Below are 72089 nucleotides of genomic sequence, written 5' to 3' on the forward strand. Positions count from 1 at the left end.
TAGCAGTTTTTTTTATAAAACACAGTGGTATTGTGTCTCTGTTTATTCTCAATTCATCCTTCCTCTCCTTGATTATAATTTTTGATATTTATATATTTTTAGTTTGTCTTTTCAGTTATAACGTGGAGCGGTGCCAACTGGTCAAGGTGCTCTGGACGTGACAGGAGTTGACCGTCACTATCTGCTCACCACCTACATTTGTGGAATTATTTGTTCATTGGAGACATTTTTTATGGTGAGGATATATCACCTTTCATATCCGATCGTAACAGAGTGTAGGGGTTGGTGTATTTTTCCATCCTTGCCAATGCTCCCATCTACTTAAATTTTGTTTAGGGGGAACTTGGTTACGTCCCATTCCAGGCTCCGAGTGTCACCTAATTTGTGGGATGGCCACTTTTCCTTCTCTGTCCCAGTCTCCTATTGTGCCTTATCATGCTCATGGTGTTCCTTACAGTGTAAATACATATCTTTCGATATCTCTTTCCTTATTCTTTTTCCTTTTTTCTCTCACCTTCAGGATTAACTCATTTTATTTTTCTGAACTTGTTCCTTCTCAGTTCTTTTTATCTTTTGGCGTCTCAGTTCTTCTGGATCATGTTATCTTCTTCTGTTTTGAATATCAGGCATTTCTGTAAATGTCCATTTATACCGAGCCACACCATTTGAAAATATTGCTATGGATTAAAAAATGATGTTTGTATGACTTTAAGGAAATATGATCTGCTCCTTTTTAAGAATATCAGAGCTATTTTTGTGCTAGAACTATATTTTTATTCCGTACATATATTTGTGGAATGTGATCCATGTACTTATCTATGTTGATATTTGTATATATATATATATATATATATATATATATATATATATATATGGGTGCTGTTTCTATTCGTTTTAAATGTACATAGTTTGGTGTGAGAGTTAGTTTGTACAGGTATTCTATGGAACTTAACTTCTCTCCGATTGATGTCGTGCTTTTAATCCCATCCTGTGTTGTATATATTGTAATTTATATATGTATGTCTTGTATTATGTTTCATTTGTAATTTTTCCATTTGGGTCTTTTCAGCCCTGACGAAGTTCCGCCAAGGAACGAAACGCGCTGGCTGTATAATTGGTTTGGTATAATTACCACAATAAAGAATAGAACTTTTGGACTAAAGAAGATTCCTTGATTATATTTCAATGAGTGCGCCTTCCGCCATTTGAAGAAATTGTTTTTACCATATTTGTGCCTTGGGACGACGGGCACGGGAAGTGTGCTGCACCAGAGTTAAATTTACTTTACTTGTGCTGTGGTTGTGCTGAACCTTGGCCCGGTCGTTTTGTTTGTATTTCATGTTATTGTACAGACACGGCCGCACCAACTCCCTCAAAAGGCACAACACCAGGGGCAACTTGCTGACTGGGAGTTAATGCCCGCACTATCGCCAGATTGTCAGACCTCAAGAGGACCCTCTTAGCCACCAGTACCGCAGGCCACAAGTGGAATGCCACCACAATCGGGAACAACTCTAACACTGTGATCTTGACCGTGATCTTTTTCTTGTGCCAGGTGTTGGGCAATTTCTCTGCATACCATTCCCTGTCTAAAACGTCCCCGAATCCTTCTCTGCCTGATGGTCTGTACATAGGGCTGCCCAGGAACCCCTCCAGGAACCCCTCCACATTACTAAGCCGTTAAAATTGGCCGGGAACTACGCCCACATGGCCAGGTCCTGTCTAATGCCTTTGCTTAATTTCACCATGTGGTGCTTCTTTGTGACCTTGGCAGTGACCCTTCATTTGCCCCTGGAGGCTTTGGATGCATTCAAAGGTGGCCCTGTTCTGCCCAACCTAAGACTCTATGTGTTGTGCTAGGTCACAAACCTTATCTGTTGGCAATCTGGGCTCCCCTGCGATGGTATCAAGCTCGATCCCAAGAAAAGGTAAAACCTGCACCAGACCCACAGTTTTACCTGGCACGAGGGGGACATCCAAGTGACCGGCCAATTTCTTGCATCAGGGTGAAGGACAAAGAGGCCGCCAGGTGGGCGGGGGAGGCAGATATACCTCTCCCCTTCCCCCACCTCAACCGGAAGTGACGCACGGGACCCTGAAGGGGTCGAGGGACACTAGGGTGTCCAGTGTGAAGCGACACAGGCCTTGGCTAAGCGGGCAGGTGGGTGAAAGTGGCAACTGGTCCAGCCATATTTCAGAGCCTTGTTCTGTGGTCACGCCTCAGAAGTAGGTTCACTCATGTCTGGAGCTCTGAAAGAAGAAACCCAGGCGACCTGCAGCTTGAGGTCAGGGCGCGGTGTGTAACAAGGGTATGTGTGGTACTGAGTTTTTCCTGTGAGATCGCTTAGGCAATGGGCCGGTTAGTTACTAACAGGTGTCTCTTTAGCAGCACATCCGGGTTTTACTTCAGGTTAATAATTACTCCAAAATTACGAAATTGGATGCTGCTGGGGTTTTGATAGTGACAAATAAACATTAGGCTATCGTGACGAGGTGGCCGAGTGGTTAAGGCGATGGACTGCTAATCCATTGTGCTCTGCACGCGTGGGTTCAAATCCCACCCTCGTCGGATCCTTTTGCTTTAGCGTTGTAAGGGTTTATTAAAATCTCATTCATACACTTGCTGTACATTCCACTGAGAAGGAAATGTAAGGTTTTCAAACATCAAGAGAATGCACAGACCTGGCCACCTTGCGTATTACAGCAGAAAATGTCCCCTTTTTATCTGCTCTCATACAAGGGTCACTGTCACTGGCCACTGACCGACCTTTACAACCCTCCTGTTAAATTTTAACACACAACACATTCTAAAGTGGTGGAGCACTTGCTTACAGGGTGCCATTGAATGAAATTATTAACCATGGAGTTTTTACCACAACAGTGTCAAGCTGAAAGTAAACTCCTCTCTCTCTCCAGCAGGCGGGAAAATATCCCCTGGAGGAATTCGCCTCACCTCTTGTTTGTGACTCAGGGGGGCCAAGCTTGAGGTGTAAGTAAAACCTATAGAAATTGCTGACCAAGGACAACATTTGCGTAGCTAAAATGCAATAGCTTTGATGCCAGTTTATAAAATAAAATCAGATTCATTTTTGGGGCTTGGTTTCCATTGGTGCAGCAGGTACAGTGGCACCGGGGGCTAGAGTCAGGAGGGCCCTACTGAATCTTGAGAATTATACAAAAACCAAAGCACACAGCAGCAGACCAAGGTTTAGCAAATCGACTTCCTCCGTTTCCTAAATTTGTGTGGTGCAACCACTCTCACCATCCGCTGCCAAGGATATCCGTCATATAGAGAGTTTTACAAGGCGAAAAATGCTTATACATGTTAAAATCTTTTGCAGCTCTGATGAAATTCCCAAGGCACTAAAGGGAATGAAACGCATTGGCTGTGCCTGTGTATCTTAAAAAGAGAAAATAAAAGAACCCATTAAAGAAGGAACTGAAGACTCACAAAATTTATGAACTTCTTGTATTTTGGACTTCATTGAGTGCACCTCTCAAATTTCTTGTAAACTCCCTACTGAATCTTGATTCACACTGCATTTTATAAATCAAACAGCAGCCGGGGGAGGTGGGGGGGGTTCTTCCTTGCGCATGACATATTGGCGACGCTATTGACTGATTTAGGTAAAATATTTTTGCAGGCAAAACTCTCAGCCTGTATGACATGCACTCGTGCAGACAACAGACCAGGGTACAAGTCGGGGGTACACATATGTACACGGTGTCCACCCACTATTTTCACAGGGTGAACACTGTCCACCCTGCCAAGAAGTTGGGTCCCATAGAAATATGTTGGACCTGCCCCGGATTAAGACACCGGGAAACGATCAGCAGCTCTTGTACGTTGTCTGCTTTTCATTCCCAGCAGCAACGTGAAGGCAGCGAGGAAGCTTTTTTTTCACCTTCAGCTGGGGCGAAGTGAAGGGACCATCAGGCCTCCTTTTGTTTGAATATCCTGACTGGAGACAGCCTGGAACCTCACACTTAAATGTAAATGCCATGCAGGGGATACAAAGGCACACAGCTTGTTATCCCTTCACAAGTACTTAAGAGAGGCAGCTTTTGCCCTTCTTCACTCCTTGTATATAAGAGATGCAGGCACTGTAATAATGTCAGATGTGTTGGTCTGTCCCAGTATTTACACAAATAACAATGTCAGTAGCACTATTTTATTTCTTTCATTGCACTACGCAATCCAACGCAGGGTGTCAGAGCTCTTTACGTAACATACACATTATACATTGACATTAAATCATGTACATATGTAAATCAATGTACAAGATGCGTTACATGAGACAGGGTTACAAGGTGTAGGAGTCCCATGTCCTTCATAGCTCACAGTGCTATATTACAAGGATTATAATTTAACAGCAGGTAACAAAAGGATTTCTGTGTTAAAAGCAGTAACCCGCTTTACTATCTACATGAAAGAAAAATCTGAACTCTACATTAACCTTATACTACTTTAATTTAAATCTGGGACTTCACAAATCACAGATCTCTCCAACAAATGTGTTAAATGCCAGAGTTATCTCTGCCTATTTGTGTTTCAAGAAACAGAAATGTAAGAAAATCTGAGTGATGGCCCATGAGTTAGCGAATGTCAACAAGCGGTGCACATACATCATGGGAAAGCCAGCCCATCGAACATGCGAGAATTAAATGTCCACTCCATAGCTTACAAATATTCCTGAAAAATAAATAGGAGGGGGTCAGAGATACTCGCAATGGGCTCATGGACATTTCCCAAAACAGGAAACAACCATTACAACGCACTACCTTTACAGCGCAGCTGTTACAATGTATGCAGTTATTACAACACATAGTACTACAACACATACCATTACAACACATGCCATTACAACACATTATAAGGTAAGTAATGGAGATATTTTAGTTTTAGGGTGGGTATGGGTTTTTTGGTACATGGAAATAGTAATTTTAACCCCTACACTATCCAACAATAACCCTACTTTTGCACTCACTGGAGTGGTAATGGTATTTTTGACACCTACACTATCCAACACTTACCCCACTGTTACCCTAAAAGTATTATGCATTTTAATGGCATGCATTGTAATGGTATGCATTGTAATGGTAGGCTTTGTAATAGTTGTTTCTAAAACTGCATTGTAATGGCATGTGTTGTAAAATCATGCAATGTAATGGTAGTTGTGATGTAAATCTGGGATCTGACTGGCCCCTTAGTCTAGCATAGAAGCTGATTGCTGCAAGATGGCCCGAAACCCAAGAATGACTCTTCCCCTTGTCTTTAGCCCGCAATATGAAAGACTGTACTCTGATTTCTAAGGAAGATCCGCCTTCTTCTTAGGCTCCCACCACTGAACAACATTTTTGAACGCAGGACCTATATCTCTTGTTTGTCCCAGGCGCTAGTGATAACTCACCCAGCCCCCACGGTCGATTTTCCACTTCAACAGGAACCAAAGGTGTGCCAGGAAAGAGGTCCCCTCCTCTCGCTCTCGGCCACGCCTCCCAGAATCGGGGCCACTGAAAATGAGAGAGAGCATCAGCCGCTGTGTTCTGCACACCCTGAATGTGTCGCACCCTGCATTCAACATTATTGTACAGACACGGCCGCACCAACTCCCTCAAAAGGCATAACACCAGGGGGCAACTTGGTGACTGGGAGTTAATGCCTGCACTATCGCCAGATTGTCAGACCACAAGAGGACCCTCTTAGCCGCCAGTACCACAGGCCACAAGGGGAATGCCACCACAATCTGGAGCAACTCTAACACTGTGATCTTGACCGTGATCTTTTTCTTGTGCCAGGTGTTGGGCAATTTCCCTGCATACCATTCCCTGTCTAAAATGGCCCCGAATCCTTCTCTGCCTGATGCGCCTGTATATAGGGCTAGGTCTGGGCTGCCTGCCCATGGAGAACTCCAAATTACTAAGCCGTTAAAATTGGCCAGAAACTACGCCCACTTGGCCAGGTCCTGTCTCATGCCTTTGCTAAATTTCACCATGTGGTGCTTCTTTGTGACCTTGGCAGTGGCCCTTGCTAACCTTCTGGCAAACACCCTCCCCCCTGGGATGACCCTGGCTGCAGAATTCAGTTGCCCCAGTAGGCTTTGGATGCATTCAAAGGTGGCCCTGTCCTGCCCAACCACAGACTGTATGTGTTGTGCTAGGTCACAAACCTTGTCTGTCGGCAATCTGGACTCCCCTGCGATGGTATCAAGCTCGATCCCAAGAAAAGTTAAATCCTGCACCAGACCCACAGTTTTACCTGGCCCGAGGGTGACCCCCCAGTGACCGGCCAATTGCTTGCGTCAGGGTGAAGGACAAAGAGGCCGCCAGGAGGGCAGGGGAGGCATATATACCTCTCCCCTACCCCCACCCTGGCGGAAGTTACTCCCAGGACCCTGAAGGGGTCACGGGACACTAGGCTGTCCAGTGTGAAGCGACACAGGCCATAGCTAAGCGAGCAGAAGGATGAAAGTGGCAACTGGTCCAGCCACATTTCAGAGCCTTGTTCTGTGATCATGCCTCAGAAGTAGGTTCACTCATTTCTGGAGCTCTGAAATAAGAAACCCAGGCAGACCTGCAGCTTGAGATCAGGGTGCGGTGTTGTTCTGACCGGGTTTTTGGCTCTACTTCTGAGTGATGGTGACTTTAAGCTTGCTACCATCCTGAATCTCTCTTCTTGCCTTGTGTTGGTCCTTTTAAGGCCTTTTTTCTAGACCTAGAAGCATAAACTAGAGGATAGCTGCTTAATATGATGATAGATCCCTTATTCTTGACTCTAATCCATCTATTGTTAATGTTAATGTTAATGTTAATGTTATGGTAATTTGTATAGCGCACGGCTGCCCCAGCAAAGGGGCGTCCCGGCGCTATTGGCTATTGGCTTTGCCTATTGGCTTTGACATAATTATGTGTCCTTTCATCGTCCTACCTATAGTAGAGGGTGGATCATGTAGTCCTGACTTTATATTACATATTCGTATGGTTTGTGTAGGTACTCTGACAGAGCTAAGTGTTATTTCATCCTTCTTAGGCCTACAAGGCCCAGAACTAGAGAGACTCCATTTTGCTTTCTGTCCCTGCAGACTGAGATGCTTGCAGGGTAAAGGTAATGTTTTAGTTATAAGGTGTTGTTCGCCCTAAGCGAACCGGAGAGAACCGGCCAGAGCTGAATCTAATCAAGAAGTGTCCCTGGGCTCAGGTCTCTAGAAGAAACAAGCAGCTGATCACTGTGGGAGCGTCTAGAGCAAGGAGCCTGGTGCATGGACCTGGTGGGAGGAGGCTACTGGCTGGAACTTTCCACTAGGGGAGAGCATTCAATATTAGCGAAGTGCAGGAGAGGAGGAGAGTCAGTTGGTTCTTGGAGAGAGAGAAGTAAGATGGTTTTTGGAGCTGAAGAGAACAGTTCAGTTCAATTGTTTTTCTGGAATGGAGAGAGAAGGCAGATAATTGCTGAGGCTGGAGAGAGCAGTCAGATGAACGAAGTTGGAACTGTCAGCTGGAGCTGCCAGTTTATCAGAATGCATTAAAGCAGTTACCAGTCAGATGAAAGAGCTGAAGCTGGAAGCTGGAGCAGTTGAGCCAGAGGAGTGAAGCTGTGGTTACGGAGGGAGAGAGAGAGCCCTGATTCCACCAGAGAGAGAGAGAAACATTCCTTCTAATAGGGTGAGGTATTCTAAACTAGTTTGCTTTACACTTACACCTTAATCTTGTCTTTTATTTCCTAGGCTAAATTCCCGTACTGTATTGCTAATCCTTTTCCTTTCAGCGGTGTGCAGTCTATTTACAGTCCCTGTTAGTTACATGTGGATGTGCAGTCTATTTACAGTCCCTGTTAGTTACATGTGGATGTGGTATAATAATAAAGCTTTACAGAGACCCCGCAGATCTGTGTATGTGTTTATTCCCCTTTTACTCTTCAGGCTATGTGTTATAGTATTGTTATTGTTATTGTAATAAAGATACCCCAGTTCTTAGTGAACCAGCGTATGCCTTGTTCCTATATAGTGCAGGTAACCTTTTCTTCTAGTCAGTGCACGAACGGAAGCGACCCCCGATCAGGTAAGTGACCTCTGATTAATTAGGGAGAGAGGAGCCCTTGAGCTAAGAGAATAAGTTATACACTGTGTAATTCGGCCATTCCATAATATTATTGTACCTCTTGTTCTTGTATAGGAAAGGTAACCTTGTCTTCTAGTCAGGTATTACTGCTGGAACAGATGCTACCCCTGATCAGGCAGGCAAGAACTGAATAATTAGGGAGAGAGGAGCCCTTGAACTGAAAGATAAGTTGTACACCGTGTAATTCGGCCATTCCATAATATTATTGTAGTAGTGAACCTCTAGTGAATAGTGAGAAAAACTTCCCAACATAGAGAGAGAGAGCTGAAGGTATTCATAGGAAAGTGATGCGGCGTTATACCCACAGGATTGTGGCTTGTTTAGCGAGCACCAGGGAGGATACTGGTGTTTATACCCTCCGGATTGTGGCTTGTTAAGCGAGCACCAGGGAGGATACTGGTGTTTATACCCACCGGATTGTGGCTTGAGAGAGCACTGGTTGTGGCCAGTGTGTAATGGTATATAATCAGGACTGCCCCAGTGTAGAATGGTCTGGGCCCATGTGGTCGCAAGACTATATTGTGTGAGTGTGGTGTAGGGCATGGACGTCCTTAGTAATCAGTGAGTATTCCTAGTAATCCCTATAGATTTAGTGGTGTTTCTGATAATATGAGCTTGTATATTGCGAGTTCCCCATCCTCAGGTAGGTACCCAGGTGCCTGGATAGATGGGTCCTGAGGAGGGAGGTGGTTACGTTTTGGCCGGGTTGACGGTGCTCTGGTGAGCTGATCCTATCTGGTCTGAGAATCTGGTCATAACATCTGGCGTCACAAACATGTTTACGAAGCCTGTGTGCTCTGTATTGTTTTTATCTTGTTGGTTTGCACTCGGCACGAAATTGACCTATGGGCTTGAACAGCTGCACTGTATGGAGATTGCAGTACATCATGGCATTTGACTTATGTAGGGTGGAAGAAATGCTTTCATCTTGGTGTTTGAACTGTAAGACTTGAAGGGTAACTGTATGTGAGGGAGCCAATTACATCTTGGTGATGATGCAGTTGTACATATGTTCGTGAAAAATGCTTGTAAATTGCTCATTAAATGGCTTGCTGCATTTGCCTATGCTGTGCAATGTGAAATGTATTCAGTGTAATATGACTTGTGAAGTTCCGTGTAAATAGCTCCTTGTAAATATGGCTTGTGAGGAGCATGTTCTCATTTTGAATTACTGAGTTCCTTGTGAATTGCGCCTTGTAAATATGCCTTGTGAGGAGCATGTCATTATTATGACTTGTTGACTTCCTTGTAAATATGGCTTGTAAATAGCGCCATGTGAATATGGCTTGTACAGAGCATGTTATCATTACGTTAGGCAGGAGAGAGCTGGATCTCTTTCAAATGCTTGGAGAAAACATTTTGAAGATGTGCGCACATGTTATATGAAAACGTGGAGAGATGAGTTCATGATTTTCCCATGTATCTGCAGACATTGGGGAATGATTGTGTTTGAGCTGCCAAAGGGTTAACATCTTGAATTGAGACGGCAGTATTTATTTTAACATGCTGTTTAACATGCATGGTTACGTGAGCTGACGCTGAAAGTCAGTGACTGTTTAGATTAATGGTGGTTTGATTTGACTTTTTAATTAGTTGCAGGGTTTGCCTATGTGCTTTGTCAGCTAGCTGATAGAATGGTAACATCTCGCATGGAGTAGAAAAAAATGCATTGTTCATTTAACATTCTGTTTGAAATGCGTCCACGAGTTTGTGTGGGTTTGCCTTTGAACACATGATTTAATGTGTCTGACTCGGAAGTCGGAAAGTTGTAAATCAACCAGTCGGATTGAGATAAAGGTTTTCAGCTGAGCACGGGGGTGCTTTAATGGTTGTGAAATAATACAGAGCCATCATAGAATGTGCTTTAATTAATGAAATGCAACCGTGTGCTTTTAAAAAAAAATGTTCTAGAAAATATAAATGATTATTTTCCCAAGGCAAGCTGCCCTTTTATTTAATGTTCAACTGCACATTTTTCTGTATTTTGCGCATGATATGTAGCAGACCATCGTGTGAGTAAACCCACTCGGTTAGAAAAACAGGCTGTCTGCATGAAAAAAAATCTGTCCCTTTTAATAGGTAGAATAGTAAGGCTTTCCACCAAATTATGAATTCTTGGTTATGCAGTGCAAATTTACATGTATCCCCTTGTTTAAATTGATGTTGTTTCACGTGTTATTTAAAAAAAAAATGTGTCTTCATGAAATGTTGTTCTAATATTTTTCCTTTTCAGCAAGTAGCAGTACATTATGAGAGAATTATTTTAAAATGCTAGCATGTGACTAAGTTACAAAAAATATGTCTTTATTAATTCCTGTTTTTAGGATGCTTTTTACCTCGTTTAAATCTGCTTAAATTAGTTAGAAGTAATGGTGCAGTGTTTCTAGCCTGGGAACAGTGTATGTTTTAAGTTTGAAAGAATTTGCTTTGACCTTGGCTGATATGAGCCAGGCAGCTGTTTGCGGCTCAGAGTTTCGAAAGGGTGGAGGCCACGTGGGTGACTTCTGAGAGCAGAAAGAGCCAGTTTGTTATTATTGTTTATGAGTCAATTCTTTCCGCGGAGAAATGTTTATATAAGGGGGGGTCAAGTTGCTCTTCCTTACAGTCGGCCCAGAAAGCTTCATTGAATTCAGATAAGGGATGCTTGCAAATGCAGAATAATTGGCAGACGCTTGGCCCTTGGAGTTAGATAAATACAGTAGGCCCAGAAAGCTTCCCTGACTAAGAGATATGAGATGCTTGAATAGAATAATTGGCAGGAGCTTTGCTCCTGCAATGAGATCAGCATTTGGCAGTGATTCAAAATTACATCGCAGTGTGGCCCGGCTCCTGCTTATTATGGTTGGAGCTGATTCAAAACTCTGAGCGCGAATATCTTTCTGGAGGGAGGGGCTGTTTCTCAGAGGAGTGAGGAGTAGCTAGGCCCCAGCCCTTCTGGCTGTGTATGACAAAATTAGATTTTGCCTAAACAAATTTAAAGAATATGGTATAGGTAGAATGTTTAAATCATTCCTTGGATTTAGAAGGGTTCTTTTCATGAATTAGGAGGTTTATTTCAAAAATAAAAATCACTTGGGGTGCTTTTTGAATGGAAAATGTGTTTTTGCAAGATTGATGATGCGTGTTTCTCATTTCAGATGGCTATTATCGTGTGGGGGCCCTGGATGAGTGTGACTTTCTTATTTTGTAGTGATGAGTTTTGTTATTTTCGGAGTGAGAGCCCCCCCATAAACCCCCGAGGCTGAATCCAGGATTAGAAGCAGACGTACCAGGATGACCAGACTGGAGGGTGTGCCTCCTTGGCACCGGATACAGATGAAGATGGAGAATCGTGACCCATACGAATTAACTGTTTTCCTAAGGAGAAACCAACTACAGAAGAGAACTTTTTAAAGTGACTGAACTTTTAAAATTTACATGACAATCTACAGTTGGCTGCCTCAGCAGTCAGGTTCAAACCCCATATACTATTCTTCAGTCACAATTTTTTTTTAATTGACCTGAAATGTAATTCCTTGGCCTGCATTCTTGAGTCTTGCATTTTTCCCATGTTTCTATTTCAGATGGACATTATGCCACTTTTGCAGTTACCATATACAGGCCCCACTTGAAAAAAAAAAATTCTCAGTCCTGTTCATGGTTTTGATGTTCCAGTTTAAAAGATGCAGTGCCACATTAATGCAATGATGCAAATGATACATGATATGTTTTGATTTTAGTATGCTACGCTATTTCATTAATGATACACTTGTTTATCTTTCACCTATTTCATAGTTTTTACTGTTTTCTGCAAAACAGTCTTGTCACTGGAAAGAAAGCAATGTTTTAAATGATGGTGCACACATGTGTTACAGAGGGATTAGGTGCAAACTGTTTCCTGAGTTAGATAACTTGTCACCTTTACCTATTGCCTTTGGCATGGTCTACTATTCCTCAATTTCCCAAATTTAAGCCTATAATCTTTTAGAAGAAAATATATACACCACACTTAGGTAACTTTTTTGATTTATTGCTTGATATGCATAGTGCTACACCAGCTATTTTGTAGGAATGGGGTTATCTTTGTTTTCCTGTTATTACACTTTCACTTTGATCCATCAACTCATATTTAGAACAGTGGGATTAGTTCCAAGGGTGGTCACCCTAGACTTTAAGTTGTCCTGGGAGGTGTGTCTTTTAGTCAGGTTATGTACTACATCTATTAGTAATAGTTGCCCAGACCTTTAGGACCCTTTGTCATGTTTATTTGTCAGATTTTACCAAATCCTTTCTTAAGTTGACCAAAGTAGGTAGGCCTCATTTAGGCCCCTTGTTGTTTTCATTACACAAACATGGCCCTACACCAATAGATTTCATGAGTTATCACTAGAAGTTGAGGCACATTTAGTTCTTAAGTTGACCGAAGTAGGTAGGCCTCATTTAGGCCCTTTGTTGTTTTCATTTCACAAACATGTCCTACACCAATAGATTTTATGAGTTCTCACTAGAAGTTGAGGCACATTTAGCTCAAGGGTGCTTTAGTTAGTTTCTGTTGTTATCAGATCAGTCTTAGTTACATTTCAACATTCAGGTCAAGGTGCTTTGATTTGTTTTCAGTTGGTTGTTAGATTTACATTCCCTACATCAAGTTTTAGGTGGTATTTCCTTACGTTGTCATTTATTTTAGGGAGTCTTTTGGTTTTTGGTTTTGTTGATAGATTATGTTGATGGTTGTTTATTTGTTTGTTGTTGTTTACGGATGTTAGCAATTTAAAGTCAGGGTGGAATGTTCTGACCGGGTTTTTGGCTCTACTTCTGAGTGATGGTGACTTTAAGCTTGCTACCATCCTGAATCTCTATTCTTGCCTTGTGTTGGTCCTTTTAAGGCCTTTTTCCAGACCTAGAAGCATAAACTAGAGGATAGCTGCTTAATATGATGATAGATCCCTTATTCTTGACTCTAATCCATCTATTGCCTATTGGCTTTGACATAATTATGTGTCCTTTCATCATCCTACCTATAGTAGAGGGTGGATCCTGTAGTCCTGACTTTATATTACATATTGGTATGGTTTGTGTAAGTACTCTGACAGAGCTAAGTGTTATTTCATCCTTCTTAGGCCTACAAGGCCCAGAACAAGAGAGACTTCATTTTGCTTTCTGTCCCTGCAGACTGAGATGCTTGCAGGGTAAAGGTAATGTTTTAGTTATAAGGTGTTGTTCGCCCTAAGCGAACCGGAGAGAACCGGCCAGGGCTGAATCTAATCAAGAAGTGTCCCTGGGCTCAGGTCTCTAGACGAAAGAAGCAGCTGATCACTGTGGGAGCGTCTAGAGCAAGGAGCCTGGTGCATGGACCTGGTGGGAGGAGGCTACTGGCTGGAACTTTCCACTAGAGGAGAGCATTCGATATTAGCGAAGTGCAGGAGAGGAGGAGAGTCAGTTGGTTCTTGGAGAGAGAGAAGTAAGATGGTTTTTGGAGCTGAAGAGAACAGTTCAGTCCGATTGGTTTTCTGGAATGGAGAGAGAAGGCAGATAATTGCTGAGGCTGGAGAGAGCAGTCAGATGAACGAAGTTGGAACTGTCATCTGGAGCTGCCAGTTTATCAGAATGCATTAAAGCAGTTACCAGTCAGATGGAGGAGTTGAAGCTGCCAGCTGGAGCAGTTGAGCCAGAGGAGTGAAGCTGTGGTGACGGAGGGAGAGAGAGAGCCTGATTCCACCAGAGAGAGAGAGAAACATTCCTTCTAATAGGGTGAGGTATTCTAAACTAGTTTGCTTTACACTTACACCTTAATCTTGTCTTTTATTTACTAGGCTAAATTCCCCTACTGTATTGCTAATCCTTTTTCTTTCAGCGGTGTGCAGTCTATTTACAGTCCCTGTTAGTGACATGTGGGTGTGCAGTCTATTTACAGTCCCTGTTAGTTACATGTGGATGTGGTATAGTAATAAAGCTTTACAGAGACCCCGCAGATCTGTGTATGTGTCTATTCCCCTTTTACTCTTCAGGCTATGTGTTATAGTATTGTTATTGTTATTGTAATAAAGATACCCCAGTTCTTAGTGAACCAGCGTATGCCTTGTTCTTATATAGTGCAGGTAACCTTTTCTTCTAGTCAGGTGTCAGTGCACGAACGGAAGCGACCCCCGATCAGGTAAGTGACCTCTGAATAATTAGGGAGAGAGGAGCCCTTGAGCTAAGAGAATAAGTTATACACTGTGTAATTTGGCCATTCCATAATATTATTGTACCTCTTGTTCTTGTATAGGAAAGGTAACCTTGTCTTCTAATCAGGTTTTACTGCTGGAACAGATGCTACCCCTGATCAGGCAGGCAAGAACTGAATAATTAGGGAGAGAGGAGCCCTTGAACTGAAAGATAAGTTGTACACCGTGTAATTCGGCCATTCCATAATATTATTGTAGTAGTGAACCTCTAGTGAATAGTGAGAGAAACTTCCCAACATAGAGAGAGAGAGCTGAAGGTATTCATAGGAAAGTGATCGTCATTGGGATGCGGCGTTATACCCACAGGATTGTGGCTTGTTTAGCGAGCACCAGGGAGGATACTGGTGTTTATACCCACCGGATTGTGGCTTGTTAAGCGAGCACCAGGGAGGATACTGGTGTTTATACCCACCGGATTGTGGCTTGAGAGAGCACTGGTTGTGGCCAGTGTGTAATGGTATATAATCAGGACTGCCCCAGGGTAGAATGGTCTGGGCCCATGTGGCCGCGAGACTATATTGTGTGAGTGTGGTGTGGGGCATGGACGTCCTTAGTAATCTGTGAGTATTCCTAGTAATCCCTATAGATTTAGTGGTGTTTCTGATGATATGAGCTTGTATATTGCGAGTTCCCCATCCTCAGGTAGGTACCCAGGTGCCTGGATAGATGGGTCCTGAGGAGGGAGGTGGTTACGTTTTGGCCGGGTTGACGGTGCTCTGGTGAGCTGATCCTATCTGGTCTGAGAATCCGGTCATAACAGGTGTCTAACAAGGGTATGTGTGGTAATGAGTTTTTTGTGTGAGATCGCTTAGGCAATGGGCCGGTTAGTCACAAACAGGTGTCCTTTTGGCAGCACATCCGGGTTTTACCTCAGATTAATAATTACTCCGAAATTACGAAATTGGATGCTGCTGATGTTTTGATAGTGACAAATAAACATTAGGCTATTGTGACGAGGTGGCCGAGTGGTTAAGGCGATGGACTGCTAATCCATTGTGCTCTGCACGCGTGGGTTCAAATCCCACCCTCGTCGGATCCTTTTGTTTTAGAGTTGTGTTTATTAAAATCGCATTCATACACTTGCTGTACATTCAAATGAGAAGGAAAATGTAAGGTTTTCAAACATCGAGAGAATGCACAGACCTGGCCACCTTGCGTATTACAGCAGAAAATGTCCCCTTTTTATCTGCTCTAATACAAGGGTCACTGTCACTTGCTACTGACCGACCTTTACAACCCTCCTGTTAAATTTTAACACACAATACATTCTAAAGTGGTGGAGCACTTGCTTACAGGGTACCATTGAATGAAATTATTAACCATGGAGTTTTTACCACAACAGTGTCAAGCTGAAAGTAAACTCCTATCTCTCCAGCAGGCGGGAAAATATCCCCTCGAGGAATTCGCCTCACCTCTTGTTTGTGGCTCAGGGGGGGCCAAGCTTCAGGTGTTAGTAAAACCTATAGAAATCGCTGACCAAGGACAACATTTGCATAGATAAATTGTAATAGCTTTGATGCCAGTTTATAAAATAAAATCAGATTCATCTTTGGAGCGTGGTTTTCATTGGTGCAGCAGGTACAGTGGCACCGGGGCCTAGAGTCAGGAGGGCCCTACTGAATCTTGATTCGTGCTACATTTTATAAATCAAACAGCAGCCGGGGGGGGGTTGTCTTCTTCCTTGCGCATGACATATTGGGGACGCTATTGACTGATTTAGGTAAAATATTTTTACAGGCAAAATCGGTGTGTTCCGTTGCCTCTCAGCCTGTATTACATGCACTCGTGCAGAAAACAGACCAGAGCACAAGTCGGGGTACACATAGGTACTTGGTGTCCACCCACTATTTTTACAGGGTGAACGCTGTCCACCCTGCCAAGAAGTTGGGCCCCACAGAAATATGCTGGACCTGCCCCGGATTAAGACACCGGGAAACGATCAGCAGCTCTTGTACGTTGTCTGCTCTTTATTCCCAGCAGCAACGTGAAGGGAGCGAGGAAGCTTTTTTTTCACCTTCAGCTGGGTCGAAGTGAAGGGACCATCAGGCCTCCTTTTGCTTGAATATCCTGACTGGAGGCAGCCTGGAACCTCACACTTAAATGTAAATGCCATGCAGGGGATACAAAGGCACACAGCTTGTTATCCCTTCACAAGTTCTTAAGAGAGGCAGCTTTTGCCCTTCTTCAGTCCTTGTATATAAGAGATGCAGGCACTGTAATAATGTCAGATGTGTTGGTCTGTCCCAGTATTTACACAAATAACAATGTCAGTAGCACTATTTTTTTTTTATTGCACTACGCAACCCAACTCAGGGTGTCAGAGCTCTTTACGTAACATACACATTATACATTGACATTAAATCATGTACATATGTAAATCAATGTACAAGATGCGTTACATGAGACGTGGGTTACAAGGTGTAGGAGTCACATGTCCTTCATAGCTCACAGTGCTATATTACATGGATTACAATTTATGAACAGCAGGTAACAAAAGGATCTCTGTGTTAAAAGCAGTAACCCGCTTTACTACCTACATGAAAGAAAAATCTGACCTCTACATTAACCTTATACTACTTTAATTTAAATCTGGGACATCACAAATCAAAGATCTCTCCAACAAATGTGTTAAATGCCAGAGTTATCTCTGCCTATTTGTGTTTCAAGAAACAGAAATGTAAGGAAATCTGAGTGATGGCCCATGAGTTAGCGAATGTCAACAAGCGGTGCACATACATCATGGGAAAGCCATCCCATTGAACATGCGAGAATTGAATGTCCAGTCCATAGCTTACAAATATTCCTAAAAAATAAATAGGAGGGGCTCAGAGATACTCGTAATGGGCTCATGGACATTTCCCAAAACGGGAAACAACCATTACAACCCACTACCTTTACAGCGCAGCTGTTACAACGTATGCAGTTATTACAACACATATTACTACAACACATACCATTACAACACATGCCATTACAACACATTATACGGTAAGTAATAGAGATTCTTTTGTTTTAGGGTGGGTATAGGTTTTTTGGTACATGGAAATAGTAATTTTAACCCCTACACTATCCAACAATAACCCTACTTTTGCACTCACTGGAGGGGGAATAGTAATTTTTACCCCTACACTATCCAACACTTACCCCACTGTTACCATAAAAGTATTATGCATTTTAATGGCATGCTTTGTAATGGTATGCATTGTAATGCTAGGCTTTGTAATGGTTGTGTCTAAAAATGCATTGTAATGGCATGTGTTGTAAAATCATGCAATGTAATGGTAGTTGTGATGTAAATCTGCGATCTGACTGGCCCCTTAGTCTAGCGTGATGGCTGATTGCTGCAAGATGGCCCGAAATCCAAGAATGACTCTTCACGTTGTCGTTAGCCCACAATATGAAAGACTGTACTCTTATTTCTAAGGAAGACCCGCCTTCTTCTTAGGCTCCCACCACTGAACAACATTTTTGAACGCTGGACCTATATCTTTTGTTTGTCCCAGGCGCTAGTGATAACTCACACAGCCCCCTCGATCGATTTTCCACTTCAACAGGAACCAAAAGTGTGCCAGGAAAGGGGTTACCTCCTCTCTCGCTCTCGGTCACGCTTCCCAGAACCGGGGCCACTGAAAACGAGAGAGAGCATCAGCCGCTGTGTTCTGCACACCCTGAATGTGTCGCACTCTGCATTCAACATTATTGTACAGACACGGCCGCACCAACTCCCTCAAAAGGCACAACACAAGGGGGCAACTTGGTGACTGGGAGTTAATCCTGTTGACTACAGCAGAATTCCAGGCCATACAGTCCCTGAAGCAGAACAAGGGTATCATTATCAAAAGTGCAGATAATGGGGGTGGCGTTGTCATCCAGGGCAAGGCGGACTACGATAATGAGTGTAAACGCCTATTGAGTAATGCTACCAACTATGTTCTACTCGCGGAGGATCCAACAACAGACCTACATGAAGAAATCTGTGAACTAGTCTCCACAGCCGAGAGAGATGGCCTGATTTCTAAAAAAGAGGCTGACTTCCTCATGACATCTGACAAAAGGGTACCATATTTTTACATATTGCCAAAGACTCACAAAAATGTGTGGCCTCCACCAGGGCGCCCGATCGTCTCGGGGATTGGTTCCCTTCTGGAACCTCTTTCCAAATATTGTGACTTCTTCCTGAGACCCATCATAGAATCCACCAGTACATACCTTAAGGACACAAAGAGCCTCCTTTCCATGCTTAGAACCATCACTCTGCCAGAGGAGCCTTGCTTTCTTGTCACTATGGACATAGAAAGTCTCTACACCTGTATTCCACAGGATGAAACCATCAGAGTTGTGAAAGAGGCACTGGAAAATGCACCTTGGGATTTCACAACATCACACCCCTTTGTTGTGGACTGTGCCACTTTGGCTCTTAAGAACAACTATTTTGAACATGAGGGTAGGATCTACCTCCAGACCACAGGCACTTCAATGGGCAGCACTTTTGCCCCTTCAGTGGCAGGCCTGTACGTGTTTAATTTTGAGGTTAACAACATTCTGGGCCCTACGAACCCTTTCTTTGCCAACATCATCTTTTGGCAACGCTATATTCATGATGTGCTGATGATATGGAAGGGGGCAGAGCACATATTACTTAATTTCTTCACATGGATCAACACCTGTGACCAGCATCTCAAGTTCACACATAAATACTCTACTGACACCATTACATTCTTGGATGTCACTATCAGTAGACAGAATACTCAATTGGAGACAAAAACGTATTCCAAGCCCACTGCAAAGAATAACTTGTTACATTTTACGAGTTACCACCCCCGGGCCCTGCGGGAGAATCTCCCTTACGGTCAGTTTCTACGGTTACGCCGTGTAGTAAACTGCCTGACTACAAACAGCAAGCAGAGGACCTAGCAACTAAGCTGCAAAGCAGAGGATACCCGCATAGAATAATCAACAGAAGTAAAAAACGAGCAAGAAACCAACAGAGAGACACACTTCTGGATGTTGCTCCCAGGACTCAAAATTTTGAAATCCCACTAACATGTGTAACAACATATAACCCGTTGTCCAATGCGGTTAGTAGGAGTATTTCCAAACACTGGAAGATAATAACCAGCAACAAACACAAGTGGGAGAAACCACTCTTTTCATATATAAGAGCTACAAGTCTGAAAGACTCTCTAGTCCACACGCGCCCTAGTGACCTGACAACCAACAAGTCGGTCGCTACTGTGTTGAATGCTTGGGGCCTACCAGCTGTCACGGGCCATTTCCCCTGTGGGAATTGTAACATATGTCACCTCACCACCCATACAAAATCATTGAGTCTGACCAATGGGAAACGTTGGGACCAACGTTGCCACACAAAATGTAACACGGCCAACGTTATTTACCTAATAACATGCCCCTGTGGCCTACAGTATATTGGCATGACGTCCAGGCGCATCAAACTGAGAATAGGAGAACATCGCAGCAATATCCACTGCCGTAAATCAACAACTAAGATGACTGCCCACTTTGTGGAAAAACAGCATACCCCGAACGACATGCGTTGGACAATTTTAGAACATCTGGCAACTGGATCTGAAGCAAAGTTGTTTGAAAAAGAGCAACGCTGGATTTATCGTCTGTCCACCAACAAAACCGGGCTCAATGACGATATCCTATGGGGTTCAGTGTTGAGGCACTGATGACACCAGCTGACACCCCCACTATTAGTGGGTTCGTCCCTGCGGGTCCTGTTGTCCTAACTACTCACGGCAGCCGCCAATAAGTTATCCTTGCCATGGTTGCCTCCTCTGTATTCTGGAGCATATATATATTTTTTGAAGGTGGCTTGATTATATCATTTGACACCCCCTCCAATAATGGGTCTTGTGGTCCACTTCTACTGTAGGTTGTCACAATTATACTATTCTTGCGAAGGTGGCCACCCCTATATTCAGGCGTATATTATTCTGGAGATGGCACTTCGAATTGCATCAAGTGATCCATTTGGCCGAATATATTACTCCTGAATTTATTTGGTGCTCTGACATACCGGCTGCCTACCTAACTGATTCAACAACAAAACGTAGCCTCTCATGGGTTAGACTAGTTCGTTTTAAGTAATGCACGTTTCTAGCCTGATGACCGTCGTTCTGATCAATAATTGTGATTTTTGAAGAGAGCTCTTCACTGGGGTTCCTGAATTTAACATCTTAGTTAGATATTTTCCTTTTTTGAGTTGTTCACAAATGAGGAAGAACGGGGTCTCGAACCGCGTTCCCTTCGGGGTGGCTAATGGAGCTTTGTCCCTTTCAGACTTCACCGCCTCACCCCGTTCCACGCCCCTTGCCACGCCCCATGACATCCGGGCACGCCGGTCACGTGGCCGGAACAATACCGGAGATTAATAAAGCCCGCCCCGTGTTCTCTTCCACCTTCGGGCAGACGGCAGCCCTGAATCTTAGGTCTTGGGCGGGGTGTCGCGAGTGGAAAAGTAAGTTTCTGGCCCGCATTACTACCGTGCTGTTTTCTTTTGCCTCGAAGAACGTATTACTACGGAGGGTGTGGTAACATCCTGCTGTCCTCGCTTGTACGCTAGATTTTACTCTGCGTGAACATTTCCCGTGCCGTCTTAACCAAGGAAGAGAATTTCCCTCCTCCTATCTGTAAGTGCTTTTAACCCCCTTTTGACGCGCCAACGATCCTTGTTTATAAATGCACGTTGTCACTCCGGAATCCACATTGTGAGGCCCCCATTGCCGTTCATAAGTCTCTGCATTATTTCTCATATAATCATTCTTTCCATAGTCGGCTTAAGTATAAGCTATGGAGGGGTAAGAAATTCTCTGCCTTTCTAAAACGTAAGCCTAAGATACGCTGATTTAATTAAATCTACTGTGTTCTAGGAACCTTTCTCTTTGGTTCCACTATACTAATATGAACAGTCTTGTTTTGTATTCTGAAATGATACACCCCTCTAAATTCAATTCCTGATCATGAGGGTACTATATCCCACCACTTTACCAGGGTGTTAAGGATACAGAGGCGATGTGACATCTCTCACGTTGCCATGCTACATTTTGCATTAATGGATTACATGTGGGTTTATGTGTTTGTGTGTTAGTGTGTCCCTTTCCTTCCTCTACAGGTAACTTGGGCTGCTGTAATCCACAGTGTGCCGGCACGGGCAATATCCGTGAGTAATTTCACTACAATTTTTTCCTTTGTCACATTAAGTGCCTCACGGGAGGGTGTACCTTAGCGCGTACATACCACCGGAGTACAATTTGTCTGTGGTCCTGACGAATGCTGTGCGATCCTGCATTTTTTACAGCAGAAACATGTTGACCTTATATCTTATTTAAGGACACAGGTCTCTTAATCCAGAACCTAGTTTTGTCCGCCCATCCACGTTTTTAACCTCAATACAGGTTGGCCCACATTAAATATTTTGTTTGGGTTTCAACAGTGTATTTTTTAATTTTGCACTCACTTATTTTGAACATTTTGAGTTAAATCACTGTTACACTCACCACCAACCCGCTCCGCTGTAAATGAGGCATTGTAGCACGCTGGGGGGCATTCGGCCACCCCAGCGGGGACCCAATGATGAAGCATGTCACCAACTAGTGGTGAGTGAGGGTCCTTTTAACAAAGAGGTATACTTGTCTTTTCCAGCTGTGTGTAATCACACTAGCACACTGGGTTGCTACCTCCTGGTTGTTAGGATTGGAATTTTCCAATCTTGCAGTTACCCTAACCGGGTAGGGGCCTCTGTAAAGCCTGACACACTTATATTTTGTTACACGCATTATACTTTTCACTGAGTCACTCCTTAGTTGTTTAAGATATACTTGTTGTGGTACAGGAGTGTTTACTCGCACCCTATCTCTCTTGTTGATATTGTTGGACTGGGAGTTAATGCCTGCACTATCGCCAGATTGTCGGACCATAAGAGGACCCTCTTAGCCGCCAGTACCACAGGACACAAGGGGAATGCCACCACAATCGGGAACAACTCTAACACTGTGATCTTGACCATGATCTTTTTCTTGTGCCAGGTGTTGGGCAATTTCTCTGCATACCATTCCCTGTCTAAAATGGCCCGAATCCTTCTCTGCCTTATGCGTCTGTATATAGGGCTAGGTCTGGGCTGCCTGCCCATCGAGCCCTCCAAATTACTAAGCCATCAAAATTGGCCAGGGACTACGCCCACATGGCCAGGTCCTGTCTCATGCCTTTGCTTAATTTCACCATGTGGTGCTTCTTTGTGATCTTGGCAGTGGCCCTGGCTAACCTTCTGGCAAACACCCTACCCGCTGGGATGACCCTGGCTTCAAAATTCAGTTGCCCCAGGAGGCTTTGGATGCATTCGAAGGTGGCCCTGTCCTGCCCAACCACAGACTGTATGTGTTGTGCTAGGTCACAAACCTTGTCTGTCGGCAATCTGGACTCCCCTGCGATGGTATCAAGCTGGATCCCAAGAAAAGTTAAAACCTGCACCAGGCCCACAGTTTTACCTGGCACGAGGGGGACCCCCAAGTGACCGGCCAATTCCTTGCGTCAGGGTGAAGGACAAAGAGGCCGCCAGGAGGGCAGGGGAGGATACCTCTCCCCTTCCCCCACCTCGGCCGGAAGTGACGCACGGGACCCTGAAGGGGTCACGGGACAGGCTGTCCAGTGTGAAGCGACACAGGCCATGGCTAAGCGGGCAGGTGGGTGAAAGTGGCAACTGGTCCAGCCACATTTCAGAGCCTTGTTCTGTGGTCACACCTCAGAAGTAGGTTCACTCATGTCTGGAGCTCTGAAATAAGAATCCCAGGCAGACCTGCAGCTTAAGATCAGGGTGCAGTGTGTAACAAGGGTATGTGTGGTACTGAGTTTTTCCTCTGAGATTGCTTAGGCAATGGGCCGGTTTGTCCCAAACAGGTGTCTTTTTGGCAGCACATCCGGGTTTTACTTCAGGTTAATAATTAATCAGAAATTACGAAATTAGATGCTGCTGGGGTCTCAATAGTGAAAAATAACCATTAGGCGATCGTGACGAGGTGGCCGAGTGGTTAAGGTGATGGACTGCTAATCCATCGTGCTCTGCACGCGTGGGTTCAAATCCCACCCTCGTCGGATCCTTTTGTTTTAGCGTTGTAAGTGTTTATTAAAATCTCATTCATACACTTGCTGTGCATTCCAATGAGAAGGAAATGTAAGGTTTTCAAACCTCGAGAGAATCCACAGGCCTGGCCACCTTGCATATTACAGCAGAAAATTTCCCCTTTTTGTCTGCTCTAATACAAGGGTCACTGTCACTTGCCACTGACCGACCTTTACAACCCTCCTGTTAAATTTTAACACACAACACATTCTAAAGTGGTGGAGCACTTGCTTACAGGGTGCCATTGAATGAAATTATTAACCCTCGAGTTTTTACCAAAACAGTGTCAAGCTGAAAGTAAACTCCTCTCTTTCCAGCAGGTGGGAAAATATCCCCTCGAGGAATTCGCCTCACCTCTTCTTTGTGGCTCAGGGGGGCCAAGCTTCAGGTGTAAGTAAAACCTATAGAAATCGCTGACCAAGGACAACATTTGCATAGCTAAAATGCAATAGCTTTGATGCCAGTTTATAAAATAAAATCAGATTAATTTTGGGAGCGTGGTTTTCATTGGTGCAGCAGGTACAGTGGCACTGGGGCCTAGAGTCAGGAGGGCCCTACTGAATCTCGATTCATGCTGCATTTTATAAATCAAACAGCAGCCGGGGGGGGGGTTCTTCCTTACGCATGATATATTGTCGACGCTATTGACTTATTTTGGTAAAATATTTTTGCAGGCAAAACTGGTGTGTTCTGTTGCCTGTCAGCCTGTATGACATGCACTCGTGCAAACAACAGACCAGGGCACAAGTCGGGGGTACACATAGGTACACGGTGTCCACCCACTATTTTCACAGGGTGAACGCTGTCCACAATGCCAAGAAGTTGGGCCCCACAGAAATATGCTGGACCTGCCCCGGATTAAGACACCGGGACACGATCAGCAGCTCTTGTACGTTGTCTGCTTTTAATTCCCAGCAGCAACGTACAGGCAGCGAGGAAGATTTTTTTTCACCTTCAGCTGGGCCGAAGTGAAGGGGCCATCAGGCCTCCTTTTGTTTGAATATCCTGACTGGAGGCAGCCTGGAACCTCACACTTAAATGTAAATGCCATGCAGGGGATACAAAGGCACACAGAGTGTTATCCCTTCACAAGTACTTAAGAGAGGCAGCTTTTGCCCTTCTTCAGTCCTTGTATATAAGAGATGCATGCACTGTAAGAATGTCAGATGTGTTGGTCTGTCCCAGTATTTACACAAATAACAATATCAGTAGCACTATTTTATTTTCTTTCATTGCACTACGCAATCCAACGAAGGGGGTCAGAGCTCTTTAGGTAACATACATATTATACATTGACATTAAATCATGTACATATGTAAATCAATGTACAAGATGCGTTACATGAGACAAGGTGTAGGAGTCACATGTCCTTCATAGCTCCCAGTGCTTTATTACAAGGATTAGAATTTATGAACAGCATGTAACAAAAGGATCCCTGTGTTAAAAGCAGTAACCCGCTTTACTACCTACATGAAAGAGAAATCTAACCTCTACATTAACCTTATACTACTTTAATTTAAATCTGGGACCTCACAAATCACAGATCTCTCCAACAAATGTGTTAAATGCCAGAGTTACTGTGCCTATTTGTTTTTAAGAAACAGAAATGTAAGGAAATCTGGGTGATGGCCCATGAGTTAGCGAATGTCAACAAGCAGTGCACATACATCATGGGAAAGCCAGCCCATTGAACATGCGAGAATTGAATGTCCAGTCCATAGCTTACAAATATTCCTAAAAAATAAATAGGAGGGGCTCGAAGATACCAAAACGGGAAACAACCATTACAACGCACTACCTTTACAGCGCAGCTGTTACAACGTATGCAGTTATTACAGCACATGTCACTACAACACATACCATTGCAATACATGCCATTACAACACATTATAAGGTAAGTAATGGAGATTTTTCCGTTTTAGGATGGGTATGGGTTTTTTGGTACATGGAAATAGTAATTTTAACCCATACACTATCCAACAATAACCCTACTTTTGCATTCACTGGGGTGGGAATAGTAATTTTTACCCCTACACTATCCAACACTTACCCCACTGTTACCCTAAAAGTATTATGCATTTTAATGGCATGCGTTGTAATGGTATGCATTGTAATGGCAGGCTTTGTAATAGTTGTTTCTAAAAATGCATTGTAATGGCATGTGTTGTAAAATCATGCAATGTAATATTAGTTGTGATGTAAATCTGCGATCTGACTGGCCCCTTAGTCTAGCGTGGAGGCTGATTGCTGCAAGATGGCCCGAAATCGAAGAATGACTCTTCCCCTTGTCTTTAACCCACAATATGAAAGACTGTACTCTGATTTGTAAGGGAGACCCGCCTACTTACCAGGCTCCCACCACTAAACAACATTTTTGAACGCAGGACCTATATCTCTTGTTTGTCCCGGGCGCTAGTGATAACTCACCCAGCCCCCTCGGTCGATTTTCCACTTCAACAGGAACCAAAGGTGTGCCAGGAAAGGGGTCCCCTCCTCTCTCGCTCTCGGCCACGCCTTCCGGAACCAGGGCCACTGAAAACGGGAGAGAGCATCAGCCGCTGTGTTCTGCACACCCTGAATGTGTCGCGCCCTGCATTCAACATTATTGTACAGACACACCCGCACCAACTCCCTCAAAAGGCACAACACCAGGGTCAACTTGCTGACTGGGAGTTAATGCCTGCACTTTCGCCAGATTGTCGGACCACAAGAGGACCCTCTTAGCTGCCAGTACCACAGGCCACAAGGGGAATGCCACCACAATCGGGAACAACTCTAACACTGTGATCTTGATTGTGATCTTTTTCTTGTGCCAGGTGTTGGGCAATTTCTCGGCATACCATTCCCTGTCTAAAATGGCCCGAATCCTTCTCTGCCTTATGCGTCTGTATATAGGGCTAGGTCCGAGCTGCCTGCTCATGGAGCCCTCCAAATTACTAAGCCATTCAAATTGGACAGAAACTACGCCCACATGGCCAGGTCCTGTCATGCCTTTGTTTAATTTCACCATGTGGTGCTTCTTTGTGACCTTGGCAGTGGCCCTTGCTAACCTTCTGGCAAACACCCTACCCGCTGGGATGACCCTGGCTGCAAAGTTCAGTTGCCCCAGTAGGCTTTGGATGCATTCAAAGGTGGCCCTGTCCTGCCCAACAACAGACTGTATGTGTTGTGCTAGGTCACGAACCTTGTCTGTCGGCAATCTGGACTCCCCTGCGATGGTATCAAGCTCGATCCCAAGAAAAGTTAATACCTGCACCAGATCCACAGTTTTACCTGGCACGAGGGGGACCCCCAAGTGACCGGCCAATTGCTTGCGTCAGGGTGAAGGACAAAGAGGCCGCCAGGTGGGCGGGGGAGGCATATATACCTCTCCCCTTCCCCCACCTCGGCCGGAAGTGACGCACGGGACCCTGAAGGAGTCACAGGACACTAGGCTGTCCAGTGTGAAGCGACACAGGCCATGGCTAAGCGGGCAAGTGGGTGAAAGTGGCAACTGGTCTAGCCACATTTCAGAGCCTTGTTCTGTGGTAACACTTCAGAAGTAGGTTCACTCATGTCTGGAGCTTTGAAATAGGACACCCAGGCAGACCTGCAGCTTGAGATCAGGGTGCGGTGTGTAACAAGGGTATGTGTGGTACTGAGTTTTTCATGTGAGATCGCTTAGGCAATGGGCCGGTTAGTCCCAAATAGGTATCTTTTTGGCAGCACATCCGGGTTTCACTTCAGGTTAATAATTACTCAGAAATTACGAAATTGGATGATGTTGGGGTTTGATAGTGACAAATAAACATTAGGCTACTGTGACGAGGTGGCCGAGTGGTTAAGGCGATGGACTGCTAATCCATTGTGCTCTGCATGCGTGGGTTCAAATCCCACCCTCATCGGATCCTTTTGTTTTAGCGTTGTAAGTGTTTATTAAAATCTCATTCATACACTTGCTGTACATTCCAATGAGAAGGAAAATGTAAGGTTTTCAAACTTCGAGCGAATGCAGAGGTCGGGCCCCCTTGCGTATTACAGCAGAAAATGTCCCCTTTTTATCTGCTCTCATACAAGGGTCACTGTCACTGGCCACTGACCGACCTTTACAACCCTCCTGTTGAATTTTAACACACAACGCATTCTAAAGTGGTGGAGCCCTTGCTTACAGGGTGCCATTGAATGAAATTATTAACCCTGGAGTTTTTACCACAACAGTGTCAAGCTGAAAGTAAACTCCTCTCTCTCCAGCAGGCGGGAAAATATCCCCTCGAGGAATTCGCCTCACCTCTTGTTTGTTGCTCAGGGGGGCCAAGCTTCAGGTGTAAGTAAAACCTATAGAAATCGCTGACCAAGGACAACATTTGCATAGCTAAAATGCAATAGCTTTGATGCCAGTTTATAAAATAAAATCAGATTAATTTTTGGAGCGTGGTTTTCATTGGTGCAGCAGGTACAGTGGCACCGGGGCCTAGAGTCAGGAGGGCCCCACTGAATCTTGATTCATGCTGCATTTTATAAATCAAACCGCAGCCGGGGGGGGGGGGTTCTTCCTTGCGCATGACATATTGGCGACGCTATTGACTGATTTAGGTAAAATATTTTTGCAGGGAAAACTGGTGTGTTCTGTTGCCTCTCAGCCTGTATGACATGCACTCGTGCAGACAACAGACCAGGGCACAATTCGGGGGTACACATAGGTACACGGTGTCCACCCACTATTTTCAGAGGGTGAACGCTGTCCACCCTGCCAAGAAGTTGGGGCAAACAGAAATATGCTGGACCTGCCCCGGATTAAGACACTGGGAAACGATCGCCAGCTCTTGTACGTTGTCTGCTCTTAATTCCCAGCAGCAATGTGAAGGCAGCGAGGAAGCTTTTTTTTCACCTTCAGCTGGGCGAAGTGAAGGGGCCATCAGGCCTCCTTTTGTTATGAATATCCTGACTGGAGGCAGCCTGGAACCTCACACTTAAATGTAAATGCCATGCAGGGGATACAAAGGCACGCAGCTTGTTATCCCTTCACAAGTACTTAAGAGAGGCAGCTTTTGCCCTTCTTCAGTCCTTGCATATAAGAGATGCATGCACTGTAAGAATGTCAGATGTGTTGGTCTGTCCCAGTATTTACACAAATAACAATGTCAGTAGTACTATTTTATTTCTTTTTATGCACTACGCAACCCAACGCAGGGTGTCAGAGCTCTTTACGTAACATACACATTATACATTGACATTAAATCATGCACATATGTAAATCAATGTACAAGATGCGTTACATGAGACAGGGTTACAAGGTGAAGGAGTCACATATCCTTCCTAGCTCACAGTGCTATATTACAAGGATTACAATTTATGAACAGCAGGTAACAAAAGGATCTCTGTGTTAAAAGCAGTAACCCGCTTTACTACCTACATGAAAGAAAAATCTGACCTCTACATTAACCTTATATTACTTTAATTTAAATCTGGGACTTCACAAATCAAAGATCTCTCCAACAAATGTGTTAAATGCCAGAGTTATCTCTGCCTATTTGTGTTTCAAGAAACAGAAATGTAAGGAAATCTGGGTGATGGCCCATGAGTTAGCGAATGTCAGCAAGCGGTGCACATACATCATGGGAAAGCCAGCCCATTGAACATGCGAGAATTGAATGTCCAGTCCATAGCTTAAAAATATTCCTAAAAAATAAATAGGAGGGGCTCAGAGATACTCGCAATGGGCTCCTGGACAGTTCCCAAAACGGGAAACAACCATTACAACCCACTACCTTTACAGCGCAGCTGTTACAACGCATGCATTTATTACAGCACATGTCACTACAACACATACCATTACAACACATGCCATTGCAACACATTATACGGTAAGTAATAGAGATTCTTTTGTTTTAGGGTGGGTATAGGTTTTTTGGTACATGGAAATAGTAATTTTAACCCCTACACTATCCAACAATAAGCCTACTTTTGCACTCACTGGGGTGGAAATAGTCATTTTTACCCCTACACTATCCAACACTTACCCCACTGTTACCCTAAAAGTATTATGCATTTTCATGGCATGCATTGTAATGGTATGCATTGTAATGGTAGGCTTTGTAATGGTTGTTTCTAAAAATGCATTTTAATGGCATGTGGTGTTAAATCATGCAATGTAATGGTAGTTGTGATGTAAAAACCACGTTGTAAAGCCATGCGTTGTAATTGTTTGCATTGTAACGTCATATATTCCCCAAAACACATTCCTTGAGGAATATATCACAAAACCAGGTCCAGGCGACACATTACCACTTGAAAATATTACCCACACTGCAAGATGCAAGCAGAAACCACGCGGTCTGCTTTGTAAGAACCTCAGTCTAATGTTCAGCAGAGGAGCACACGGCTCATCGCTGTGCATTCTTCATAGCAGGTGTAATCATGTTATCACACACCTGAGATAGTGAGAACTGTTTGGGATTGAGATAATGCCTGCAGTGTTGCTCAGCTGAATATTATTCGTTGATGGGTCACTCTTTTCCCAGAGGTCAACATTCTACTAAAAGGGAAAGAAGTTACCAACAGCAAGAGGATAGATTGCCCTGACTCCCTCCTACAGAGGTGAAGGGGTTGGCTGTGGCTCAGTGCTCGGTCTTCAAGTGAGAAGTGAGGGTCAGTGTCTGCTGTGGGAGAGGATTTCCCTTTCCACTGGCAGGTTTCTAGGTGTGATGCTGGAAATCCTTTGAGAATTCCACTTTTTCATTTGAAATCATACTTATATATATTTTGAATGATAACATTAGCATCGTAAGTGCAGGTCTTTTTTTAATTTTCCCTCTGGAGACACAGTTTCTCCTACACTCCCATCAGATAAGCCAGTTTCCCATTCTCTTAAAGCGCCAGGATACCCACCTGGGCAAGTTATGAGCTCTAAAGGTAAATAAAACATAACATAACGTAACGAAACATTAAATAACATGGCATTTGTGAGTGTTACTTTCCCTTCATTTTCACTCCTTGAATTTTTTTATAGTTCTTCCCTTACAAGGAATAATTTCCCAACATTTGACCGGGTCACAGGTTAGTTTGTGAATACTCCAAATGTGTCTGTTTTTGAGTATTCACAAACTCTTCGTTCAGGCCCACCCTGTAAAGCCCACCCATATAATCATGGGAATAGAATAACTCATGGACACCTTTGTGTAGTAACTCTACTTACAAGAGCAAAACCAACGTGTCTGAATTAGAAAAGTGATGTTGCACCTGGAAATAAGGCTGTTTGCAGAGGTTAGCTGATTTACACGTGCAAATAGCTTCCAGGCTCTAGCACCAGGGACGTAGAAGAAAAGGCATCGAGGAACCTAATCTGGCAAACACTGCGATGAGCAAGAACACTCAGATTAAATGACAATTTCAAACGTAATGAAGTCTTATCCAGACACCCATGCACATAAACACACAGGCACACATGCAGCCACACACAGGAACACCCACATGTACCTCACAGCATGCCAGCAGATCTGTTTTCCATGGATTTGACAAACGTTTGTCCCTTTTCCAACATTAACTGGTGCAAGATGACAAATTCCTCCTTTGTGGCTCTCACAGAACCAGTGGCATAGCAAGGTCAGGTGGTACCTGGTGCGGAAAATTTCTTGTCACCCCCTGCTTGGCAAAATGGCAAATTATGTGTTTTAAGCACATATTTTGGCCATTCCGCCCCCCCCCCCCCCCTCAGTGATGACATCCGGGGCGGCCTGCACCCACAGAACCCCCCTTCCTACACCACTGCACAGAACAAGCAAGCAAACACTTCATCCGGGTTCGACTTTATGTCACAGGCCACCTCCAGCAGATGGGCAGGTGTCCTCGCTCTCAGACTGTGAGCCTTAATATCAGCCATGAAGAGGTGTCGGTCGGTGGCTAGCACCTGTTTACTGTGTGGCTGGACCGGAGGGGACCTGTACAAATGCAGCTTTAACAACACATCTGCCTTTAGAGATGCTAACATGGAAGGTGGACACCTTCAGTTGAGCAGCCATGATTGTGGGAATGAATCCATGCTGGGGTCTGTCCTGGGAATATTCTCTTGGTCTTTATTTCTTTCATTCAGCTGACTTCAAGGAGCTAACGCAGTGGAAAATATATAACGAAATGGCGCAGCGCTGCACTGCGACACATTTTTCAGCACTGAGCTGTGTCACCTGCAAAACATAGGGATGCACCATATTTACAAGAATACTGCGCACCTCTGTGTTTTCACTAGCGCTGGTGCTAAAAATAACTGCCTATCACCAACACAGACGCCGTTGCACCATACTGCAAGGCTTCCCGCATCGCAGGGATGATTGTGTATATGCAGGAACGTGTCCTTTCCTGCACATAAACAAACAATAATGGCGATTTGCTACTTCTATGTGTGCTGCGTTCTGCAGCACCCATAGAAGTAGCAAATCGCCATTATTTAATGATTATTTTTGTGCAGGAAGAGCCAACTTCCAAAAATAACAGTTGATGGACAGAATGCAGAACAATGTCATACATTCACCCCAGTACAGAGATCTGGGCCTAAATCCATCGTTTTATTGCACTCCACACCACCCCAGTTCAAACACGGCCATATGCAAATCAGTCTTGACCCTGTGCCTCATGGGAACAGTCCAGACCGAACTGCCTAGCCATGTCTTTCCTCGACTGGAATCAAGCATCCTAGGACCGGTTTTTGGCTATCAGCCGTCTTCAGCCAGGATAGCTCGGGTTTTGGCTATCAGCCGTCTTCAGCCAGGATAGCTTGATTCCAGTGGTGTGGAGAGCATGGGACTCACGTCTGAGCATACCCATCCCACTCGGGGTGACAAATGCAAAAATAACAGTTGATGGACAGAATGCAGAACAATGTCATACATTCACCCCAGTACAGAGATCTGGGCCCAAATCCATCGTTTTATTGCACTCCACACCACCCCAGTTCAAACATGGCCATATGCAAATCAGTCTTGACCCTGTGCCTCATGGGAACAGTCCAGACCGAACTGCCTAGCCATGTCTTTCCTGGACTGGAATCAAGCATCCTAGGACCGGTTTCTTGAGGCACAGGGTCAAGACTGATTTGCATATGGACATGTCTGAACTTGGGTGGCTTGGTGAGCAAAATAATGATGGATTAAACCCAGATCTGTGACTGGGGGTGAATGTTTTGCCATTGTGCAACATTCCGTCCATCTTCTTGTGTGTTTTGCTGTTCACCCTTTGTGGGAAGGGTATGCCCAGACGTGGGTCCCGTGCTCACTAGGCCACTGGAGTCAAGCTATTCTGGCTGATGAAGGCTGATAGCCAGAAACCGGTCCTAGGATGCTTGATTCTGGTCCAGGGTAGACATGGCTTGGCAGTTCAGTCAGGACTGTTCCCATGAGGCACAGGGTCAAGACTGATTTGCATATGGACATGTCTGTACTGGGGTGGCTTGGTGAGCAAAATAACGATGGATTAAACCCAGATCTGTGACTGGGGGTGAATGTTTTGCCATTGTGCAACATTCCGTCCATCTTCTTTTGTGTTTTGGAAGGGCCATCTTCCTGCACAAAAACAATCATTAATGGCGGTTTGCGGATGCAGCACACAGAAAAAGCAAAAACGAGGAGGAATGAATGTAATTCTCTTCATTGCACCAGTCTAAAGCCTGCTTATGCATGGCATTAGTTTTTGGCGCTGCCTCCGATTTACGCATCCTTGTAAATCTGGGGCAGCGTCAAAAAGCAATGGGTGTTGCGGTGGAAATCCCACAGCAACACCCATTGCACGCCCTTTTCATGCAGATACCTGCGCTAAAAGGACACCATATTCACAAAGCGGTGTTAAGCCATGTAAAGTGGCTTAACGCTGCTTTGTAAATATGGTGCAGGGCATTTGTCTACCTGAACATCGAAAAAAGTGATGCACTGGTGGCGCGATCCCCTTGTACATATTCCCCTGAGTTTGTAAAAAAAATGAAACCTGGCCTTGCATTGTAACATTGTTTGCTTCAAATGTCCATAAATTTACCACCAAGATACATTTTGGTGAATAGATGATGAGATTGACTATTGCGTCCCCCTGTTCCTCCCCAAGGTTGCCAGTGCAGTTTGTATCTTACCACACATTTGCTGATAGAGTCTGCAACTCTTTCTTAGAATGTAGCAACATTAGAGCAGTTCTGATGGATGCACGTGTGTTGTTTCAGATACTGGGTGCATGGATGGGAAAGGCATGCTGGACTGGTTTTCATTTACATTTCTTGGTCTGCAGTCTGTTTTTAAGATGACGCGGTCGGCCAGGTGGAGGCAGTTGAGTTTTTTTTAGGTTGGGTTGATGTGATCATATTATTTCAGGCCCTGAATAAGATGTGCGGCAGCATGTAGATACTCTTAAGGTCTGCTAGTGTGGAGTCTGAGAGGCTATTAAGCTGGGTGAAACCACCATCCAGGTGTGAGAGTATGAGGGCTTGCACAACAGTTCTGAAGTCGCAATGTGTTCCTTTCGGGGGATTTGGTGTCCACGGTGAATCACAGTGACTTGGCATTTGGTGAATGTTAAGGTTCGAAGCCATCAGGGGTCTTGTCATTGATCCAGATTTGTAACTTTCCTTCGTTTGTTGTCCTTGAAAAATAACAGAAATTAAGTTTTAGTTGGGTTTCACTTCAAGTAGATGCTGAACTTATGTTCTGGATGTCATGCAGGCGGTCTTTGAGCCACTGGACACCCGAAGCAGAGGAGACTTTGAAGGAGAGTTGGGTATCACCCACATCTTGGTGATTGTTGACCACGGCACAAGTGTTGAATACAACTGTAACATCAAAGACACCAGCAGCCCAAGCTAACAAAAACGTACTCAAACCGACAAACGATTCTGTACCTCCCCAACCCACTAAACAAACAGAAAGCCAACCTAAGACAACTCCAATGCCCCCCGATAAGGACCAGAAGAGGGGAGAAAAAGAGCATAGATGCACAGTTAATCTCCCCCCAGAAGCAAGCTCACTGGTAGAAGTTATGATTGGGGTCCCAGAGGTGGCAGACCACATTGTTGAAACTAGTTGGTCCCTAAAAAACAAAGTTCAATATTGGCTTAATGTCAACCGCCCCCTACCCTCACACTGCACAAGTAGGATTCTAGCAGTGCGCAGAGTACCCTGGATAGGGAAAGAGCATAAAACTACCCAGGGTGACTGTGTTATAATAAATTTCGAGGACCCCCGTACTGTAGACTATATATGCTCCTGGAACACACAAGGCTCCTACAAACACATAGAAACTAAACGACTCTCCTTCTTCTATCCCCCTAGGAGTCGTGTCTGGCCAGGTTATGACAGGAACTGGAGTAGACCGGGCTACCGAGACTGGGGTGAAGAATGGAGAGGTTGGGGAGGGAACATGGGAAGCTGGGGAGGGAACATGGGAAGAGATGCAGGTATCATGGATAATTTCATAGGGGCTCCAACCTCCAACAGATACAGCTGTCTAGAGATGGTCGATTGACTGACATCAACCATCAATCCCCATAAAGACCAGAAAGGCTCTAGAAAGCATGATAGTAGAAACAATCAGCTGTTTAACTGTTACCAGCTGTTCAATCTGATCGCAAAGGAAGCAAAAGTAATAGTATCCCCCATAGAGGGACTCCCCTCACCTACACGGACAAACAACAACAGACAGGAGATGATAGCACCAACTACAAGTAGTGGCGAGGGCACAGATAGTCCGCCACACGCAAGGAAATCCTCCATTGAGGGGTCTGTAATCGTTGAACGTATCGGAAACGTCTGCCCTAATATACCAGTCAAATCTGACCTTGCGATCCTTAGTTGGAACGTGGCAGGACTGGAACCAAGACTACCTGATCCAGACTGGTTAAAGATTCTTTCCGATAAAGATATAATCATGTTCCAGGAAACATGGGCCACCATCAACCTGCATATTGAGGGTTTTTACTGCAATAGTATAACCGCAGCTAAACCTGATTTTGTTAGACCGATGGGTGGACTACTAATTTGTATTAGGATCACTGCAGGTGGTAGTATTAAGGTAATACCCACTAAAAGCCCAAACATCCAGATCATCGAATATAAAAGAAAGGTTGCCTTTTATATAATTAATTTTTATAATAACGATTTCTATTCAATCCCAAACAAAAATTTGATCGAACTTTCTAAAATTTTGACTGACATAACTGAACTCCCAGAAAATAGTATAAGCAAAAGGATTATCTTAGCTGGGGACTTCAACGCTAAAATTCTTAATTCGGATCGACCAGGGTTAAATACCCAAAGCGACCGTGCAGCAAAAAGGGGACAAGAACTGGACTTGCTTATCCGTGAACACATGTTAACTAATATTATGGATGTAAGCCCTACCCCCAATAATAATTATGTTCCTACATTTAGATGCAGAGATTATTCCTCAACCGTAGATTACATTTTTATGTCACCTGAACTCATTGACAGCCTCATGGTGGCCAAGGTTATTGAGACCGCATTCGGGGATCCTAATGCCTTGGTTGCAAACATTAGACTAGGGTCCTCGCCAATATTTAAAAGCATTGCAGGGGCCAGAGGTATTACCCCCGCTACAAACAATTTAAGATTGAAATGGAGGAGGGTGGATAGTGGTAGCATAACTAATCAGCTCACAACCAAACATCAAAACCTAATAGACTCATGCACATTATCTGATGGGAATCATCAAAGGGTGATCTCAGATTTTACTAATTTGTGCACAGTTATAAAAACACTCTTAACTGTTCCCAATCGCAAAATTAATACGGACCCAAAGTGGTTCGACAACAACTGCTCAGCTGCAAACAGGGCTCTACGTAAGGCACTGAATGCTAAGCCTAGATGCCAAACTGAGGTTAGGGAGGCAAGAAAGAGGTACAAATCTGTAATAGGGAAACGTAAGGCAATTATTTTGTCAGAACGCTGGGAGGAGTTATCAGACTCCGCATCAGGGAAAAAAGGCACAACTTTTTGGGTGGCAGTAAAAAATATGCGTAATATGGGTACACAAATGTCAGTAATAAGCTGTACCATTTCCAGCTGTCAGTGGGAAGATCATTTTTCCAAAGTGTATGCAACCCCACCAAATGTCAGTAACAACTTTGCACTAGGTGATTTGCGCCCTTTAGAGATTAGCCTAGGAGAGGTTATCGCGGGCATTAAACAATGCCTCGGTAATAAAGCCCCTGGGCCAGATGGCCTCCCAATAGATATTATCAAATGGAAACCTGAACTCCGGGCACCCATCTTGAAAAATGTATTTAATAGCCTACCTTTAGTGCCAATACCTGACACATGGTCCACAAGCATAATAGTGCCCATATATAAAAGGGAGAATGAACAATACCCTCAAAATCCTGGGGCGAGTATTATGCAATAGAATTAATGAATGGGTAGATGAAACAGGGATCTTAGACTCCTGCCAAATGGGGTTCAGGAGTGGGGTTGGAACAACCGAGCAGTGTCTAAATTTAAATTTAGTAATTGGTAAATATATCATAGCTCGGTCGGTACGAATCTACCTAGCATTTATGGACTTATCGTCCGCATTTGACCTAGTAAATAGGTCTAAATTGTGGTCAATCCTCCTGGAATATGGTTTAGACGAACCGCTTGTACATTTTCTTGCATATTTACACACTGACACAAAGGCACAAGTAAGGATCGGGATGGCGGGGAAGTGTCAGAGCCCATAAAGGTAGAAAGAGGAGTCAGGCAGGGGTGCGTTTTAGCACCCCTGTTATTTATTATCTACATAAATGGATTAAACAAATCTCTAAAATTGGCAACTAGAGATGTCCCAAAAATAAGGGGGGGATTGCTACCGACTCTGCTTTACGCAGATGATGCGGTGCTCATGGGTCTCACTCTGAATGCTTTACGCAGTTTGGTAAAAGAATTTGCTCAATACATGAAAAAACTTGATCTTAAAGTAAATTAAAAAAAATCTTTTATCATGTCTTGTGGCCTGGGGAAGAGACAACTAAGTGTTATTTCGGTGGGTTCTGATAAACTCTACTCCACTAACACTTTCCCCTACCCAGGAATGGTTTTTGCTGCGAGCGGCTCGTGGAGTGGACATTTGGTCCACGCCACGAGCAAGTTCTCAAAACCCATTAACTCTATTCTTAGCCTGACACGGCCTAAGAAAGCAGATGCCACAAAAGCAATTTAAAAATTTTTTAAATCACAATGTGTTCCAGTAGCTACTTACGCGGCAGAGATCTGGGGTCTGGGCAAAACACCGAGTATCCAGACTGAGGAAAAATCCTCGGTGTACCCATTTCCTCTTCAGAATAAATTTGCCACTGCGAACTGAACCTGCACCATATATCAGATTTTATTGCCTCCAGCCCGGCAATGTTTTGGCTCGCTATCTGGAAGAACAACTTGGCTGTCCTAACCCATGACATTATAAGAGACTGCCTTAACTGCGAAAAAGGGATGTTAATCCCCTGGCTCTCTGGAGTTTTTAAAAAACTGAGTAGCGTAGGCAAAGGACACCTCTTCCTTGACCCTAGCAAAAATGAGCTTAAAGACAAAAATAATTTAAAATCCGCACTGTACGCACTTTATAATGAAGAAAGATTGGCAAGGGAACTAACCAAACCAACAATCCAGGCTTATGTGAATAAAGATCTGTACACACAACCAATCCCATTGTACCTTACGCTGCCAATGACAAATTGGGAAAGATCTTTACTCTTTCGCCTCAGGGCAGGCACTGTCAGATTTTTATTATGTTTCCCATTAGGCTACTCTTTCTTAAAATCTGGAAATAATTTGTGCCTATGTGATGACATGAGCTTGCAAACTGACTTACACTCTTTCTTCTTTTGCAAATTTTATCAAAAATATTTTAAATGTTTTTAGCACTGTATTTTAAAAAGCACAGACCACTTTCTCTGGAGGAATCTAATTTGATGTTGTTAACTCTGAACAATGAAGAGCTGATATTCCGCAGTAGCACTTTTGTAAGAGTTATTACTCATGTCCGGAAAACAATGGAGCACCCTTAGCAAATTTCTGAACCTTACTGATAATTGATTTGTATTTTATAATGTGCTGTTTTTTAAACTATTTGTAACCATGGTAATTTGATTTGGGATTGTTTGTATTGCTTTTATGAATTTGCAAAAATTCGAATAAAGATTTTTAATCGAGTGAGAAATCACCACCACAGAGAGGTTGAAGCCTAACCATTCTGGGATTCTATGGCAAGGGTTGGGAGAAAGAGATTAAACAAGACTGGCGCTGTTGGTGTGTTATCTGATCTTCTGTTTTTTTTTATTGAAGAAGAGGTTGATGGGATGGCAATATGCTTTGGATTTAGGAATATGTGGTCTACCAGGAGGTTGATGCAGTGCTTCTTTGTCTTGATTAACATTATGGTTCTGTTGATGGCTTTACTGATGGTGCTGATAGTATTTTGCTTTGTCTGAAGTGATGATCTGTCAGTGTGTTCCCAGTGGGACATCAATATAGGGAGAGGAGTTGGCCTAACGGTTAGAGCGGTCAATCTAGAATCTGGGGAACTGGGTGCGAGTTTCTGCAATGACACTGAGCATCCTGTGATTCTGGGCAAATCACTTAATTTTCCATGCCTAACGAAAATGAATCTGTCTTCATGTAATGCAACTGGTGTTATGTAAATCACTCTGATACCCGATACCTTCGGGTCAAGTTTGTGCTATGCAATGTATGGATAAAAATAAAAATATCATGAGGTCATCTGGAGTTGTGTTTTTCTTTGCTGTCTCCAGATGGACTATTTATTTTCTGCACAGTCTTTAGAGTGACAGAGAGCTGAATGCTTGGCTTGCAAATGTGTGTTTTAATTGGGGCATTGATGTTCACATAGTGTTCCAAAAAAGTGTTCAATTTGTTTACTATACACCTATATGTCATCCGTTCTGGAACCCTAAATCCTACATACCTCCCCTGTACACCACCCTTCCCTAAATTCTTTTTTTATTTATGTTTAATTGAATTTTATTGATTTACTTGATGTACTCAAACAAAAAGAAGCAGAAGAACAAATATTGGTCTTTACGTGGCGTTACAATGCAAGTTAAATGTCACAATTACAGAAAACATAGGTACATGTTCCAGGTGCATATGTCATGAAATATGTTTTTCACTATGCACAATACTTCAGTACTATAAGGGCCCATATATAGGGTACAATAGCATACACTCACTGACAATGCAAGGATGCAGCAATACCAGGTGTTTCCCTGACTACTTCGCTCCCAGTGGTGTTGTGTTGAGGCTGCGTTGCGGTGTCGGCCACTTCCCTCGTCATCTGTAGGTAGCCTTGAAGTGGCTGCCAAATATCCAAGGGTCTGGCAGCAGGAGGCGTCACTATTGGTATTACAGTGTGTCATACTAGGTAGCCAGGCCTGCAATGTAGGGGCACATTTACCACCCCAGTTAATGGCTACCAATAGCCCTCTATCTTGGTGCAAGTCCATGTAATATGAGCGAAGTGAGCATCAGGGGAGCAACATCTCTGACAAGGATGTGAGCGGGAGGGGTCTATGTGGTGCATTTTGCTAGTTGTCATAAATGCTCTCCACAGGAATTTAAAATGCTGCAGTTTCTGCCGATGGTTGGGGGAAACACAATGTATCTGAGCACAACACCGACCCCACTGCTTGTCCATAATTGGGTGTCCAAGGTCACGCTCCCACGCTGCCCACACTCCAGCATCTCGACTAGGAAGCAATGCCACTACCGCCTTGTACATTCTCGCCATAAGATGACTACCATCCCGATCTTTAATATCCCTAGTCAGTATTGCAAATTCTGGTGGCTCTTTTGGTTAAATGAACATGTTCGCCTGCAATGCCCTTTGTATCTGTAGCAGCACAAAATGATCCATTACTGCGGCATCATGGAAACGGGGATCTTCTGTGCAGGAGAAAATACGACCTTTAGGGAATAGGTTGCCAGATGTCACCAAATGAAATTTGAGTCAGGAAACAAAAGAGGGTCCCTGAAGGCAGAATACTAGGAGGGGAGGCAGGGGAATACAATCCAAAAAACAAAAAATAACCTCTCCTAGAACATTATATAACAATAGTTAAAATATCAATTTTTATATAACATCATTGTCCCACACAAAAGGAATTATAAGAAAAGCATGTAAATGTATTATTTCGAATCCATCAGAAAACAGAAATTCATAAAAAACATAAATATATATAAATATACAATTCAAATTAATCAAATAAACACAGCATATAGCCCCCAAGCAAGTTCACACATTCGGACATCCTCTCAGCCATTTACAATCACAACATCATTCACTACAAGACAAAAGACAATATAATCATAAGACCAAAGACCTAAAGAAAAAGGTACAAACAAAAACAATGCGCAGACGCGCGTTTCGAAAGGACAATATATCCAAAAGTTCCTTCGTCAGGGCACAAGGAAGGCCAAAATATGTAAATAAGTTCTTCCAGGTTGAGGATTACTTGAATTTTTTCAAGAACATAATTCCTTTAGAACAACTTTTCAAGGGCTATATCTTGATGATGATGAGCAATATATAATACAATGTCGAAATTTAAGGTAGATCACGCCAGTTCAAAAATAGCCCATCGCTATACGAAGTCCAGAGATCATATTTTCAAAAGAACGGTTTGAATGAATATACTGTGCAAAAACGGTGGCTGCAGGTCTCCGATACGATGATCAGTCAAAGGTTATACACACTAAGGAAAGCACCAAAATTCTACTGATAATCCTAAGGGCCTCTCTGAGGTATCAGGCACACTATACGTGGTTCACCCACCACTTTACATGATCCTAGGGAGTGGGTCGCCCAGGAGTGAGTTGCCGTCAGATACGTGGGCTGAAAAAAGTACATAAACAACCGTCTCTCAATCTTCCGTTGATGTGTGGTCAATGAAATTTGGCCAATGTCTGCTTCACCAAACCCTTCTGCAGTATAGAAATCCAGCCATTCCCTGCCAGTGGCAATTTGGTTGAGTATAATATACAGGAGCCTGTAAACATTTGCAATTTATGCCATGCCCAGCTAGTTGTGGACAACGTTTGGATATCATGAAGGTCTCGCAGAAACACAACCGGTATTAAGTGGCGCTGGCAGTGCCAAATTAGTCTCGGGGCTGTGATATGGGATCCGAACATCTGCGAGGTACCAGTGCCGAGTGAAACTCGCCTGTGCTTCCTAATAATAAACTCAGAAATTGGAACCCCAAACCCTCCTTTCTCATAGGGAAGCACTAGTGTATCACAGTTAAAGACGACAGCCCCCCCCCCCCCACCAGTCATAGCAGCAGTGTTTGGAGTTTTGAGAAAAAGCTATTATACAATGGGATAGGGATGTTGTGGTATAGATACAAAAATTGCGGAAAAAACACAATTTTTATTATGTCTATTCTATCAACTATTGACAAGGGCAACGACAGCCACGCTCTACGTTATGCCCCAACTTTTCCATTACCAGGCCATAATTCAACTGCAGGATGCGGTCCTTCTCTCTGTGAACGTGAATTGCAAGGTATTTCACTGATTCATCGGACCACGCCAGCGGCTACTCCGATGTTCTATCACTGGGCACTGCTGTAAGTGGGAAAACTTCTGACTTTTTCCAATTAATATGCAAACCCGACAAGGTGGCGTACCTTGTCACCTTATGAAGGAGCAGTGTCAAATTCTCATCCAGGTGTTCAACATATAGTATGAAATCATCTGCGTAAAGTGTAAGAAGCAGGGGTCCTGTATTAAATTTCGGCTCCCGATGGCTGTGCTTTTCTTGTAAATGCTGCACCAGTGGATCAAGTGCCACCACAAGCAGCAGTGGTAATAGTGGGCACCCCTGCCGTGTACCCCGCATGAGTCAAAACTCATTGGTCAGCATTCCATAAAGGCGGATGCGTGCCGTGGGTAGTGTGTACAATAATTTTATCACTGACAGAAAGAACTACGGCACCCACAAGCATCCTAGTGCAGCATATAGAAAGGGCCACTCAAGCGAATCAAAAGCCTTTTCCTCGTTGAGCAGCACCACAGCTGCTGGGACCGTAGCTGCTATTGAATACAGTGTGGCAAACAGTGTATGGAGGTTAAGTGACATTGATTTGTGAGTGGTGAAAACCGGACAGTGCCGGTGATATCAATTACTCAATGATTAATGCAAGCCTAGTTGCCAATATTTTGTCTAAAATCTTGTTGTCAAAATTTTAAAGCGGCAATTGCAGGTATGCACTGAAAGTTCACGTATCCTTCCAGGGTTTCGGCAGGAAAGTTATAACCACCTTCCTGAGAGTAGGTGGGAGCACCCCTGCCTCCACCGCCTCCTGATACATATCAATGAGATGGGGTACAATTTGAGCCTTATATTTCTTATAGAAACACCCTGTAAATCAATCATGACCCAGTGTTTTAGAGCCATCTAGCGCATCTATAGCCTCCACAACCTCATCTTTCAAGAATGGTTCAGCCAGAAACTCCTGATGCGTTTTCTCCATTCACACAAGCGATACCTCATCTAGATAGTCACTATAATCCGAAGGGTGCCAGTGACTCTTGGGGTGTACAATGTGGTGTAGTAAGTAAGCACCTCCTGGACTATACCCACATTGCCGGATATCTGTAACGCCTCATGATCTACTAGTTCCACTATATAGGTTGGTTTACGTGACTATTGTATTAATTTAGCTAGGGTTCTACCCGGCCTCTCACCCTCCCCAAGACGCCTGGTAATTGCATACTTTCCTAGGAAGAGAGGCTCTGAATCTGCTGCTTCTCGAAATTCTGTCAGTAGTGTTGCACGTCATTGCAAATCAGGGGGATCAATAGTACCTGCCTCTAGCTCCGTCAACTGTGCTTCTATTTGTGCTAATGTACGCCGTAAATCTCGAAGTACCTCAGCACTGTTGGAGATACATGCTCCTCTTATGTATGCATTGAAGACTTCCCACAGTACTGCCTTAGAATCCAGGGCACCAGTTGGCCAGCTGGGGGAACCAACTTCTCTTTTAGACCAACTTAGGCACTTGTACACCAACACGTGGATCAGAATAAAACTAGGAGGCAGAACGCACATTTCTAGCAGGATTACCACAACTAAGGGCCTAAAACAAGGGTGCGTCCTAGCCCCACTGCTGTTTAACCTCTTCTTAGCAGACTTACCGGATGAATTGGACAGTTGCTCATCTCATGCCCCAAAGTTAGGAGGTATGGCACTGACAAATTTGTTATATGCTGATGACTTAGTACTGATCATTTGGACACCAATTGGTCTTCAACATCTCCTGGACGTAACTAGCAACTTTTCTCAACAGAACGCCTTAAAAATAAATCTCAATAAAACCAAAACTATGACAGTAAACTACCATAAGAAGACAAGTCCAAGCTGGTATCTTGACGGGAAACACCTACACCAAGTAACAAGCTACAAGTACTTGGGGATACTTTTAGATCAAAACAACTCCTTCAAGCCGCAGCTGGAATCCTTGTGAAGGAATGGTGCTATGACCTATCTGGCACTTAAACCCTTGAAAAAGATGTTGCCGGACCTGTCATTAGAACCTTTCTTAAAAGTCTTGTGAGCCAAATTGCAGCCCACGATCACCTATGGTATTGAACCAATGAGAGGAAGAGACGCTGGAACTTTAAACAGCATAATAACAACCTCTTACCGAGCAATATTTCAGCTCCCTAAATACATTTCTCCAGCCCAAATACGGCTGGAATTCGGGCTACAAAATTAAGCGGCAGAGAGAATGGGAGCCTATGCAAAATGCTGGCGCAAAATCAGAGCTGCGGAAAAGGGTTCCCTAAACAACCATCTCTGGGCAGAACTAACACACACAGGGAAATCACCAGCTAACAAATACCTCTTGGGATCCATCCAATCTCTGGGTCTAACAGACCGTTGGAATACCTCAACGGCTCATTGGGTGTTCAAAAAACTAGTCGCAAAGTCAATAAGACTTAAATCTACTGCAGAGAAAAAGGAAGCACTATCAAAACGAGTTCATGGCTGGGTTGTGCTCAATAATTACGAAGCCGATAAACCTCAACCTTACCTAAATGCAGGAATAAAGATACCAACTAAAGAAACTTTTTTGAAGCTTCGCCTGTTAGTTGGTTCAATTAATCTATTTTTACCCCCTTCGGAAAATAGAGGAGGAGATCAGTTATGCAGGCTATGGGCTCGTGGAGTCGAGAACCTCATCCATATCATTTGTGTCTGAGATAAACTAAAATATATAAGGAAAACTTTATTAAAGCCATTTTTCAACCAGCATGGCATCAGGTCCTGCAGACCAGCAGTAATCCTGTGCTTCAATTCAAATTTAACACAGCTGAATTGCCACCTTACAAAATTCCTTGATTCCTTGGAATTACCTTGTGATTAGGTGAGAGGGGTGGTTTTGTTAGTGGGTTTTTATAAGTATGGGGGCCGGCAATATGCTACCCAACATATGCATTTCTAGGGTATATTGTTTCCACTTGTGCTAATATTTTGCTAGTGGTTGATTCTAGGTTCTTTTCCACCGATCACTCCCCCCTCGTTTCCCCCCCCATCCCCCCACCTGTGTTTAGGTATGAGTTGTGGGTTCCTAATTCGATAGGACTGTTTTCAGAATGGTTGTTAGCAGTTTTTTTTATAAAACACAGTGGTATTATGTCTCTGTTTATTCTCAACTCATCCTTCCTCTCCTTGATTATAATTTTTGATTTTTATACATTTTTAGTTTGTCTTTTCTGTTATAACGTGGAGCGGTGCCAACTGGTCGAGGTGCTCTGGACGTGACAGGAGTTGACCATCACTATCTGCTCACCACCTACATTTGTGGAATTATTTGTTCATTGGAGACATTTTTTATGGTGAGTGTATATCACCTTTCATATCCGATCGTAACAGAGTGTAGGGGTTGGTGTATTTTTCCATCCTTGCCAATGCTCCCATCTACTTAAATTTTCTTTTTGGGGGAACTTGGTTACGCCCCATTCCAGGCTCCGAGTGTCACCTAATTTGTAGGATGGCCACTTTCCTTCTCTGTCCCAGTTTCCCATCGTGCCTTATCATGCTCATGTGTTCCTTACAGTGTAAATACATATCTTTCGATATCTCTTTCCTTATTCTTTTTCCTTTTTTCTCTCACCTTCAGGATTAACTCATTTTATTTTTCTGAACTTGTTCCTTCTCGGTTCTTTTTATCTTTTGGCGTCTCAGTTCTTCTGGATCATGTCGTTATCTTCTTCTGTTTTGAATATCATGCATTTTCTGCAAATGTCCATTTATACCGAGCCACACTATTTGAAAATAATGCTATGGATTACAAAATGTGTTCGTATGACTTTAAGGAAATATGATCTGCTCCTTTTTAAGAATATCAGAGTTATTTTTGTACTAGAACTATGTTTTTATTCCGTACATATATTTGTGGTATGTGATTCATGTACTTATCTATGTTGATATTGTATACATATATATATATATATATGTATATATATATATTCAATGAAAAAACCATTGGTTTTAGGCCATATATAGTTAGGAATTAGCATTTCCAAAACCTTATTTTACTCGCATAAAACCATTGAAATTCCATATATAGTTAGAAGCGCTAACTATATATCGCGCACCCGCAATCCACTGCTGATGATGTCACATATTACATCATTCATGACATGGTCAGTGACATCACTGATGACATCACTGATGACATCTCAAATGACATCACTGATGACATCACTGATCACAACATCCAGTGATTGTATGTGTCTGTAAAGTTTAAATATGTTTCACATATTGAAGAATGAGTGGATGTATAAGTGTCTGGATGAAGAATTTAGTAGGTGCATGACTGACTGTATGAGTGAGTGATTAAATGTGTCTCACTGAGTGCATGGGTTAGTGACTAAACTGTCTTAATTTGTGCATCAGTATGTTTGTTGTTGTGTAAGCTGCTGCATGTGTTGATCAGTAGCTATAAGAGTGGCCATATGGGTTATTGATTGGTTGCCCAAGTATTTGAATGGGAGGCTGAGTGTGTGTGTGGGTGGGTGGGAGGTGCGTGACTCTGTGCATAGATGTGTAAGCAGTTGATTCACTAGGAGTATGAGTTCAAGAGTGCATGTGGAAACAGCTATATGGGCGGTTGACTATGCATGGGTGTGTTGGTGAGTGAATGGATTTCTCATTGCTACATGTGCAAGTAAGTACGTATGTAAAACACAATACATGTGAGAGTTGAGATATATAAATAACTGAACATAAGAGCCAGTGAATGTGTGAGTGGCTGTATCGATCACTGTGAGCTTGTATCAGGGATTATATAAGAGAATAAATATGTGTTATTATATGTTTGAATAAGTAAGATGTGTATAACTTTATAGTTGAGGAAATGGAGGTGTGATTGATTCTTTGCATGACTGACTAGGTGTGTGAGTAACTCCATGGATGAGTGACAGTCTGTGAGTGTCTGTTTATACTGAGTGTATGTAAGGTTATATTAGAGTCTGAAGAGGTTCATTGTATTATCACATGAGTGATGTGATCAGTGATGACAAATGAGATGTCATCAGTGATGCCATTTGAGTTGTCATCAGTGATGTCATCAGTGATGTCATTTGAGATGTCATCAGTGATGTCATTTGAGTTGTCATCAGTGATGTCATTTGAGATGTCATCAGTGATGTCATCAGTGATGTCACTGACCATGTCATGAATGATGTAATATGTGACATCATCAGCAGTGGATTGCGGGTGCGCGATATATAGTTAGCGCTTCTAACTATATATGGAATTTCAATGGTTTTATGCGAGTAAAATAAGGTTTTGTAAATGCTAATTCCTAACTATATATGGCCTAAAACCAATGGTTTTTTCATTGAATTTTCAAGGTTTTGTAAATGCAAATTCCTAACTATATATCCACTATAACCTATGGTTTTTTCTGTGAATTTTATTGGTTTTTTAATAGCAAATATGAAAAGCTTTAAAATGTCAAGTACGTGATAGATAAAAACATTTTCGTATTTATGCACGCTGATGTGCTTTGAACGCTGCACCCCCCCCTCCCCTCTTTTGTCTTAGTAGTACTCTCTCTTTGCAGATACTGAAGGGTAGTTAACGCAGGCCTTTACCCCCGTTGTAATCCGTCGTGCCTCCTTGTCTCTCCATTTGATTGATTGTTGTCCAAGCATTTACTGTTTTAGAATTGGTTCTCTTTGGATCATTCTCTATTTACAAACAAGCACAAAGTCGCAATACTCTGTTTAGTCTTTGCAGATAGTGAAAAATCGTGTAAAAAAATAAAAGTAATCGAGCAAAATCAGTAGGCCACTAATTGGATCTCTTTTTGACCTCGCTAAAATAGAAATATTAGGAACAACCCTTCATGAGAAATACGAAAATAGTGAGATGAACTGAGCTCCACACCATGAGGGCTGCAAGACAGCTCGGCTCCATCACCCATCCCGCACAAAATAACGACAAACCCTATGCAAATATTAAAAATATAGACAACACACCAGCAAAGAAACAGGGTAAAACATTTTATTAAAAAACTATTTACATAACGTTGGTTTATAAGATGATGTCAGTAGTGGACCGATGTGTGAATAGATCGAAAACAGCACAAGGCTCCAAGATCCGGATGGCAAGCTCCTGGATGTTGGGTGCCATAGTTTAGAGTTCTGAATTTCAGCCTTTTTCAATGCCTGTGCTTTGTTGAATCAAAATGGCGGCTTGACACAAAGCTGACTCAAGCGTTGCTACTGATGCTATGCAGACCAAAACTGGTTTTCAGTTTGTACATTTTTCTAGATTTTTCAATCCAAGTTTGGTTGACTTTGTAGAACGATGGCTTCAGATTTTCAACATACGGTGTGGTGGCGCTGACTGGGAGGGGGCGCTTCGCTCCTGCCCCCTCCCCAAGTAAGATTTTCATACGTGAAAGTACGTTAATGGTTTTGGTCCCTGAGATGCTCCGATGTCACTACCATTCTCAAATAGCATAAGTTCTGGATGTTGGGTGCCATAGTTAAGAGTTCTGAGCAGTGCTTGTAACACTGTCTGAAGCTTATTTCCACCTACTGCAGCTTCACTATTCTCAAAGTAAGTGAGTGTCGTTTGTGGACCTGACTGCATTAGAAAACAATGTGATATGTTACCTTCCTAAACAGCTTGACGGAGGCCCCTGAGGGGCGGTGTGATGGCCATGGACTCGGAGAAGACGCTTGGCTCCGACACCCTCCCCAAGTCTTATAGCACTGGTGTAGCCTGAGATCGCCCCCGACATAGGCGGCCGGCTCCCGGGGTCCGGCGGAACTTTTTGCCTTTTGATGACTCTTCAATTCTGGACCTTGTCCCACAATCCGTTTGACCTGAAGACAAGCTGTAGTGGGGCGCCCCTTTATCGTTTTAGTTGCCATTCCGCCCGCTTTTGCTACACTGTGCCTCTTCCGCCATTCAGCTGTTTACCGCCCGCTCTTGCGACTACAGCGTCTCGCTCACCATGTAGTTGAGATGCGCCCGCTCTTGCGCTGCAGCGATAGGCGGCTGCCACAGGACTCTCAAAATGGCGGCCGGCTCTTCGGTTTTGGGCCTGGTCCACTAAAATGGCCCTGGGACACCTTGGAACTCGGACGCTTGTCTGCTAGGGCTTGGGTCCCATTCTCGAAAAGCGTCCCCTCAGCCGTGAAGATTCTACAAAAGTCTTGGGGGCCTCCGACTCCCGCAGGCTTCTGGTGGGGAGCGGCTGCCATGATTGCTCGTGGAATGGCCACGACGGAGCTACGAGATGGTAGTGGTCTCATGCTGACGCCAGCTTTAGTCTGAAACATCCAGAAACACTATAGACTACCAATTCGATCAGTTCCGGTAGCGCCCCAACATGACCCGGAAGAGAAGAACTTGCCCTCCCCTCTTTGACTGATGGTTCTTGTTGCCTGTCCCCTCTGTTGTCATTTAACAGAACTTTTTGGACTGCTGAAAGGGGTTGTGTTCTGAACGCTGGTTGGTGGAGACATTTAGACTATATTCTTGACCTACGTTGTCGCGTAATGCGTTTTATGACACGCCGCGTTAGCGCACCCGGAAGTGATCCGAGGCGCGGCGCGCAGCGCGTAACGTAAGCATAACAGGTCATGTGACTTGTTAATAAAACTTTTCATTGGTTCATTTTACTTTTGTTAATTTAATGATGAAAAGCTTGGTCATATGACCTAAAAATTACGCTTTTTATTATTTTCGAACAATATTTTTTTTTCAAACATATGTTATAATATTCCAGGCTAATGTACTTTCCCGGAAAATTTACAACTGTCTTGCAAGTAAAATATATTCCTTTTTCGAGAAAAAGGGCGTTTCTTCCTTCCATGACGGAGCCGTTGAGTAAAAGAGATTCGGCCTGCTGTCTTAGTCGCCGATACGCCTGATTATCAGATTCTTATCGATCACTTTATGTTGCAGACATGAAAAACACAACTGCCCTTGACCATTTATCTTTACTGCGTTCCTACATATTATACCTTTTATCCGTCATGTAATTGGACTGCTTTATTTCACTTGCCTTTTACTGATTCGAAAACAGTCACTAAAAGTAAAAACTTTACAAATGTAAATACTACTACCGTGTTTTGTTTTAAAAACCTTTATTGTGAAAATGTCAGTATACAAATACGGGCCTATAACCACGTGGGCCGGCCACGGAGCAAACTGAAATCGTATATGATGAGGAGACATTTACATTGTAGAAGAACGTAACGAGCGGGCCATTAGGTGACAAGAACAAAGGTGTCTAACAGTTGCGGAATCGGTGGACGTACATTTTGTAATTAAAATACGACAGGGCCACTTACAATAACATTTTCTAGATATACATTTGCGGGCAAGGAGTTACGAGTCCCATTTATACCGGCGCCATTTTGGGCGAGGCCGGGCAGGTCCAAGATATAGTCAAAATGTCTCCACCAACCATCGGCCAGACCAGAACCCCTTTCGGCCCTTTATGCTACAAGATGGTGTCTTCCATTCAGAAAATATTGTTGGCAGCATTTTGAAAGGAAACAGAAACAGCCGTTCTCCTAGTGAGTTTCACATTGTTACATTTAGGAAGAATGTTGAAGAGTAGTATGTGGAAAATCTGAAGCCATTTTTCTACAAACTCTCAATCAGACTTGGATGGAAAAAAAAAACCTGAAGAATGTACAAACTGAAAACCAATTTTTGTCTGTATAGCACCAACAGTAACGCTTGAGTCAGCTTTGTGTCAAGCCGCCATTTTCATTCAATCAATAGCGTCCCCCTGCACACATTCAGGGACCTGGTCGTGTCTTCAGATGAAACGCATTGTAGGAAAAAAAGCAGAAAGGAAAAGGCAAAAAGTTCCGCCGGACCTAGTGAAGCTGCAGCAGGTGCAAATAAGCTTCAGACAGTCTTACAAGCACTGCTCAGAACTCTCAACTGAGGCACTCAACATCCAGGACTTGCCATTCGGATCTTGGCGCCTTGTGCTGGTTCCGACCTATTCACACATCGGTCCACTACTGACATCACCTCATAAGCCAACGGGGCACCCCACGCCGACTTTCGGCGCAGCATTGTAGGATGGCCACACCAGTGCGGCAACTTGCTGGACACAACATCTGGGCCATCCAGATCTCGGCGCGTTCGACTCACTGTACCGCAACAGTGACCGCAACTCAGCTGGACACGCCGTCTTTCGGCGCAGCATTGTAGGATGGCCACACCAGTGCGGCAATTTGCTGGACACCACCTCGGTGCCATCCGGATCTCGGCGCGTTCGAGTCACTGTACCGCAACAGTGACCGCAATTCAGCTGGACACGCCGTCTTTCGGCGCAGCATTGTAGGATGGCCACACCAGTGCGGCAATTTGCTGGACACCACCTCGGTGCCATCTGGATCTCGGCGCGTTCGAGTCACTGTACCGCAACAGTGACCGCAATTCAGCTGGACACGCCGTCTTTCGGCGCAGCATTGTAGGATGGCCACACCAGTGCGGCAATTTGCTGGACACCACCTCGGTGCCATCCGGATCTCGGCGCGTTCGAGTCACTGTACCGCAACAGTGACCGCAACTCAGCTGGACACGCCGTCTTTCGGCGCAGCATTGTAGGATGGCCACACCAGTGCGGCAATTTGCTGGACACCACCTCGGTACCATCCGGATCTCGGCCCGTTGTGCTGCCTTCGGCCTATTCGCACATCGGTCCGCTACTGACGCCGCCTCTCGTGCCAACGGATTTTCTACGCTTTTTGTAGCCCTATGCCGCATAACAGGTCATGTGACTTGTTTATAAAACTTTTCATTGGTTCATTTTACTTTTGGTTTCCTAAAGATGGAAGGCTTGGTCATATGACCTAAAAATAACACTTTTCATTGGTTTAGAACATTTTTTTTTCCCAAACGATGAAAGCCCCACCTTGTTTCTGGATCATTCAGACTGAAGCTGGCGTCAGCATGAGAGCACCACCATCTCGTGGCTCCGTCGTGGTCATTCCGCGAGCAATCATGGCAGCCGCTCCCCACCGGAAGCCTGCGGGAGTCGGGGGCCCCCAAGACTTTTATACAATCTTCACGGCTGAGGGGACGCTTTTCGAGAATGGAGCCCAAGCCCTAGCAGGCAAGCGTCCGAGTTCCAAAGTGTCCCAGGACCATTTCAGTGGACCAGGCCTAAAACCGAGGAGCTGTCCGCCATTTTAGGAGCCATGTGGCAGCCGCCTATCGCTGCACTGCAAGAGTGGGAGCAACTCAACAACATGGTGAGCGAGACGCTGTGGCCGCAAGAGCGAGCGCAACTCAGCTAGATGGCCGCCACCTGGGGAGGCCCGTTCACGCCGGCTCCCCCACGCCCCCCCCCCGGGCCGCCGCACGCCAATTTTCGGAGCAGCATTGTAGGATACCAAAACCAGTGCGGCAGTTTACTGGACATCACCTGGGTGCCTGTCGTACATGTTGTGTCAGCCATGTGACACTGGACACAGACCGCTACTGACGAGGCCTCCCCCCGCACCACCCGGGACGCCCCACGCTGTTTTTCTGTGCTGCATTGTAGGATCCCTAAACCAGTGCGGCACCCAGGCGACATCACCTGGGTGCCGTCCAGAACTCTGCACGTTGTGCTGCCTTGGGACTATTCGCACAACAGACCGCTACTGACGAGGCCTCCCCCCGCCCCACCCGGGACGCCCCACGCCAATTTTCGGAGCAGCATTGTAGGATCCCTAAACCAGTGCGGCACCCAGGCGACATCACCTGGGTGCCGTCCAGAACTCTGCACGTTGTGCTGCCTTGGGACTATTCGCACAAAAGACAGCTTCTAACCATTGTTGCTTTTTGTGTTGAGAAATGTTTAAATGTTTTTAGTTTTTGTTCCGTTCGTTAAAGTTAGTAGTTAATAAAGTTTTATAACCTTACTTTGTTGGAGTGTTATCTATTTTTTTAAAAACGGGTGAATGGGGCCTTGAATCGGGTTATTGTCATGTGTGGGCTTTGGAAGTGTGCTGCTGCAGGATCGGACATTTCAAACTCAAATGCACGTTCTTTTTCTTACCTTTCCGAAGCATGGAGCGCAATAGCAGGCAGAGAAAGGGTGATGCACGTGTTGAACACTACCTGACCTGGCAAGTTGCTGGCAGTGCCCCCCCGCCCGCTCCTGAAAGAGGGCACACACACACCGCCGCCCCGAGTACTTCACAAATCTTTAAAAGACCATGCGCTTGTTCATGAGGCTTAAATGGTTTATCACCTCTTCTAGAACCCCTGCATCGACCCTCTGACGTTTCATGGAAAAATTACCATGTAACACAATACCAAGCCCTGTCAGCTGAAACCCCCAAGGAATCGTGGGGCATATTATCAAGGGGGTTTATCTCCGCTTTTTTGGCTTTAAAAGCCATGAAAGCGGAGATAAAATTATTTCCCTATTACCAAGCTGTCGCTAACACCAGTTAGTGACAGCTAAAAGGAGATAGCGACCATCTTGGGCCCCGCTTTGCATGTCAGTGATACTTATCACTAATGACATGCAAAGTGGCGTGCCAAGATGTTAGCGACTGGAAACAGTCCCTAACATCGCTACCTTCTATTACCAACTTTTGGAGATATTCGCGCTAAGCGCGAATATCTCCAAAATCTAACACCTGCCCTGAGCAGTTCTTAGCCATGTTATCCAATGGGAGGTGGATAACATGGCTAAGAGCATTAGATCGATAATACATGAATATCGCTGACTTTTCACCTGCCCTGAGCAGTTCTTAGCCATGTTATCCAATGGGAGGTGGATAACATGGCTAAGAGCATTAGATCGATAATACATGAATATCGCTGACTTTTCTGCGATAATAGCAAGGTTTATCTGCGATAAAAATCGCCGATGTGCGGTGATAATTTTTGTCTCTAAACAAGTTAGAGACAAAAATTATCGCTAGTTGTTCGTAATATGCCCCCGGGTTTTTGCTTGCAGAAATCGGGAGGCGGGAGACTAGCACTGAAATCAGTACTCACACGCCTGAATCAGGAGGATTGGCATGTCTGAATTCTCTACAGCTGGGGCCATAAACTACATCCGCAGGGTTAGGTGATAGCCTGGGACCAGCCTGGCATCTAAAATGGCTGCCGTGCACGACAAAATTGTGGCATTCGAAAAAAGGTAAGATGGCGCAGCCGCTGGAAGAGATGTATCAACATATATCAGCCTCCTCAGCCACCCTCAGGAAACATAGGGGATTAGGATACGTCTCCCGCACCCCCTTATACCTAGTACTTTAATTAACGAAGCACAAAATGGCGAATTCCCGTTTCGCTACCAGTTTGCGGCCCAGTTCGCGGCCCGTGAAGCGCTTCTACCGTGAAAAATAATTTTTTTTTTATTTTCCCCACGGGACCCTTTAATAACCCCAACAACATTCCTAGGGGGTCAAGAGGGGGATACCTTGCCCCCTTTCATTAAATTCCCCCTTAGTTTTTCACCTTTTCTTCTCTCTCGATCCTACCGAGAGACAAGATGGCGGCCGCTCCGGACTGTCACGCAGCAAAAAAAAAAAAAGCTCACGCACAGCCGCTGGAAGAGATGTATCAACATATATCAGCCTCCTCAGCCACCCTCAGGAAACATAGGGGATTAGGATACGTCTCCCGCACCCACTTATAACTAGTAATTTAATTAACGAAGCACAAAATGGCGAATTCCCGTTTCGCTACCAGTTCGCGGCCGCGCTTCTACCGTGAAAAATCATTTTTTTTTTATTTTCCCCACGGGACCCTTTAATAACCCCAACAACATTCCTAGGGGGTCAAGAGGGGGATACCTTGCCCCCTTTCATTAAATTCCCCTTTCGTTTTCCACCTCTTCTTCTCTCTCGATCCTACCGAGAAACAAGATGGCGTCCGCTCCGGACTGTTTAGAATGTTGACAGACACCGGAGAGCCAATCAGCTTTCTGCGCGCAAAGTTCCGATAAGCGAAAAGTAAGCGGACCGGATCGCTGCCCAGAGCGCTGTTACAGATATATATCTTGGTTTGAACGTTAATTTCTCAAAAACTACTGGAGCACATATATTGAGACCTAGCAAAGGCACATCGGGCTAACAGTCCCTACAATTTTGCCAAGTTTCGTGCAAATCCATTCAGCCGTTCGAGCTAAAAGTGAGTCCAACCGCCCTATGGAAAAATGAATGGAAAAAACGCGTTTTGGGACCCCCCTTTTTTCTCAGCCCCCCCTTGACGAAACCCCCCTAAATTTTCAGGGGCTGCTCAGAATCAAAATGTGCCATTTTCCTGAAAATTTCAGCCGATTCCGTCCACAAACGCCAAAGTTATTAGACATAGAATTTTCAAAAGTCCCATAGAGAAAAGAGGTAATATATATATATATATATATATATATATATATATATATATACTAGCAGCCCGTCCTGACCTTGTCCGGGAGCAACAGGCTTCCCCGCCCCCTGCCTGCCCCGACATTGTCCAGCAGCCCGGGCCCCCGCCCGGCCCGTCCCCCGCCTGCCCCGACCCCTGTCTGCCCCGACCCCCGCCTGCCCCAACATGGGTCCCCTTACCTCAGCCGCCGCTCCTCCCGCCTGTCCGCTGCTCGCACTGCCGCTCGCCTGTCCGCTGCTCCTCACGTCACCGCTCCTCCCCCGCGCCATGTCCGCCGCTCCCTTTCCTCAGCCGCCGCTCCTCCAGCCTGTCCGCTGCTCGCACTGCCGTTGGCTTGTCCGCTGCTCCTCACGTCACTGCTCCCCTCCGTGCCATGTCCGCCGCTCCTCGTCGCACTCCTGGACGCCGCTTCTCCCCACGCTCCTGACATGAGCATGCACGTTGTGGCCGGCGCTACTTCGGAGGGACTACTATTTTCTTTACTGTAAATTTTTTAAATAACTTTTTTTTTTAAATTTATATAGCCTATAACCATCTACACACCCTTACGATTCCAACGGTGTATCGGGTGTGTGGATTGGCGCTGTGGTTCCCGAGTTTACCCGCCCCAAAGGCTGAAAGTTCTTCCTTTATTATAGTAGTATATATATATATATATATATATATATATATATATATATATATATATATATATATATATATATACTAGCAGCCCGCCCCAGCGTTACCTAGGGCAGAAAGGGGCTGGGGGCAGTACACCCGCTCCCGCCCGACCCCCTCCCGTCCCGACTCCCTCCCGCCTGTCCCTCTGTGCACACCCGCTCCCCTCTCGCCCCGACTCCCTCCCGCTCCCCTCCCGCCCGACTCCCTCCCGCCCTGATTTCCAGCTTTACTTTACCTGACCTGCCGCTCCCCTCCTCTTCGCCATGACGCGCCCGCGCTCCTCACTTCACCGCAGCTCCATGTCCGCCGCTTCTCCTCGCCGTCATCACGCACGTCACGGCCAGAGCTACGTCACGGCCAGAGCAGCGTCGCGGCCAGCGCTACTTTCAGGGCACTACTTTTTTTTTAAAGTTACATTTTTAAATGTACTTTAAAAAAATAAATTATAGCCTATGTCCTTCTGCACACCCTGACAATTTCTACAATGTATCGGGTGTGTGGATTGGCGCTGTGGTTCCCGAGTTTACCTGGCTCAAAGGTGTGTGTTCTCTCTTTATAATAGTAGTATAGATGGGTGTTGTTTCTATTAGTTTTAAATGTACATAGTTTGGTGTGAGAGTTAGTTTGTAAAGGTATTCTATCGAACTTAACTTCTCTCCAATTGATGTCGTGCTTTTAATCCCACCCTGTGTTGTATATATTGTAATTTATATATGTATGTCTTGTATTATGTTTAATTTGTAATTTATCCATTTGGGTCTTTTCAGCTTTGGCGAAGTTCCGCCAAGGAAGAAACGCAATGGCTGTATAATTGGTTTGGTATGATTACCACAATAAAGAATAGAACTTTTGGACTAAAGAAGACTCCTTGGTTATATTTCAATATTCGCCATTTGAAGAAAATTGTTGACCATATTTGTGCCTTGGGACGATGGGCACGGGAAGTGTGCTGCACCAGAGTTAAATTTACTTTACTTGTGCTGTGGTTGTGCTGAACCTTGGTCAGGTCGTCGAGTTTGTATTTCATGTTATTGTACAGACACGCCTGCACCAACTCCCTCAAAAGGCACAACACCAGGGGCAACTTGCTGACTGGGAGTTAATGCCCGCACTATCGCCAGATTGTCGGACCACAAGAGGACCCTCTTAGCCGCCAGTACCACAGGCCACAAGCGGAATGCCACCACAATCGGGAACAACTCTAACACTATGATCTTGACTGTGATCTTTTTCTTGTGCTAGGTGTTGGGCAATTTCTCTGCATACCATTCCCTGTCTAAAATGTCCCCGAATCCTTCTCTGCCTGATGGTCTGTATATAGGGCTAGGTCCGGGGTGCCTGCCCAGGAAGCCCTCCAAATTACTAAGCCGTTAAAATTGGCCAGGAACTATGCCCACAAGGCCAGGTCCTGTCTCATGCCTTTGCTTAATTTCATCATGTGGTGTTTCTTTGTGACCTTGGCAGTGGCCCTGGCTAACCTTCTGGCAAACACCCTACCCGCTGGGATGACCCTGGCTGCAAAATTCAGTTGCCCCAGGAGGCTTTGGATGCATTCAAAGGTGGCCCTGTCCTGCCCAACCACAGACTGTATGTGTTGTGTTAGGTCACCAACCTAGTCTGTCGGCAATCTGGACTCCCCTGTGATGGTATCAAGCTTGATCCCAAGAAATGTTAAAACCTGCACCAGACCCACAGTTTTACCTGGCACGAGGGGGACCCCCAAGTGACTGGCCAATTGCTTGCGTCAGGGTAAAGGACAAAGAGGCCGCCAGGTGGGCGGGGGAGGCATATATATCTCTCCCCTTCCCCAACCTTGGCCGGAAGTGACGCACGGGACCCTGAAGGTGTCACTGGACACACTGTCCAGTGTGAAGCGACACAGGCCATGGCTAAGCGGGCGAGTGGGTGAAAGTGGCAACTGGTCCAGCCACATTTCAGAGCCTTGTTCTGTGGGCACACCTCAGAAGTAGGTTCACTCATGTCTGGAGCTCTGAAAAAGGAAACCCAGGCAGACCTGCAGCTTGAGATCAGGGTGCGGTGTGTAACAAGGGTATGTGTGGTACTGAGTTTCTCCTGTGAGATCGCTTAGGCAATGGGCCGGTTAGTCCTAAACAGGTGTCTTTTTGGCAGCTCATCCGGGTTTCACTTCAGGTTAATAATTACTCCGAAATTACGAAATTGGATGCTGCTGCGGTTTCGATAGTGACAAATAAATGTTAGGCTATCGTGACGAGGTGGCCGAGTGGTTAAGGCGATGGACTGCTAATCCATTGTGCTCTGCACGCGTGGGTTCAAATCCCACCCTCGTCGGATCCTTTTGTTTTAGCGTTGTAAGTGTTTTTTAAAATCTCATTCATACACTTGCTGTACATTCCAATGAGAAGGAAAATGTAAGGTTTTCAAACCTTGAGAGAATGCACAGGCCTGGCCACCTTGCGTAGTACAGCAGAAAATGTCCTCTTGTGAGTAGGTCGGACAGCTGTTCGATCAAAGTGACCGCGAAAGATGGCATAGAGTGAGGGGGCCGATATCGGAGAAGGAGTGTTAAGGCTGCTACATCCGTTTTTAGGCTGATGCTTAAGTTGTCTACTTCCGGGAGGGTAAGGGAAGATGTAGAGATAAAGTTGAGGCGTTTTGATATTATGGCTGCCAACCCACCCCCAGGGCGATTTCCAAAACGATCAGCATGGAGGATGTAGTAGTCTGGGGGGAGGGCCGCCAGAATGTCAGGGAGACAATCTGTAGTCAGCCAGGTTTCTGTGAGCAGGAGTACATCTGGTTTCTCATTAGGGAGGAGGATATATATGTCGGCTTGGTGTTTTACCAGGGAGCGGGTGTTCAGATATAACACCCGGATCGAGGTGTCGCTCCTGACCGGTTTGGCGGGGGGAGTGCTCCAGCTAGGGGGGCCTAGGTCTGAGCGGGTGAAGCCGGCTGTGGTGATGAGTCTGATGGTGGTGGGAGAGGGTGAGAGGTTTGGGAGTTGTAGTTCTCTGAGGGAGTCGGCCGAGTAAGAAATGAAATAGCCGGCATGGCTGGCCCCTAGGCCCGGCCTGGCGCGAACGGGCGCAGACGGGCTTGCCTTTGGCGCGCCCGCTGCGCTCGTATGCTGCGCGTCCGAGAGATGCTTATTGTTATAGGGGGGGATCGGGGCGTGGCCTCATGGTAGTGGGCATGGCCTGTTGGCTATGGGGTAATGGCGGCAAAGATGTTTGTAACCCGCGACAGCGCTAATATCCGCTGTGGGGGGATGTCCAGCGCGTTACTTAGCGGGGAGAAGTGCCCATGGAGAAGGAATCAGGCAAGTGCACCAAACAAATTCAAATGCAATTTTTTAAAAACAGTCGAGCGTTTCTCCCGGCTTCCGCCTCAGGAGATCAGTGTCCTCTGCCTCGCGCTAGTGATCAGCGCAACTTCAGTAGCTTCGTCGTGGAGGGGGCGTGGCCTCACGGTAATGGGCGTGGCCTGTGGGCTATGGGGTAATGGCGGTAAAGATGTTTGTAACCGGCGACAGCGCTAATATCCGCTGCGTGGGGATGTCCAGCGCGTTACTTAGCGGGGAGAAGTGCCCAGGGAGAAGGAATCAGGCAAGTGCAACAAACAAATTCAAATGCAATTTTTTAAAAACAGTCGAGCGTTTCTCCCGGCTTCCACCTCAGGAGATCAGTGTCCTCTGCCTCGCGCTAGTGATCAGCGCGGCTTAAGTAGCTTCGGCGTGGAGGGGGCGTGGCCTCACGGTAGTGGGCGTGGCCTGTGGGCTATGGGGTAATGGCGGCAAAAATGTTTGTAACCCGCGACAGCGCTAATATCCGCTGCGCGGGATGTCCAGCGCGTTATTTAGCGGGGAGAAGTACCCAGGGAGAAGGAATCAGGCAAGTGCAACAAACAAATTCAAATGCAATTTTTTAAAAACAGTCGAGCGTTTTTCCCGGCTTCCGCCTCAGGAGATCACAAGGATTACAATTTATGAACAGCAGGTAACAAAAGGATCTCTGTGTTAAAAGCAGTAACCTGCTTTACTATCTACATGAAAGAAAAATCTGACCTCTACATTAACCTTATACTACTTTAATTTAAATCTGAGACTTCACAAATCACAGATCTCTCCAACAAATGTGTTAAATGCCAGAGTTATCTCACTGTGCCTATTTGTGTTTCAAGAAACAGAAATGTAAGGAAATCTGGGTGATGGCCCATGAGGTAGCGAATGTCAGCAAGCGGTGCACATACATCATGGGAAAGCCAGTCCATTGAACATGCGAGAATTGAATGTCCAGTCCATAGCTTACAAATATTCCTAAAAAATAAATAGGAGGGGCTCAGAGATACTCGTAATGGGTTCATGGACATTTCCCAAAACAGAAAACAACCATTACAACGCACTACCTTTACAGCGCAGCTGTTACAACGTATGCAGTTATTACAACACATATTACTACAACACATACCATTACAATACATGCCATTACAACACATTATAAGGTAAGTAATGGAGATGTTTTAGTTTTAGGGTGGGTATGGGTTTTTTGGTACATGGAAATAGTAATTTTAACCCCTACACTATCCAACAATAACCCTACTTTTGCACTCACTGGGGTGGGAATGGTAAATTTTACCCGTACACTATCCAACACTTACCCCACTGTTACCCTAAAAGTATTATGCATTTTAATGGCATGCGTTGTAATGGTATGCATTGTAATTGTAGGCTTTGTAATGGTTGTTTCTAAAAATGCATTGTAATGGCACGTGTTGTAAAATCATGCATAAGCAAAGGTAGTTGTGCTGTAAATCTGCGATCTGACTGGCCCCTTAGTCTAGCGTGGAGGCTGATTGCTGCAAGATGGCCCGAAATCCAAGAATGACTCTTCCCATTGTCTTTAGCCCACAATATGAAAGACTGTACTCTGATTTCTAAGGAAGACCCGCCTTCTTCTTAGGCTCCCACCACTGAACAACATTTTTGAACGCAGGACCTATATCTCTTGTTTGTCCCGGGCGCTAGTGATAACTCACCGAGCCCCCTCGGTCGATTTTCCACTTTAACAGGAACCAAAGGTGTGCCAGGAAAGGGGTCCCCTCCTCTCTCGCCACGCCTCCCAGAACCGGGGCCACTGAAAATGAGAGAGAGCATCAGCCGCTGTGTTCTGCACACCCTGAATGTGTCGCACCCTGCATTCAACATTATTGTACAGACACGGCCGCACCAACTCCCTCAAAAGCACAACACCAGGGGGCAACTTGGTGACTGGGAGTTAATGCCTGCACTATCGCCAGATTGTCGGACCACAAGAGGACCCTCTTAGCCGCCAGTACCACAGGCCACAAGGGGAATGCCACCACAATCGGGAACAACTCTAACACTGTGATCTTGACCGTGATCTTTTTCTTGTGCCAGGTATTGGGCAATTTCTCTGCATACCATTCCCTGTCTAAAATGGCCCGGAATCCTTCTCTGCCTGATGCGTCTGTATATAGGGCTAGGTCCGGGCTGCCTGCCCATCGAGAACTCCAAATTACTAAGCCGTCAAAATTGGCCAGGGACTACGCCCACATGGCCAGGTCATGTCTCATGCCTTTGCTTAATTTCACCATGTGGTGCTTCTTTGTGACCTTGGCAGTGGCCCTGGCTAACCTTCTGGCAAACACCCTACCCGCTGAAATGACCCTGGCTGCAAAATTCAGTTGCCCCAGGAGGCTTTGGATGCATTCAAAGGTGGCCCTGTCCTGCCCAACCACAGACTGTATGTGTTGTGCTAGGTCAAAACCTTGTCTGTCGGCAATCTGGACTCCCCTGCGATGGCATCAAGCTCGATCCCAAGAAAAGTTAAAACCTGCACCAGACCCACAGTTTTACCTGGCACGAGGGGGACCCCCAAGTGACCGGCCAATTGCTTGCGTCAGGGTAAAGGACAAAGAGGCCGCCAGGTGGGAGGGGGAGGCATATATACCTCTCCCCTTCCCCCACCTCGGCCGGAAGTGACGCACAGGACCCTGAAGGGGCCACTGGACAGGCTGTCCAGTGTGAAGCGACACAGGCCAAGGCTAAGCGTGCAAGTGGGTGAAAGTGGAAACTGGTCCAGCCATATTTCAGAGTCTTGTTCTGTGGTCACGCCTCAGAAGGAGGTTCACTCATGTCTGGAGCTCTGAAATAAGAAACCCAGGCAGACCTCCAGCTTGAGATCAGGGTGCGGTGTCTAACAAGGGTATGTGTGGTACTGACTTTTTCCTGTGAGATCGCATAGGCACTGGGACGGTTAGTCCTAATCAGGTGTCTTTTTGTCAGCACATCCGGGTTTTACTTCAGGTTAATAATTACTCAGAAATTACGAAATTGGATGATGCTGGGGTTTTGATAGTGACAAATAAAGGTTAGGCTGTTGTGACGAGGTGGCCGAGTGGTTAAGGCGATGGACTGCTACTCCATTGTGCTCTGCACGCGTGGGTTCAAATCCCACCCTCGTCGGATCCTTTTGTTTTAGCGTTGTAAGTGTTTCTTAAAATCTCATTCATACACTTGCTGTACATTCCAATGAGAAAGAAAATGTAAGGTTTCCAAACCTCGACAGAATGCACAGGCCTGGCCACCTTGCGTATTACAGCAGAAAATGTCCCCTTTTTATCTGCTCTAATACAAGGGTCACTGTCACTGGCCACGGACCGACCTTTACAACCCTCCTGGTAAATTTTAACACTCAACACATTCTAAAGTGGTGGAGCACTTGCTTACAGGGTGCCATTGAATTAAATGATTAACCCTGGAGTTTTTACCACAACAGTGTCAAGCTGAAAGTAAATTCCTCTCTCTCCAGCAGGCGGGAAAATATCCCCTCAAGGAATTCGCCTCACCTCTTGTTTGTGGCTCAGGGGGGCCAAGCTTCAGGTGTAAGTAAAATCTATAGAAATCGCTGACCAAGGACAAGATTTGCATAGGTAAAATGCAATAGCTTTGATGCCAGTTTATAAAATAAAATCAGATACATTTTTGGAGCGTGGTTTTCATTGGTGCAGCAGGTACAGTGGCACCGGGGCCTAGAGTCAGGAGGGCCCTACTGAATCTTGATTCATGCTGCATTTTTTAAATCAAACAGCTTCCTTGCCCATCACATATTGGCGACGCTATTGACTGATTTAAGTAAAATATTTTTTCAGGCAAAACTGATGTGTTCTGTTGCCTCTCAGCCTGTATGACATGCACTTGTGCAGACAACAGACCAGGGCACAAGTCGGGGGTACACAAAGGTACACAGTGTCCCACCACTATTTTCACAGGGTGAACGCTGTCCACCCCGCCAAGAAGTTGGGCCCCACAGAAATATGTTGGACCTGCCCCGGATTAAGACACCGGGAAACGATCAGCAGCTCTTGTACGTTGTCTGCTCTTAACTCCCAGCAGCAGCATGAAGGCAGCGAGGAAGCTTTTTTTTCACCTTCAGCTGGGCCGAAGTGAAGGGGCCATCAGGCCTCCTTATGTTTGAATATCCTGACTGGAGGCAGCCTGGGACCTCACACTTAAATGTCAATGCCATGCAGGGGATACAAAGGCACGCAGCTTGTTATCCCTTCACAAGTACTTAAGAGAGGCAGTTTTTGCCCTTCTTCAGTCCTTGTATATAAGAGATGCAGGCACTGTAAGAATGTCAGATGTGTTGGTCTGTCCCAGTATTTACACAAATCACAATGTCAGTAGCACTATTTTATTTCTTTTATTGCACTAGGCAACCCAACGCAGGGTGTCAGAGCTCTTTACGTAACATACACATTATACATTGACATTAAAACATGTACATATGTAATCAATGTACAAGATGCGTTACATGAGACAAGGTGTAGGAGTCACATGTCCTTCATAGCTCACAGTGCTATATTACAAGGATTACAATTTATGAACAGCAGGTAACAAAAGGATCTCTGTGTTAAAAGCAGTAACCTGCTTTACTACCTACATGAAAGAAAAATCTGACCTCTACATTAACCTTATACTACTTTAATTTAAATCTGGGACTTTACAAATCAAAGATCTCTCCAACAAATGTGTTAAATGCCAGAGTTATCTCTGCCTATTTGTGTTTCAAGAAACAGAAATGTAAGGAAATCTGAGTGATGGCCCATGAGTTAGCGAATGTCAACAAGCGGTGCACATACATCATGGGAAAGCCAGCCCATTGAACATGCAAGAATTTTATGTCCAGTCCATAGCTTACAAATATTCCTAAAAAATAAATAGGAGGGGCTCAGAGATACTCGCAATGGGCTCATGGACATTTCCCAAAACGGGAAACAACCATTACAACGCACTACCTTTAAAAGCGCAGCTGTTACAACGCATGCAGTTATTACAGCACATGTCACTACAACACATACCATTACAACACATGCCATTACAACACATTATAAGGTAAGTAATGGAGATTTTTTAGTTTTAGGGTGGGTATGGGTTTCTTGGTACATGGAAATAGTATTTTTTTCAGTTTAAGAAAGTTTTATTTTGTTTAAGAAAGAGTACAGCATAATATAACAGTATACAAAAAATCAGAACCAATGTGAAAAGACAAGGAGAAGGAGATGAAAAGGAGAGGTGGTTCGGAGAATGTGAGAAAAGGAAGAGAGGGGAAGAAGAAAGTAGGAGGAGAAAAGAAAAGAAAAAGAAAGAGAGAGAAAGAAAAAAAAGGAAATAGTAATTTTAACCCCTACACTATCCAACAATAAGTCTACTTTTGCACTCACTGGGGTGGGAATAGTCGTTTTTACCCCTACACTATCCAACACTTACCCCACTGTTACCCTAAAAGTATTATGCATTTTAATGGCATGCGTTGTAATGGTATGCATTGTAATGGTAGGCTTTGTAATGGTTGTTTCTAAAAATGCATTGTAATGACATGTGTTGTAAAATCATGCAATGTAATGGTAGTTGTGATGTAAAAACCATGTTGTAAAGCCATGCGTTGTAATTGTTTGCATTGTAACGTCATATATTCCCCAAAACACATTCCTTGAGGAATATATCACAAAACCAGGTCCAGGCGACACATTACCACTTGAAAATATTACCCACACTGCAAAATGCAAGCAGAAATCACAGGGTCTGCTTTGTAAGAACCTGAGTCTAATGTTCAGCAGAGGAGCACACGGCTCATCGCTGTGCAATCATGTTATCACACACCTGAGATAGTGAGAGCTGTTTGGGATTGAGATAATGCCTGCAGTGTTGCTCAGCTGAATATTATTCATTGATGGGTCACTCTTTTCCCAGAGCTCAACATTCTACTTAAAGAGAAAGAAGTTACCAACAGCAAGAGGATGGATGGCCCTGACTCCCTCCTACAGAGGCGAAGGGGTTGGCTGTGGCTCAGTGCTCGGTCTTCAAGTGAGAAGTGAGGGTCAGTGTCGGCTGTGGGAGAGGATTTCCCTTTCCACTGGCAGGTTTCGAGGTGTGATGCTGGAAATCCTTTGTGAATTCCACTTTTTCATTTGAAATCATACTTATATATATATTGAATGATAACATTAGCAGCGTAAGTGCAGGTCTTTTATTCTGCATAGGCACAATCATTTTCCCTCTGGAGACACAGTGTCTCCTACACTCCCATCAGATAAGCCAGTTTCCCATTCTCTTAAAGCTCCAGGATACCCACCTGGGCAAGTTATGAGCTCTAAAGGTAAATAAAACATAACATAACGTAACGTAACATAACGTAACATGGCATTTGTGAGTGTTACTTTCCCTTCATTTTCACTCCTTGAATTTTTTTTATAGTTCTTCCCTTACAAGGAATAATTCCCCAACATTTGACCGGGTCACAGGTTAGTTTGTGAATACTCCAAAAGTGTCTGTTTGTGAGTATTCACTAACTCTTCGTACAGGCCCACCCTGTAAAGCCCACCCATATATTCATGGGAATAGAATAACTCATGGACACCTTTGTGTAGTAGCTCTGCTTACAAGAGCAAAACCAACGTGTCGGAATTAGAAAAGTGATTTTGCACCTGGAAATAAGGCTGTTTGCAGAGGTTAGTCTGATTTACACGTGCAAATAGCTTCCAGGCTCGAGCACCAGGGAAGTAGAAGAAAAGGCCTCGAGGAACCTAATCTGGCAAACACTGTGATGAGCAAAAACACTCAGATTAAATGACAATTTCAAACTTAATGAAGTCATATCCAGACACCCATGCACATAAACACACAGGCACTCATTCAGCCACACACAGGAGCACCCACATGTACCTCAACGCATGCCAGCAGATCTGTTTTCCATGGATTTGACAAATGTTTGTCCCTTTCCCATCATTAAACTGGTGTAAGATGACAAATTCCCCCTTTGTGGCTCTCACAGAACTAGTGGTACAGCAGGGTCAGGTGGTAACCGGTGCGGAATATTTCTTGTCACCCCCTGCTTGGCAAAATGGCAAATTATGTGTTTTAAGCACATATTTTGGCCATTCCCCCCCACCCCTCCTCAGTGATGACATCTGGAAAGGCCTGCACCCACCGCACCCCCCTTTCTACACCACTGCACAGAACAAGCAAGCAAACACTTCAGCTGAGTTCGACTTTATGTCCCGGGCCACCTCCAGAAGATGGGCAGGTGTCCTCGCTCTCAGACTGTGAGCCTTAATATCAGCCATGAAGAGGTGTCGGTCGGTGGCTAGCACCTGTTTACTGTGTGGCTGGACCAAAGGGGACCTGTATAAATGCAGCTTCAACAACACATCTGCCTTGAGAGATGCTAACATGGAAGGCGGACACCTTCAGCTGAGCAGCCATGATTGTGGGAATGAATCCATGCTGGGGTCTGTCCTGGGAATATTCTCTTGGTCTTTATTTCTTTCATTCAGCCGACTTCAAGGAGCTCACTCAGGGGAAAATATATAACGAAATGGCGCAGCGCTGCACTCCAACACATTTTTCAGCACTGCGCTGTGTCACCTGCAAAGCATATGGATGCCCCGTATTTACAAGAGTACGGCGCACCTCAGTGTTTTCCCTAGCGCTGGTGCTAAAAAAAGCTGCCTATCACCAACACAGACACAGTTGCGCCATACGGCAAGGCTGCCTGCGTGGCAGGGATGATTGTGTATATGCAGGAACGTGTCCTTTCCTGCACATAAACAAACAATAATGGCGATTTGCTACTTCTATGTGCGCCGCGTTCTGCAGCACACATGGAAGTAGCAAATCGCCATTATTTAATGATTATTTTTGTGCAGGAAGGGCCATCTTCCTGCACAAAAACAATCATTAATGGCGGTTTGCGGATGCAGCACACAGAAAAAGCAAAAACGAGGAGGAATAAATGTATTTCTCCTCATTGCACCAGTCTAACACCTGCTTATGCATGGCATTAGTTTTTGGCGCTGCTTCGGATTTACACATCCTTGTAAATCTGGGGTAGCGTCAAAAAGCAATGAGTGTTGCAGTGGAACTCCCACAGCAACACCCATTGCACGCCCCTTTCATGCAGATACCTGTGTTAAAAGGATCCCATATTCACAAAGCGGTGTTTAGCCATGTAAAGTGGCTTAACGCTGCTTTGTAAATATGGTGCAGGGCATTTCTCCACCTGAACAACGAAAAAAGTGATGCACTGGTGGCGCGATCCCCTTGTACATAGGCCCCTGAGTTTGTAAAAAAAAATGAAACCTGGCCTTGCATTGTAACATTGTTTGCTTCAAATGGCCGTAAATTTACCACCAAGATACATTTTGGTGAATAGATGATGAGATTGACTATTGCGTCCCCCTGTTCCTCCCCCAAGGTTGCCAGTGCAGTTTTTATCTTACCACACATTTGCTGATAGACTCTGCAACTCTTTCTTAGAATGTAGCAACATTAGAGCAGTTCTGATGGATACACGTGTGTTCTTTCAGATGTTGGGTGCATGGATGGGAAAGGCATGCTGGATTGTTTTTTATTTACATTTCCTGAACTGCAGTCTGGTTTTAAGATGACGCGGTCGGCCAGGTGGAGGCAGTTGAGTTTTATTTAGGTTGGGGTGATGTGATCATATTATTTCAGGCCCTGGATAAGATGTGCGGCAGCATGTAGATATTCCTAAGGTCTGCTAGTGTGGAGTCTGAGAGGCCATTAATCTGAGTGAAACCACCATCCAGGTGGTTTCCATGAGGGCTTGCACAACAGTTCTGAAGTCGCAATGTGTTCCTTTTGGGGGATTTGGTGTCCACGGTGAATCACAGTGACATGGCATTTGGTGAATGTGAAGGTTCGAGGCCATCAAGGGTCTTGTCATTGATCCAGAATTGTAACTTTCCTTCGTTTGTTGTCCTTGAAAAATAACAGAAATTAAGTTTTAGTTGGGTTTCACTTCAAGTAGATGCTGAACTTCTGTTCTGGATGTCATGCAGGCGGTCTTTGAGGCACCAGACACCCGAAGCAGAGGAGACTTTGAAGGAGAGTTGGGTATCACCCGCATCTTGGTGAATGTTGATGGTATCTGTGAGTAGAGCACCAAGAAGCTCCATGTAAAGGTTTATGATGATGGGAGGCAGTATGGAAACCTGAATATTTCTCAGTTGATAGGAATCTCTTGTGACCTGGAGATGCCAATGTGAACAAATGCAGTGAGGACATTGGCTGTGAATCTGGCTTGAGTCCCCAGGATATGTATGAGGATGGAATGATAAATTGTGTCAAAGGCAGCTGAAAGGTCCAGCAATAAATGTGGAATGTGGGATATTTATAGGGGTCATCTTCATCCTTCATCTGTGGTCAAGAGGGAATCATCTACAATGTGTATGTTAGCAGTCTCCATACTGCAGCGCAATCTTTAGCCAGACCAGTAGCCGTGGAGGAGATGGAAGGATATGATCTTGAAGTTGAAAATACACTGCTTTTTAACTGCTCTTGTCAATGAGTGGTAAGTGATGAGCCAGCAGTAGGCAACGTCATCACTTTCTGGTGTAGGTTTCTTTTAGGAGCTGTGAGGACCTGGCCTGTCTTGAGAGCTTCTAGGGAGATGCAGTGAGTGAGAAATCTCCCCCACAGAGAGGTTGAAGCCTAACCATTCTGGGATTCAATGGCAAGGGTTGGGAGAAAGAGATTTAACAAGACTGGCGCTGTTGGTGTGTCTTCTGATCTTCTGTATTGTTTCATTGAGGAAGAGGTTGATGGGATGGCAATATTCTTTGGATTTAGGAATATGTGGTCTACCAGGAGGTTGATGCGGTGCTTCTTTGTCTTGATTAACATAATGGTTCTGTTGATGGCTTCACTGATGGTGTTGATATAGTATTTTGCTTTGTCTGAAGTGATGATCTGTCAGTGTGTTCGCAGAGGGACATCAATATGGGGAGAGGAGTTGGCCTAACGGCTAAAGTGGTCGATCTAGAATCTGGGAAACTGGGTGCGAGTCTCTGCAATGACACTGAGCATCCTGTGATTCTGGGCAAATCACTTAATTTCTCCGTGCCTAACAAAAATGAATGTGTCTTCATGTAATGCAACTGGTGTTATGTAAATCACTCTGATACCCGATACCTTCGAGTCAAGTTTGTGCTATGTAAAAGTATGGAGAAAAATAAAAATATCATGAGGTCATCTGGAGTTCTGTTTTTCTTTGCTGTCTGCAGATGGACTATTTATTGTCTGCACAGTCTTTAGAGTGACAGAGAGCTGAATGCTTGGCTTGCAAATGTATGTTTTAATTGGGGCATTGATGTTCACATAGTGTTCCAAAAAAGTGTTCAATTTGCTTACTATTCACCTATATGCCATCCGTTCTGGAACCCTAAATCCTACATACCACCCCTGTACACCACCCTTCCCTAAAGTCTTTTTTTATTTATTTTTAATTGAATTTTATTGATTAACTTAATTTACTCAAAAAAATAATGGTCTTCACGTGGCGTTACAATGCAAGTTAAATATCACAATTACAGAAAACCTGGGTACATGTTCCAGATGCATATGTCATAAAATATGGGGGCATATTACCAACAATTAGCGATTATTATCGCTATGTTGGTTTAGCGGCAATTTTTTTATCGACGAGCTGCTGCGATTGTTATCGCTGAGGAACCTTGCTATTATCGAGGTATATCTCCTAAGCGATAAAAATCGGCCAAAATGCATGAATATCGCTGAAAAGTCCACGATATTCATGCATTACCGAGCTAATGCTCTTAGCCATGTTATCCACCTACCATTGGATAAAATGGCTAAGAACTGCTCAGGGGCAATGATCCATTACTGCGGCATCATGGAAACGGGGATCTTCTGTGCAGGAGAAAATACGACCCTTAGGGAATAGGTTGCCAGATGTCACCAAATGAAATTTGGCCAATGCCTGCTTCACCAAAACTTTCTGCAGTATAGAAATCCAGCCATTCCCTACTAGTGGCAATTTGGGTGAGTATAATATACAGGAGCATGTAAACATTTGCAATTTATGCCATGCCCAGCTAGTTGTGGACAACGTTTGGATATAATGCAGGTCTCGCAGAAACACAACCGGTATTAAGTGGCGCTGGCAGTGCCAAATCAGTCTCGGGGCTGTGATATGGGATCCGAACATCTGCGAGGTACCTGTGCCGAGCGAACCTCGCCTGTGCTACCAAATAATAAACTCAGAAATTGGAACCCCAAACCCTGCTTTCTCATAGGGGAGCACTAGAGTATCACAGCTAATGAGGGCTGCCCCCCTCCCCCGCCAGTCATAGCAACAGTGTTCGGAGTTCTGAGAAAAAGCTATTATACAATGGGATAGGGATGTTGTGGAATAGATACAAAAATTGCGGAAGAACCACCATCTTTATTATGGCTATTCTATCAACCATTGACAAGGGCAACGACAGCCAACACTCTACGTTATGCCCCAACTTTTCCATTACCAGGCCCTAATTCAACTGCAGGATGCGGTCCTTCTCTCTGTGAGCGTGAATTGCAAGGTATTTCACTGATTCATCGCACCACACCAGCGGCTACTCCGCTGTTCTATCACTGGGCACTGCTGTAAGTGGGAAAACTTCTGACTTTTCCCAATTAATATGCAAACCCGACAAGGTGGCATACCTTGTCACTTCATGAAGGAGCAGTATCAAATTCCCATCCAGGTGTCCAACATATTGTATGAAATCATCTGCGTAAAGTGTAAGAAGCAGGGGTCCTGTATTAAAGTTCAGCTCCCGATGGCTGTGTTTTTCTTGTAAATGCTGCACCAGTGGATCAAGTGCCACCACAAACAGCAGTGGTGATAGTGGGCACCCCTGCTGTGTACCCCGCATGAGTCAAAACTCATTGGTCAGCATTCCATTAAGGCAGATGCGTGCCGTGGGTAGTGTGTACAATAATTTAATCACTGACAGAAAGAACTCCGGCACCCCCAAGCATCCTAGTGTAGCATATATAAAGGGCCACTTAAACAAATCAAAAGCCTTTTCCTTGTTGAGCAGCACCGCAGCTGCTGGGACCGTAGCTGCTATTGAATGCAGTGTGGCAAACAGTGTACGGAGGTTAAGTGACATTGGTTTGTGAGTGGTGAAAACCGGACCGTGCCAGTGATATCAATTACTCAATGATTAATGCAAGCCTAGTTGACAATATTTTGTCTAAAATCTTGTTGTCAAAATTTTAAAGCGGCAATGGCGGGTATGCACTGCAAGTTCACGTATCCTTCCAGGGTTTCGGCAGGAAAGTTATAACCACCTTCCTGAGAGTAGGTGGGAGCACCCCTGCCTCCACCACATTCTGATACATGTCAATGAAATGGGGTACAATTTGAGCCTTATATTCTTGTAGAAAAACACCCTGTGAATCCATCATGCCCCAGTGCTTTAGAGCCATCTAGCGCATCTATAGCCTCCAAAACCTCATCTTTCAAGAATGGCTCAGCCAGAAACTCCTGATGCCTTTTCTCCATCCACACAAGCGATACCTCATCTAGATAGTCACTATAATCCGAAGGTTGCCCAGTAGCTCTTGAGGTGTACAATGTGGTGTAGTAAGTAAGCACCTCCTGGACTATTCCCACATTGCCGGACATCTGTAACGCCTCATGATCTACTAGTTCCACTATATAGGTTGGTTTACGTGACTATTGTATTAATCTAGCTAG

At 44.6% G+C, this 72089-nt stretch overlaps 6 non-coding genes across 6 annotated transcripts; all 6 read left to right on the forward strand.

The window, feature by feature from the left end:
• Nucleotides 1-2487: 2487 nt before the first annotated feature.
• Nucleotides 2488-2569, forward strand: TRNAS-GCU (transfer RNA serine (anticodon GCU)). The gene has a single exon. It is a non-coding gene; the product is annotated as a tRNA-Ser (tRNA).
• A 12706-nt stretch (nucleotides 2570-15275) lies between these two features.
• TRNAS-GCU (transfer RNA serine (anticodon GCU)) lies at nucleotides 15276-15357 on the forward strand. Its single transcript has one exon. It is a non-coding gene; the product is annotated as a tRNA-Ser (tRNA).
• A 7999-nt stretch (nucleotides 15358-23356) lies between these two features.
• Nucleotides 23357-23438, forward strand: TRNAS-GCU (transfer RNA serine (anticodon GCU)). Its single transcript has one exon. It is a non-coding gene; the product is annotated as a tRNA-Ser (tRNA).
• Nucleotides 23439-27268: 3830 nt separating this feature from the next.
• Nucleotides 27269-27350, forward strand: TRNAS-GCU (transfer RNA serine (anticodon GCU)). Its single transcript has one exon. It is a non-coding gene; the product is annotated as a tRNA-Ser (tRNA).
• A 30894-nt stretch (nucleotides 27351-58244) lies between these two features.
• Nucleotides 58245-58326, forward strand: TRNAS-GCU (transfer RNA serine (anticodon GCU)). Its single transcript has one exon. It is a non-coding gene; the product is annotated as a tRNA-Ser (tRNA).
• Nucleotides 58327-62400: 4074 nt separating this feature from the next.
• TRNAS-GCU (transfer RNA serine (anticodon GCU)) lies at nucleotides 62401-62482 on the forward strand. Its single transcript has one exon. It is a non-coding gene; the product is annotated as a tRNA-Ser (tRNA).
• Nucleotides 62483-72089: the final 9607 nt, after the last annotated feature.

Source organism: Lissotriton vulgaris, chromosome 12 (genome assembly GCF_964263255.1).
Source record: "Lissotriton vulgaris chromosome 12, aLisVul1.2, whole genome shotgun sequence".
Taxonomy (NCBI): Eukaryota; Metazoa; Chordata; class Amphibia; order Caudata; family Salamandridae; genus Lissotriton; species Lissotriton vulgaris.